Source organism: Castanea sativa, chromosome 12 (assembly GCF_040712315.1).
Source record: "Castanea sativa cultivar Marrone di Chiusa Pesio chromosome 12, ASM4071231v1".
Classification (NCBI taxonomy): Eukaryota; Viridiplantae; Streptophyta; class Magnoliopsida; order Fagales; family Fagaceae; genus Castanea; species Castanea sativa.
Genome location: NC_134024.1, coordinates 14,857,136 through 14,929,224, shown reverse-complemented (window position 1 = coordinate 14,929,224; position 72,089 = coordinate 14,857,136). Strand labels below are relative to the sequence as shown.

Here is a 72,089-nt window from a genome sequence, read left to right as displayed (position 1 = left end):
ACTTTTTGAGATCAGAGTAGAGTACTCTCTACTTTGATGGTCAGCAACTACAACAACAAATGCTGACCTTCTCTAGTCCCAAATCAGAATCTTTTTTAGCCGAAAAGAATTCTCACAATGCCATATTATTGCCTTACTTTCATTACTCATTATCAAGCTATGGTAAAAATACAAGTACATATATTAAGGAGTTAAGGATGTGAAGGTGAAATGTCTTTATTTAATAGGTACTTGCATGGAGATTATTAATTCATGATCATATTGATTGGTTTGGGTTTAATGTTTGATTGTTGGGTTTAGATGAAGTTTAAAAATGGGTTTGTCATTGGTTATTTGGGTTTTGATTTCCCTGAACTGGTGGAGGGTCTTTTCAAGGAAATCTCCAGGGCTCTTTGTTTTGAGTCTTGTCAATTAAAAAAAGTCTTAACTATTTGTTGGAAAAATAAGAAATTGATGTTTTCTATGTTCACTTGAAGATGTTATTATAAGTGGTAAAAATCCTGAGTCTCACATAGAAAAGGAAAGAGATAATATATGAGTTTATATGCTTATGAGTTGGACATTGGGTTGGCCTTTTGGCATATGTGGACTGGGCCTACTTGTCCAAATAATAATAGTTTGTTATTTTAATTTTTTGAGTCAGTTAGTTTATGCACAGCAACTATTACTGAAACAGAGTGCCTGTTTAATAACGTATAATTTTTACATAGTCTCTCATTCATAAAAACTATTTTTTTTTCAGAGAAAACTCTCCTAGTGAGAATATTTTTGTGCATTTCATTTTGTGTCAAAGAGAGAGAAATAGTCATTGAGTAGTTCGCAGAGCACGACCTTATGTGCTTCGTTTTCGTGTTGTAGATCATTTTATTTTGGGAGGCAGACATCCGCGAGTCTCAAAGCACCACAGTGATTGTGTGAGGGGCGAAATTTGCTTTAAGGAGATTGTGTCAAACACAAGACTTGATCTGAATTGTTCATCCTTCACGCATTTGGTCTGTGAGTTTTTAAGTATTTGCAAATTTCTCTTTATATATATATATATATATATTCAGTATTTGTTTATTGCTTTTGCTTATCACATTTCTTGGTGTTATTGCTTATTCTTAGATCTGTGTATTGTTTTTTTTTTGCTTTATCAAAAAAGTAAATTGTTGAAATAGAACCAACAATCTTAAAGCAGATTTGTTGATTTTGTAATTTACTTTTTGTGAATTATGTAAAAGGATTTGTTATGGTGATTGTGTTTAAGAATTATCCGTTTAAATTCTTCTAGTTACGGATGGTTAGGTAACTTTGCGATTAGTTTTGTGTACTTGTGCATATGGAATCTTTGCAATTCAATCACCAACTAAACTTTAGAGATATTGATAATATTTCAATGCCGTGTAGAAACTAAAAAGGTATCAATTCAATTTTGAGGATTGGCATTTATTAAACCTTGTTTTACTTGATCTTGCTTTCTTCCATATTATATTATTGTATTAGGATATTTGCCTCTTGAATCTTTGGTTGACTGGCTTTGATTTATATATTTGCTGGGATTGTGTCTGCAGTGTTTAATTTTGAAGAATAGTTGGCTTATAAATATATTATATTAGGATATTTGTATTCTTTAATCTTTGTTTGATTGAACAATATATATTTGCAGTAATGTGTTTCTTAAATACTCTGTATGTAGAATTCTTTTACTATTTAAATACCTTTTGTATAGTATACTATTTGATGTTAAGCTTCTTTGTCTTATTTGCTTGGTTTGGCAATGTTTAAAGTCTATAGTTTAGTGTATGTGTATTGTGCGGCTCTATTTCTGCAATCCAGTATATTATATATTATATATGCTATGATCTTTCTTATTCACATGGCTCTGAATCTCTTACTCCGTTGGTTATGTATTATCTAGTCTTTTAAGTGCTTGTCAGTTGTTGATTTGTCTTTTGTACAGATTCATATTCTTTTTGAATTTTGATTGTAGTTCTTTGGTACCTGTGTAAAACACTTTTACTATCAAGGTTCTTTGTATATTTTGACATTGCATAGAAGCTAGATGGCTTTTTATATTGTATATGATTTTACTTTAAAATGATACTTGAATGCAGTGCCGTGTTTATATATTTTGGTTGTTTTATATTTTGGTTGTTGTGTAATATAAATCAATTCTTCAGTTGGATTTTGAGAATTCAATCTGAAGGAGTTTTATTTTGACAGAAATGTTAAATGAAATTGTGCCTGTTGCTGCCCCTATTACTGAACTTGTTAATCATGGAGAAAAGCCAGAGAAATTCAACGGTATTGAGTTTAAGAGATGGCAAAAAAAAAAAAAATGTTGTTCTATCTCACAACCTTGAATTTGGCAAAATTCTTGTATAAGAATGCTCCAAAACTCAAGGAAAATGAGACAGATAGGCAAGTGGTTGTTGTTGTGGAAGCATGGAAATATGCTAACTTTCTGTGCAAAAACTATATTCTGTGTATAGTGTGTATAGTTCAATCTACACAACAAAAGAATTATGGGATTTCTTGGATAAGAAATACAAGACAGAAGATGTTGGAACTAAAAACTTCATTGTGGGCAAAATTTTGGATTACAAAATGGTGGATTCAAAATTGTGCTTAGTCAAGTGCAAGAGTTTCAGGTAATCTTACATGAAATACATGCTGAGGGTATGTCTGTAAGTGAATCATTTTAAGTGGCTACTATCATTGAGAAACTGCCTCCATCTTGGAAAGATTTCAAAAATTACCTGAAGCATAAGCATAAGGAGATGCAGTTAGAAGACTTGATCGTAAGATTGAGAATTAAGGAAGACAATCGCTCTTCATGAAAAGCCGTAGGGAATCACTACATGGAATCTAAAGCAAACATTGTGGGGCATAATAAGAATAAGAAGAAGTACTCTGGTGAAAGTTCAAGTCAAGGAACTAGTGGAGGTAACTTTACAAAGTTCAATGGAAAATGCTATGTGTGTGGCAAGATGAGGCATCGTGCTAAGGACTGCCATAAGCGTAAAGGTCAAGGGACCAAGAAAGGCTTTCAAGCCAATGTTATTGAAGTGGAAGATCTTTCTAAAGATGTGGATGATATAGACTTTTCTGCAGTGATTTCTGAAGTGAACTTGGTAGGAGGAGATACCAAGGAATGGTGGATGGACACTGGTTCTACTCGCCATGTATATTTAGATCATAATTTATTTTCTTCATACCATCCTGTAGACAATGGAGAAGAAATATTCATGGAAAATTCCTCAACCTCTAAGGTTGTAGGAAAAGGAAAGGTAATATTGAAGATGACTTCAGACAAGAAACTTACTTTGAATGATGTGCTACATGTGCCAGACATTTGTAAAAATATTGTTTCTTGCTCACTTTTGAGTAAGAATGGTTTCAAATTGGTCATTGCATCTGACAAGTTTGTACTCACAAAGAATGGCATGTACGTGGGAAAGAGTTATATGAGCAATGGGCAATTCAAAATTAATATAGAGTAAATCTGGGTTATTGCAAGTGTGGATTTGGTTTGTAATAATTTAAGTGTAATATTGTAGTTGTGTGATATAGAGATGACTTTTATATATATATATTTAGCCAGCTTGTAGTTAGTAGTTTACATACCTTGTATTGTAAAGTTGACTTATATATGTGTTGATGTAAATATCTACACTACTTTATTACTTTTTGGCTTCTCTATATCTGTATATAAGACTCTTTCAACTTTCCTCTTGTCTACTTTTTAGAGAAAGTAGCTTGACATATTACAGAGGAAAAGGAGTTTACATGGCCTAGACATATAAAGTGACAGGATAGACTAGTAAGATTATTTAATATGCTTAAACCATGTGAACTTGTTCAGTGTCAAAGTGAGGCATTAGAGGGAAAACATTCCCATGTGTGAAAGGTGTTGGATATATTAAAAGGAAGAGTTCCTTTTGCTAATTTAATATTTTCTAACTTGTTGCCTCAAAGAAAATTTGTAAGACATTACGGATTATGGAAAGATCAAATAACTTTTTTATAATTCTTTAAATGTGGGGGTGTCTTCTTAAAAAGAAGGTGGCTTATTTAAAGAGGTTTTGATTGAGATACAAAACAATGAAACGAGAAATATGCTACCTAATTCTAAATGTGTGATTATAAATTAACTGTCTTGGTAGTACACATAGTTATGGTAGGTCTTGACATATATGTTAGAGACATATTACCATGAGGCAGTTGCTCTCAAATTGAAATTGTTCCAAATTATAAAACGGATTCGTAATTAGTTGTTTGAGTGGATAGCAAGTAAACTGCTTATCGAGGGGAATAGGGTTAAAGCCTATAACCTAAAATTTCAATGACGGTAACCCCACCTAGTTGATGGAGATCCCAAGATCTAGATTTTCAAAGGGATAACAAAATTGTGGAGACTAGTTTTTTTTTATCACTATAGAGATTACATCTTCTGTCCGTTCCTATGATGAAATAGTGATGCCTGTCAGCGATGTTCAGGGTAAGCTTTGCTTTTAATGATTCTTATATCTTAGAATTCCGAATGAGGTATAGTAGGATACTCTTAATAAGAATCACCTATATGAGTGTGAAGTGGGCCGCTTCCATGAGAGATTCAAGGCTGAATTCTCTAAAGCACTTCATGAATTTACCAGGATATGTTCAGGGCTGAAATGAACACAACTATAAGAATGAAATATGTCTGAATAGGAGTTGTGTGAATTCTATTGTCTTGGTATACACAAATGGCTGAACAATTCAAGACATTATGTTCACTGATTAGCTAATATATCCCAAAGTCTTTCACAAAGAAAATTTCAAAGCCACAAGCTATTTCTCCAGGTATAGTAACTTTTCTTCTACTCTCTTTGTGTTTGCATCATCATTTGCATTGTATTTATCGATTTCTATTCATGTGGGGGATTGTTGGAAAAATAGCATGGAGTGAATAAGAAATTGATGTTTTCTATGTTCACTTGAAGATGTTATTATAAGTGGTAAAAATCTTGAGTCACATATAGAAAATGAAAGAGATAATATATGAGTTTATATGCTCATGAGTTGGACATTGGGTTGGGCCTTTGGCATATGTGGACTAGGCCTACTTGTCCAAATAATAATAGTTTATTATTTTGATTTTTTGAGTCAATTAGTTTGTGCACAGCAGTTATTATTGAAACAGAGTGTCTGTTCAGTAACGCATAATTTTTACATAGTTCCTTATTCATAAAAAACTATTTTTTTTTTCAGAGAAAACTCTCCTAGTGAGAATATTTTTTTGCATTTCATTTTGTGTCAAAGAGAGAGAAAGAGACATTGAGTAGTTCGCAAAGCATGACCTTGTGCTTCATTTTCGTGTTGTAAATCATTTTATTCTGGGAGGCAGACATCCGTGAGTCTCAAAGCACCACATTGATTGTGTAAGGGGTGAAATATGCTTTAAGGAGATTGTGTCAAACACAAGACTTGATTTGAATTGTTTATCCTTCACGCATTTGATCTATCACATTTATTTGTGTTATTGCTTATTCTTAGATCTGTGTATTGTTCCTTTTGCTTTATCACAAAAGTATTGAAATAAAACCAACACTATTTGGGGTACTAAGAGCATTCCCTTAGAGCATCACATCAGTTGATGCAAATTTTTTTGTAAATTTGCACATCTAAAACCTACTTTTCCTATTTTACACTCTCATTTTTACAAAATACTCACATCAGTTTGTCTATTATATACATTTATTCAAATAAAAAAATTCATTTTTCCCATTCTCATCTCTCTCATAGACCTAACACAACCCGCATAGCCACCATCATCCAACCACCAGCCACCATCATCAAGCCACACAACAACCCAGCCACCATCTCATTCAACCAAGCTACCATCAATGAAATTCACATACCCATTCAACCGAGCCACCATCAACCAGCCTCCAAAAACCCAAATCCAAAGATCCATCATCAACTTACCCAATCACCATCGTCAAGCCACACAACAAAAAATCCAAAGATCCAATCACCATCATCACCATCATCAAGCCACCATCATGAACCTACCCAAATCCAAAGATCCAAAAACCCATTTATCAAAATCCCAAAACCCACTAGAAACAAAGAAAAACCATTGGTGATGACTATCCAACAAGATCGACGCCTCCCACTGTCTGGCCATGGAAGCTGTGTCAAAGCCCAAGTGCATCTAAACTAGATACCCATTCAACCCAACTCTGATCGACGCTCATGATGCATAACCCCGCTGATCTGTGGGTCTGGCCATGGAAGTGGAAGCTTATGAGATGAGAGAAATAGGAAGCTGAGAGGGTTGATGCAGAGAGAGAAAAAAAAAAAAAGAGAAAAGAGAGAGTGTTCAGAGGACCGGTGAGAAGAAGACAGATGAGGGAGAGAGAAAAAAAGAATAAAAAATTATTTGCACATTGAAGTAACTGTGCATATATGTACTGTTACTTTGTGCATAAATGCACAATTTTACACCCACTAATGTGGATGTTTTTTTACTCAAAATGTGTAAAATGAGTACTTTTTTCTATTTTGCAAAACTTTACATCAACTGATGCAGTTGCTCTTAGCAATGGTAAATGGTATATGTAGGGAAAATTTAGCATAAAAACACAAAAAGAGCCCATCAGTCGGACTTGTAAAATCTTACAATTGCAAATTCTTTTGCAATTGAGCTACAGTGCCATCCTACACTGTAGCACTTTAGTAAAAATTATAATATATTTTAATAGATAAAGTGGAAGAGAGATAGGGAGAAGAAAAAGAGAGAGTTGTATTAAAATATATTATATTATTTTAGTGGGGTAATATATATTATTTTAATTAGTAAAATAGAAAAATAAATATTAAAATATTAAGTGTATTGTAAAATAGTATAATATAATTGATAAAGTATATTTTTAAGATTATAAAATAAGATAAGATATATTTTCCATATTGGGAATTTTTCATTGGAAATGCTTTAAGAAATTCATGATTTTTTGTTGCGTAGCCTCTTTAAATATTGCAGACAAGCTAATTTTGTGTTCCCTCCAACGCACTTTTCCACACTTTTTGATTTTCCTGTCTTTTTACACCCAAAATTTTTTATTTTATTTTTTTATTTCTAGTTTGCTAGGAAATGGGTTAAAACTTTGGCTTCCTTGCCTCACACTTTCTATCTGTGGTTTATTTTAAATCTTTTCTGGTTTTCTTTTTCAGGCTATAGTTCTGGGAGCTTGAATGGTACAGGCATGCATGGGGCTTTAGCAGGAGCTAGAGGGCCATTCACTCCATCTCAATGGATGGAGCTAGAGCATCAGGCCTTGATCTACAAATACTTAACTGCAAGTATACCTGTACCATCTAACTTGCTCATCCCCATTAGAAAAGCCCTTGATTCTGCTGGGTTCACTAGCTTTCCAGGGGGACTTCTGAGACCCAATACATGTAAGTCTTTTTTTTTCTCTTCCTTTTAGCAAAATTAGGAAAGCAAGATTTTTTACATCCACAAGATTGGCATGTCTATCTCTTAATGCTTTTCTCAATATGCGTTTGATATTTAAAATTGCTGCATATGACACATCGCGCTCTCTCTCTCTCTCTCTGTACGAGGGAAGAAGTTTTAATTAATGTGCCACTGTATCTCACTTTTGAAAAATCCTACAATTACTACAGTAATCTATTAATTTTCACTTGTTAATTGTTATCCAACACTGTTTTTGTTCCTATATGCCACAGATCACTTTGTTTATTTAAATAAAAATCTTAGTACTACATAGTACTAACCAAACTTACTTTACAGATCAAGAAAAGAAAAGAAACTTCTGCATATAAACTAATATTGTGTCTGTTTTCTTGTTTTGTTTTTTGGTGTGTATATGTCAATAATCCTGTTTGTAATTGATATTTTATCTGGTTCCTAAATTTATTTTACTAAGTACCTACTAATCAAACCTACTTCAAAAATTAAGAAAGTAAGAAACTTCTGCAGATAATTGAACTAATATTGGGTTTGTTTTCTTTAGTGTTTATGTCAAAATTCTTGTTTGCACTACTATTTTATCTGGGCCTTTTTAATAAAAATCTTAGTACTAAGTACTCTCCGAACTTACTCTACAAATTAAGGCAAAAAGAAGAATCTTCTGCTTAGAAACCGATATTGGTGTTTGCTTTCTTGTTTTGATTTTTAGTGTTTATGTCAAAATTCCTGTTTGTTACTACTATTTTATCTGGTTCTTGATTTTGGATTTTTTTTATTTGGTTGTTTTGTGTGTGTCAAGTGGGATGGGGTTCTTTCCATCTTGGATTCTCCAACAACACCGATCCTGAGCCTGGAAGGTGTCGTAGGACTGATGGTAAGAAATGGCGGTGCTCTAGAGATGCTGTTGCCGACCAGAAATATTGTGAAAGGCACATGAACAGAGGCCGCCATCGTTCAAGAAAGCCTGTGGAAGGCCAAAATGGCCATGCTGTTTCCGGGACCCCAACTACTACTACCTCTACAAGCACTAGCACTAGTGACACTATCTCAAAGCTGATTCCTATTGCATCATCCACATCAGCTTCAGTGGTGGTTCCCGGTGGTGCGTCTAATAGCCTTGCCATTGCTGCTCACCACCAACAGCTCAAGAACTTGCAGTCCGGTGCATCTAATCCTTCTGCAGCCACCACCATCAATAGGTGAATAATATTTGCTATATCCCATGGACTTGAATTTTTTACCCTTTTGGCATCTATATATTCCCTGCCAGACTTCACCTTTGACATCTAAATTGGTGTGTTAGTGTGGTACTATATTCATTTTGGTTACTATTATCATATATTGTTTTATTTTATGACAGTTGACAGGAAATAGAATCATAGAATCCATTATATCATCTTTGCAGTGCTGATAGTAACTGGTCCTGGTGTCCAAGATTCATTATTAAGAAGGGTTTGTTTATATTTGTTAGGGAAATATTAACAAGCACCGGACGGTGCTTGTTAATGTTTCATTTTATGGGTCTTACTTAAAAAAAAGGAAAAAAGTAATCAAAAAATTTACTAAAAAAAAAAAAAAACTGTGAAAGGCTGCAAAAAGCTGCCATAAAGTTGCAAAAAAAGTTTTTATTAACGGGCACCGGAAGGTGCCCGTTAACACAACTCTATTTGTTAAAACTTTTAGTGCTACCACATAAATTGTGGGTATGGTTTAGGTAGTACTATTTAAATAAGGACAAGTAGTGGCTCTAATTGAATTTTCATACTACTATGTACTAGCTCTAAGTGATGTGTTGCTAATTTTTCTTGCAGGATGTTTATTCACAAAGAGAATGTGGGTGAGAGAATGCAACATACATCTGGCCTCTCCATTCTATCTTCCTCCATTGACCATAAACCTAAAGAAAACTCATTCATGAATCAAAAACGGCAAATCCCATATGAAGAATCCACTAGAACTGAGTTTGGGCTAGTCACTTCTGATGCCCTCCTAAACCCTTCTAGTAAAAGCTCAAGCTTAATGAACTGTTCATCACAAGAGCTTAGTGAAAGAAGAACCGAATCACTACAATCTCTTCGCCATTTCATTGATTACTGGCCTAAAATTCAATCTGATCGCTCAGTTGTTTCCTGGCCTGAGCTTGACATGCAATCTGATAGTACCCAACTATCCATTTCAATCCCTACGGCTTCCTCAGAATTCATCTCGTCCACTTCCTCTCCCAGCTCCAATGAGAAACTCACTCACTTGCCGCTCAGACTCTCACGTGAGTTAGTCCCAATAAGGATGGGTTTGGGAGTGAGTAGTGTCATCAATGAGCCAAACCAAAGGCAATCGAATTGGATTCCTATATCTTGGGAAACTTCCATGGGTGGTCCTCTTGGAGAGGTTTTGCATCATAGTAATAACAATGTGGCGGATTGCAGGAGATCATCTGCGCTTAACCTTATGACTGCGGGTTGGGACAGTAGTCCTCCCTTAGGATCATCTCCAACTGGTGTGTTACAGAAAACCACATTTGGATCTCTCTCTAACAGCAGTGCAGGAAGTAGCCCAAGAGCTGACAACCACAGGACCCTTGAAGGGAATAGCCTCTGTAATGACCTCCTTGGCTCAACTCTTGTGAATTCATCGTTGTCATTGCCTGCCTTGTAGCCACTTGACCAGCCAACTAAGGAGCTATTAGGTGATGCATGAAAAATGAGTTGAACACTGTAAGAATTAGTTTTTGGAGTTCCATTTAGTCTGTTAATCTCTCTTTTTTATTTTTTATTTTTGTTTTTGAGAATCTTTTTATTTATTTATCTTTCTATGCACATGTTTAGTAATATTGTTTTTGTTTACCAATCCTAAACTTTTGGTGCTGGGCAAGGGTGGTGGTTGGTGTGGTTGAGATAGTAGAATAGATGGTGAGTTCCAAATCCAAGTAGGATTATGATCCATTTTTAACGCCATAAAAGTAGATAGATTTTGGTTTGGACAAAGTTTAGCTACAATTTTAGTTGTAGCCTTAGGTTACAAACTTACTTAATATCTTTTTATTAGAGGTGAATTTTGACAAATCCACCATTGGATTACCTTTGCTTGAAATGGCAAATCAAGGATGCTCTCAATTTGTGACCTAGGAAATTAAGAATTACTCAATTTTTGAGATAAAATCATTGTTTGAATTCACTACTCAGACAGGTAGCAACTAGCATGTTATCAAAAAGAGTAATTCTTGCGCCACACAAAAAGACACAACTTTGGCCACAACTTGCCCATGTAGTAAGTTGTGGTTGGTGAAAGGGTGATGGTGGGCCCATGTGGGGACACCTCTCTACCAACCACAACTTGCCACATGAGCAAGTTGTGGCCAAAGTTGTGCCTTTTGGTGTGGCACCGGAATTTTTCTATCAAAAAGGGTAGTAGTAACTAGGAACTAGCAACTTTGACCTGATTCATGTGTAAAAAACAGTAATCAAAAAGAAAACTTAAGATAGTATCATTGAAGTTTTTTTTGGCCTATTTAAGTAGGTTATTTAAGATGATAGCTTTCTCATTGGGGACAACGTTTTTTTTTTTTTGGACAGATATCACTTCAAACCAAATTCAAATAATTTTTAAGCAACTGGTGAATAAAGCATGCATATCTATGTCATTCTCATTAAATTAAAACTTTTTACAGGTGGAAGTGAAAATAGGTTGGAACTTGCTTGATGCTTCATTGCTTCTATTAAATATTGTGAAAGAAAGAGTAGATAATTGATGAAGGGAATCATAAGCAAGAGAGAGAGAGAATAGCAAAAATGATGTGATTAAGCTTGAGGGCCTTTGTTCACAAGAGAAGCCTTTGTTGAATACATTTTTACAGCACAAATTGTGTGTCACAAAGTCTCCTAGTGGGGTATACAAAGGGATTAGGCTAATCCTACTTGGACCTGCAATAGACATTTTTGACCATTACACGAAACAAACTTATATTATCTTTAACACCTTCCCTCTCAAACTCAAGAAAGAGACTTTGTGATGTCTTGAGTTTCGCAAGTTTCAGAAGATTTCTCAAAGATGCCTTGAAAGTGACCATGAATGACCAGATTGGACTGAGAATGGATCAGATACAAATATACAATGTAGAATGACTTGTGCAAATTGGAAGAATGATGATGGATGGATGTTGGAAGACAACAACAAGGGCTTGAAAACTGCTGTAGGAAGAACTACTATGGCTTGAGGTTGACCACACTGATAGCCAAAGGAATGTTAGCGAAGGATGACGTTGTGAAGGTTGATACAAAAAAAAAGAAAAAAAAGAGCCAATTTGTGTGAATTATGAGTCTTATATATGGGAAAATTAAGCACGCGTAGGAAGTTCTGGGTGGTTGGGCTCATGGTTATGGGCTGCAAAAATTTGCATTGTGGGTTTTGGTAGGTAGAAAATTGGATTGTTGTGGTGAATCTAAGTGAAAGAAATTAAAATGTTGGATCTAATGGCTCTAATACCATGTCAAATATTGTGAAAGAAAAATAATAGAAAATTGATGTAGACAAGAAAGAGAAACTTGATGACCCACGTTGGCAGGAGAATCTTTCAATGGTTACATCTTTACTATATGAAATGGGTGTTAAAAAAAACATGAAAAAGTATCTATAGGGATTAGGCTAATAACCCTTGTTGGGCCTCTTGCATTATTGTACGTGACAAGCCCATATTTTTAACAGCTTCAACACTTTGTAGTAGCTATTTTTATCCCTTTTTTTTTTTTTTTTCCTTCCTCTTGTATCTAAAATCACTTATTTAATTAATTTTCTTAAGATTGGTAGATAATAGGAAAGAAGATGAAGTTCAAAACATAGACATAATGTCCCTTTGGTAAGAGTTTAGGTATTGGTTTTTAAAATGATGTGAAAACTATGGTTTAAAAAAATGATATGAAAACATGTATTTAAAGGCCTGTTTGGTTTGTGTTGAGGTTATATTCATTTTTTGCACTTATTTTTTTTCCATATATATATATATATATATATATATATATATATATATATATATATATACACACACACATATATTTTGTTTGGTATCATTTTCTGCTTTGTCTTTTCATTCACGTTTTTTTTTTGTGACAACCACCAACAAATAGAGAGAGAAAGTGTTTTTTAATGTGACAATTCAGTGATAGTGTGACTCACATATTTGACTTTAAAAAAAAAAAAACTAAAATGCTACTGTATTCATTTTCAAGAAAATGAATACATCATTATTGTACGTAAGAAGCCCATATTTTTAACAGCTTCAACACTTTGTAGTAGCTATTTTTATCTTTCTTTTAATTTTTTTTTTATATTTCCTTTTGTATCTAAAATCACTTATTTAATTAATTTTTTAAGATTGGTAGATAATAGGAAAGAAGATGTAGTTCAAAAGATAGACATAAAATGTCCCTTTGGTAAGAGTTTAGGTATTGGTTTTTAAAATGATGTGAAAAAAAAAAAAAATGTTGTGAAAACATGTATTTAAGGGTCTGTTTGGTTTGTGTTGAGGTTATATTCATTTTTTATTTTCATTTTCTGCACTCATTTTTTGTTTCAATCCATTTTTTTTTGTTTGGTATTATTTTCTACTTTGTCTTTCCTTTCACTTTTTTTTTTAAAAATTTTTTAAATTTTTTTATGACAACCACCAACAAATAAAGAGAATGTGTGTTCTTTGATGTGACAAGTCAGTGATAGTGGGATCCACTATTTGATTTTTTTTAACGAAAATGCCACTGTACTCATTTTCAAGAAAATGAAAACACCAAAAAGTTGTATTCAGTTTTTGTTTTCAAATCCTATTTTTTTGGAAACTAAAAATAAAAACTGAATACAAATACAAAGCTAAACAAGTTTTTTAGTGGTGGGTCCCACAAAAAATTGAAAATGAATACAAAATTCACCCCTTTCTTGCTCAAACCAAATAGGTTCTAAAGTACTCATAATGTAAAAAATGTGTTTGGTACTATGTTTCTAATAACATATTTTCAAAAAGTAAAAAACACAATTGAATGCTTGGTATGAATATGCATTTGTTTTTAAAGTGGTTTATGTGTTGTCAATATCATATGCGTCCCATAGTTTTCAAAATAATTACAACAATGCCACTCAAAATTGTTACTTAAAAACTGTACACTCTTCTTAAGGTGCTCTCAAAATACAATGTTTCTAAATTGAGAATTGTGACTCAATCATTATTTTGTTAAACTCTCTTATCATTCATGTTTTTTTTCCCCTTTCTTTTAGCTCATAGTTTTCAGTATTTAAACTGAAAACTGTTGTTTGAGCTCTCTAACTAAATATGACTATCACTTGGTTATTGCTTGAAGTCTTGGACCCAATCACATTTATAATTATACTACCAATGTTTGATATAAATCGCATTTGCGTTGCGTTTAAGAAACATGCTTTTTTGACGGGGCAAAGAACCGTACCAAACGCCAACAGGCACTGCCGCACTGGTTAGTCTCTTCTTCAATACTTGTACAATATGTTTACCTATTCAACGTTTAGATGACTCTACCCAAACTCTGTTGGCTCATCCTAGCATAAATTCCCCACTATCACACACTTCTTATAACTACTACTTTTATATTTATATACTTATTTATGCTTCTGTCACAGCCACAGGTGTCAATTTGTTTAATTTCTCAAAATTTAGATGTTTGAAAACTCCTACGCTAGAATCAGCCTTTTTATTAAATATTAATGCAATACGAAGCTACCACACGGTTTTAATTTATTAATCCATATGTCTTTTTCTCATACCAAACGAGTAAATAAAGTTGTCACTTGCTATACAAAGTTGGTTAAGCTCAATTAATTTCACTAGTGTTTGCCTATTTTATTTCCAACCTTTGGCACATCAAGCCAATGAGGAAATAATATATACTTGCATGCTTTATGACACCCATTTCTTATTTTGTTTTTCACACAATTTGAAGCAAACCTTGGTCAGTTGGCATGATTTGAGCATATTAATTAAACTAATCGGCAATATGAAATCCATAAAATGAGCACAGGATTTTACTCCTTGACAATACTGGCTACCTTAAATTTATGTGTGTTGCTTCATGCATACACATCTCAAGCACACAGCTAAAAAAAACAAAGCCCATGGGTGATGTAATATGAATTATCTTGAAGTTAATATTGAGATACTTCGAAATGTCTAAATTTGTGTGTGGATTTGATTGTAAATATATATGTTACATGGATCCGTGCATTGAGTCTTCTATAAATTAACTACAGAATGAAACGCACCGCTTAAAATGTGGATCTGTATGTTGATTGGTTAGATACATATTTAAACCAAGCTATAGAATGAAACATGCTACTTAAAATGTGGAAAACTTTAGAGATATATCCAAATTTACATCCAATTTCACAATATGTTTAAGTGTTAAATTATAATTAGTGCACAATAACTTTCCATTTTGTATTGTAATCTAATTATAAATTGACATTTAAACATTTTATAAAATTGGGCACGAGTTTGATTGTGTCCTTAAGCGGACTGTTAAAATATTGATGCAGGATCACATCCCATAAAAGCTAGCTACCCTTGAAATGAAGATTACGCATACATTATAAATATAAAATCGAAGGGTAGTTTACTCTTTCTTCTTTTCCATAAATTTCTTACTAAATCTCAGGTGTAACTAGGGAATAAAAGAAAAGTATTAACGTTGGCTATCATGTTATCTACCTGTATACATTTCAACTTTCAAAATATCTCTCAAGAGAAATATTAAATGCAATATGTATATGCAGGATGTATGGTCTATATACTATATTTCTTTTTTTTTTTTTCTTTTTTTTTTCCTCTTCCTATTTGGTTGTTGACTAGCTAGAGTTAGGTGTGATGCGAGTACTTACGAATGCAAGACATTAAAAAAAGAAAAGAAAAAACTTTTAGGCGACCCAAAGTACGTCCATCTTAGTATACTTTCAGACTGGACTTGAAAGTATTACTATTAGGTATTTCTAGAATATAACTTACATAATAGTAACTAATAATTACTCTAGAAATAGGCTTGAAAAATTACTGAAATTTCCAGACTGGATCCCAAAGGCCTTAACTAATTCGATTGATTCACTTGTTGGTTAAGGTAATTAATTAACACTAGGTTCGAATCACAATTAAGTTACAAAGAAAGAAAAAAGAACAAGCACAACTCAATAGAAAAAAAAAAAAAATTGTTTTACCTAAAGACAAGAATCCCAAAAATCAAAACCCAAAATAAAAGGTTGTTGCGGTATAAACTATACTCATATGAATGACATCCCTGTAAATGTAGATAGACACTGTACCGATTTCCCTATTCTTACTCTTAGAGATATATTAGTCCATTAGCATAAACTGAAGCCTAATTATACTTTGTGTGTAAGCCAAGTCTCCTACTTGTACTAAAAGTCTATTAGTCTAGGGTTTAATCTACTATATATACACATGTTATGGTTCATTGTAATATATGATTTGTACTACACTCTAATATATTATTGATGTAGCCCTTTAGGGTTTTCTCCGTGGATGTAAGCGGTTAAGCTGAACCACGTAATCCTCGTGTGTTATAGATCTACTAAAAACTGCAAACTTTGACAAATGCCTTTTATGTGATCCATTTTGCAAATGATCGCCACCTATAGATTAATCCATCAGCCAGTCCAAGAGTTATTGAAGATTTGAAGCCGTCTTTGTGTTTCATTGTTCAAATTAAGTCTAATACACTAGTGGGCAGTCGAGTTGTTAGATCAAAAGCCTCTCAAGTTGTCCGATCAATTTTACAGTGGTCTTCCTCACTTGAAAATAGGGTTAAATTTTGGCTTTAACACATGTTGGGATTACACTAAATTTCCTAACAAAAACAATATTGAAGACAAGCAATCTAAGACAACCTGTGTGTATGCATAAAGGTTGGCTGAATGTTCTGTATATCTGCCCATGAAGCCATGAACTCAATCGACCAAGAATTAATTAGTCCGATGTAGCTAATCCCTAAACTTCCTTTGCAGCTTTTCTAAGTTTCCCATGACGTAAAATCCAGGAATATGAAGTTTGGTCGTGTTGTCCTTATTATCCAGTTGTGATCTCTTCCCTATATTTAAGTCTATAAGCTAACAACCTTAGCTATATATAGTAGCCGTTAAAAAGTGTAAAGCAAATTATCATTAGCTCTTCTTAGAAGATCCTAGCCAAAACCTGCTTTCTTTCTTTATATCCACTCACTATGCAACATAGGAAATCTTTGCAAAGTGAAGTTTACACCGAAGTAACTGTACCATTTTCATGGGAGGCCAAACCTGGGGTCTGCAAAGTCACAAATCAAGCTTCTGGAATATCTATTACTCGGCATTTTACAATATCAAAGCTGCCTCCTCCTCCTCCTCCTCCTCATCATCATAAACTATGCACGCCTCGGCATTCAGTAAGTAGTACTGGTTCTTCTAGAATAGGGGTTAAGAAGGATCAGCCTGTGCCTGACCCTTTTCTAGCAGCTTATGAGAGATGCACAAAGAGCCCTGCTATTCCTAAATCATCTAGCAAAAAAAAGAAAGATGATTGTTTTGGGAAGAGAAAGATCATGCTTACTCTTTCTTGTAAGGATTCATGCGATGTTTCATGTTTGGGAAGATAATCTAGAGAGAATCGCTAGGTTTCCAAAATGCTTTGCGAGAGAGTGAATAATTGATTGATCCATTTGTGAAGATTGACAACGATTTGTTTGTTTTTATCTCTACATTAATTGATTCATTTTATTGATTGATTGCTGTAATGATATTATTAGGATGTGTATTTTTTATTAATTTCAGTAAAGAATAATAATAGTTTCAAATAAACCATCGGTTCAAGTTTTGTGTCAAAAACATTGCCAGCCAATTTAATAGCTCAATCAACTTGTACTAATTGTTAGAACTTAAAATTGTGTGGTTAAATGATTAAATTTAATATATTTCAATAGGTTAAGCTTTTGAAAGAATTGGTAATTTAGCATGATATCAGAGCATGAGATTCTGAGTTCCTTTTGGTAGAATTGGTAATTTATCACTAATATACTTTTGTGACTTTGTCTAGAAAAATTTATTTGGTTGAACATTTTTGTCAAATTTTAGTAGTGCTAAATGTCTTTGCTGGGCTAATTTCTAATCCTAGCTGGCACCCTCCCATCCATACACTATCACTTAGCAGTCAACAATCATAACGATTTCAATTCTAAGAGATATTATATTGTAATTATTTTAAGGAATATGTTAAAATGAATGTTCGATTGTATTTACTAGGAAAGAATTGAGCCAGTCTCATTATATTGAAATGGAGTACAAGCAAATAAATAAGTACTCTTTAACTGAATATTGTGCGATTCCTTAGAAAAGTTCATTGATTATGATAAAAAATTAAATTAAAATCAATGCACTTTGATACTCATTAACCTTATTTTAATACCTTTTATATTATAAAATTCTATGGTTTCAATACAGTGTTTTTTTTTTGTTTTTTTGTTTTTGAGAGAATGGTTTCAACAAAAATCTGACCATTTTCTTTCTTTTACCATGGGACAGAGTTCTTTGCATCCGGGTTTCTCTAGGAGCATCATCTTATTTAAGAGAAAGTTGATTTTCTTTTCCCCATTGTTCAATTGTCTCTTTCTCTTTCTCTATATAAAAATTTATAAGCTAACAACCTTTTCGGACTATTATGATAAAAAGCATGTATGAAGCACACCAAACTCTTTTATTACATCTTATTAAATCATCGTCCCTGTGTATATAATATCCACTCCACTTGCGACAAAGTAGCTTTATAATTTATCGAAGAAAGGTTTCCTCTAAAAAGTGATGCATTTCCTATGCAAAAAGTGTCTTATATAATGCAACATTATTTCTCTTTATTATATATATTACACATGAACCTTACATAGACTTGAAAACGGTGTTGAATATACCCAATTGCTATAACCTTCTAGGAAATTGATCTTTAAGTTCTGGTTATTGGGGCAATTTACATTAAAAAGATACAATCTCTTCCTTGTTTGTTAAGCATATTTGGTGGAATAGTAAGTTTTGATCACAACTTATCTACGCGCAATTCAGCTTTTCCAATGAAAAAAAAAAAAAAAATGAAACATCAGTAATTAATGTGGCTAATGGCAATGTCAATCATTGGACTATGACATTTAGGCATATCCCATAGGGTAAAACCGTAAAAAAGAAGAAGAAGTGGTTGAGGCATATCACATAGGGTAAAAAAGAAGAAGAAGTAGTTGATGACATGAAAAATATCTTTTTGAGAAAGTATTTCACCCCTCATTATTATTAAGAATTATTCATTTGATCTTTTAATGTATAAAATATTATATCACCACCACACGTGAGTTAGTACTTCCCCCAGCACAAAGTGCATGGGTCTTGGAGGTAAGGGGTTCAAGCGGGCAAAATAGTTATTACTTGTATTTTTAACCATTCCTCACAGTATATATTGACTTCCCTACAAAATGTATAGAATTTCCTATAAAATAATACACAAAATTTTCTATAATATTGAATACACCTTTAACTTTATAATATTTAATCTAAACCTTTCAATGAATCTATCTCAAATGGAGATAAATTCTATATAATTTTCTTTTTTATTTAGAAAATGACAAATTCTATATTTGATTCATATAGAAATCAAACTGATCTAATTGGTACAAAATACAAATTTCATTATTATTATTATTATTATTATTATTATTATTATGGAAAAGTATACAAAACCCTTCTTATGTTTTATTTATAGAACAAATAACTCCTAAATTTTTGAATGTAACACTTAATATCCTAGTGCAGTATTAATTTTATGTGTAAAATATTAAATATCTGTTATAGTAAAAGGTGAATTGCTCATGTGATGACACATGTCCATATTTAGAATTACACTTTCACATAAAACAATATCACATCACATGGAGAACAAGATCCTCTCAATTTCAAGTTTGCTCCATTTCGTCAATTTCAAAATTAAGATTTAATTTTTTCGATTATTTAACAATGTATACACTATCATGTTATTTAAAATTATAAATAATATAACTGTTTTTAGTTTGTACATCTTTATTTTTCAAATATAAATATATAGGGTCATTAAAAACAATAGCATATGAAGTGTTGCACTCAAACTCTGTAGGAGATCTGTGTTTGCAGGAAAAATCACATAGTGGATTTGTATAATTTTCCCTTATTATGTTCAAACAGATTGATTAGTCATCTTTCAAACTTCTATTATTTGATAAATGGCATTAATTCCGCCCAAAGAACAAGATTTTTCTTTTTCTGGAATATCATACAGAAAATTCCAACCTGTTATGCAATTTTTTTCTAGTGTAAAACAATCACTAGTTTGTTAATAACTGTTAGCTTAGTCCAATTGTTGTCAATTTTAGAAAAAAAAGCAATTTTTATGTATTCATTTGTTCAAGAAATACGTCTTTGACATTCCTAGACGGCTAGACTAATAGAATTTCCAATCACAGAGAGCTGGGTGGCAGATAAAGAGTAGGTTCATGTCTCCCTCAATCTCAATCCCAATTACGTCCATGGACACAGTCAAATATTTCCCCCAACCTTCTCATTTTTCCCTTGAACTTCGACCCTCACAATTTTGTTACTTGCCGCTTGAACTTCTATTCTAGCTACTTCATTAGCGACAAAAATATAAAGGCACCACAAACTTCGTAATACTTCTAAAAAAATTAAAAAAGTTGTAATTGATATATGATAAAAGTCATGATATTAGTGTCTCAATTAATCCTCACATTAATAATTTGTAAAAAAAAAAAAATTATGAAATTTATTGTGGTCGTAACATTTTTTTTTGTAGAGAATTTCAACCTATGACGTCTGCTCCTAATGATAGTTATTTATCATCAGACCAAAACACTAATCAATTTTTGGTGTAAGGAGAAATTGAACCTTAGATTTTTTTTATTCAACCATGAGAGACTTTCTATTTGAGCTAATTGGAACTCATTTATAAAATTATTATTGTGGTCATAACATGGTTGTTCTATTAAGCATTTTAGTTAAGGTTTTTTTTTTTTTTTTTGGGTATATAACTATATATAGTTGTCTACGATGTTGACTAATCGTTCTTTTTTGATTTTTCTCCACCTTCGTTGTCTCTTCCTTTAATGTTTTTTTAAAAGCTAATATATATCAACCTTCCAACCTTCACGATTTAGTGCCTTCAAAGAGTAATTTTGTTGTACATGAATACGCCTGCTATATAAGAGCCTAAACCAACTTACAATTCTTATACTTCAAATCCATCACAAACATTATTATACAATAATATGAGTCGCTCGAAGGCTCATTCATGGGGGACAATACCCTTTTCATGGGAAAATAAGCCCGGGGTCTCCAAGGTTACACAACAAGAGTGCCCTACAAAAGGTGACTTTGTGCTCAAGCTACCACCCCCTCCTTGTCCATCATCAGAAACTGCTAGGACTAATTCAGTCCATGATTTCCAAATCCCTCTCCCCCCTTGTGCTTTTCATCCTCCTTCAAGAAGTTCTTCCAAAAAGGGACTTAGAAAGCAAGAAGACCCTTTTCTGGCAGCCTACAAGGAGTGCACAAAGAGCATTAGAAATGGTAAGTCAGTTAAAAATGATATTGGGTTTGGTTTTAGGAAGAACTTGCTTGATTTCTCGTGCAAGCGCTCTTGCAGTGTTCGGGATGATAGTTTAGTGAGGATCTCTGAGCTTCCATTTGAGAGAGAATGAAGAGCACCATAAATGAAGTTTGACATGTTCATCAATATATCCAAGAGTGGTTTGTTTTTGGCTCTTCTTGTTTGTCTGGTTTTTTACTTGTATCATGACAAATGGTGGTGACAATTTTCAGATCATAAATTGTGTATATTTTTCTTGTGAATGTTCATGTGTTCTCTTTATTAATTTTAAAGGAATACAACTAAAAAAAGTTATCTACTTAAATTAACTCACAAGTGGCCAGATTAGATTTAAACCAATTTGTGACTATAAAATGGCCTTTAAAGGTATTTGTTCCAAATTTGCCTCATCAAAAAGTCATATAGCTTTCAAAGTAATGTAAGCACTTATTAGCCCATAGAATTGTTCATCCTTAGTAATATGATTTTTTTTCTTTTTTTTTTAACCGAATATAAAGGACAAATGGATGAAAATGGTAGACACTAATCTCATCTCTAAAGGGAAAATTTATCTGATAGGACGATCTCAGGAAATATCAAAACAAGACTTGTATGTTTTTTCTTTTAATTTATTTAGTTTGCAAAATGTGTTTTCTATTCTTGGTTAGAAAAATATTCAATAGAATATCTTTTAATTCTATAACTAATATGACAATTTAGAATCAATAAGATTGGTTAAGTCTACACTTGAAGTACAATAACTCATTACATTTTTGAGATTTTACAGCATGGATCAAACATTAATGCTAAATATTGAGGTCTCTTTTTTGCTTCGTGGTCACTTGGTAGTCCCTCGTTTATTCCTAGATGTCTGCTTGGAGGTCATAATGTAAGAGAATAGACTACAACATATCCTAAGCCCAAGTCAAATATCTACATGGCATGAAGTTTTTGCCCAAATTTCTCGCACCCAGTGGTTTGAACTCATGGGGTGTTACGTGTCTTTTTCTTTTTGTTGGGTTAGTGTCATAATTTTCCTCTAAAAAAAATTAGATAAGTTTGTAAAGATTTTTTTATTGTGAAGAAATATATATATACACTTCATAATTGGGCTTACGGCTCATAATTTTCCTATATTATGGGATGGACTCGTGACGTGTGTTTCTCTTTATATTTTTTTGATACGCAACATGTGTTTCTCTTATATCATGGATTAGGCTTAAGGCCCATAATTCTCCTCAATAGATCAATATTCATGACACACATCATTTCTCTTATCTCTTCTAAAATGAGTTTCCCAAATAAAATTTATATTTACACAAAATGGGGTTTGGAGGAAAACAACTGAACTACAAGACAACTAAAAAGTTTGGGCAAAATTATGAGGCTCACACATGCTTCTTATTAAAGACCCAAACTCTATTGGGTGAAGTGTCACATTTGGACCAGAGACAGCACAACTCTTTAAGCCCCACTCCAATAAAAGACAAAATCCTAAGACAATTTGCAAAGTTTTAAAAAGTTTGATGCAAAGGATTTAAATTTTTTTAAAATTAAATTAACTTCAATGGCACTTGGCTATTCAAATTTCATGCCATGCACAACAGGCAATGACCTTAAGTATTGTAAGCAAACTTACAAATTTGTTAACCTTAAAAGCATTTCATGGTGTAGACAAAGTATCCTATGCTCCCAATCAATGTGCCCCTCTCACAATGGTATTTTTTTGTGGACCTATCTTCCCCTCCCCTTAATTATATAAAATACTGTAATGTTCGAATGGAGGGTACAACAAATATAGTAAAAAAGAAAATTTAAAAAAACATTAATATAAGTAGTCAAAAAAAATTTAAAATAACATTAATATAAGTAGTAAAATCAGACATGACAATTAAGGAGATAATGAAAAATTATGACTTTAGTAGATTAAAATAGCGAAAATATAACATCAATATCAGCAGCTGAAACCACTCGTCTAGCTAGGCCATGAGCCAGTCTACTCCTATCCCTTTTAACGTGTTGAAATTGACAACGCCTCAACAGCCTTCCCAATTTTTTTTGTCTCATCTATAATATGGCCATAGAGAGTATAGCAACAATCTACAGCTTGCAAAGCCTGTATAACACGAAGACAATCTCCCTCAACCTACACATCAAAAAAACTCAACTCCCTTGCAAAAGCAACTGCTCGTTTAGCAGCCAAAGCCTCTGCCATCTCCACCGACTAAACCAGCCCCACTTTCTGACTCAAGGCAGCCAACACATTACCCTCAAAGTCCCTACACACCACGCCTAACCCAACTTGGTTGTAACCATCCAGAATTGCTGCATCGAAATTTATCTTATAGCACGCAGCTGGTGGAGGCGTCCATCGCACAAGAGATGGATGAACACTGCTCTGCGCCTCCTTACAATGGACATCCCAGAACTCCTGAACCAGTTTCAAAGCACTATCACCAATTTTGTGGAGCTGCCAGGTACGTTGATGAACTCTTAAGCGATTCTAACGCTCCCACAAACACCAAGCAGTCATGGCGAATTGAGCACACCGAAAACCCGACGCAACACTGAATAGAGTCTCCAAAAAAGATCTGCACTTCTTCTGAGTAAGAAACAAAAACCCAGGATCAGACAACCACACAGACCAAGCTTGATCACAGAGCCATAAACAATGCAGTAGGGATTCCGATTGATCATTGCATCCTTCACACATATCATCGATTGGAATATGCCGAAGTCTTAGGTTTTGCTTGGTAGGAAGAGAATCTTTCGCAACTTTCTACAAGAAATGGCAAACCTTCTTGGGAACTTTAAGTTTCCAAATCTTCTTCCAAATACTCTGTTCAGACAGGGGAGAAGAGGAACTCGGCAAAACAGAGTTATCAGCCTCCATTAACATGCGATATGTATTTCGCACGCTATAGCTTCCAGACGAGGACAACGGCCAAATCAGAACATCTTCAGCGACATCTTCACCCACATACACTACAACAAAATGTATTTTCAGTGACGAAAAAATTCGTCACTAAAAGTCCAGTTTTTCGTCACTAAGAACCTTTAGTGACGAAATCGGACTTTTAGTGACGAAACTCATTTCGTCGCTGAAACCCCGACACTAACAGTCCTAGGCACGAAAAATTTCCTCACTAACAGTCCGATTTGATTAAAAAAAAAAAATTTTAGAGACGAAATCATTTCGTCGCTAAACGTTTTCCTCGCTAAAAAACTTTCGCCGACGAAAATATTTCGTCACTAAAAACACTTTAGTTTATTAAATCATATTTAGTGACGAATAATTTCGTCACTAAAACTATTTTCGGGTACATATAGTGACGAAAAAGTTCGTCACTAAAACTATTTTTAAGAAAATCCAGGCATATATAGCGACCAAAATTTTCGTCACTAAAACCATTTCTTACCAAATTTTGCTACATTTAGTGACAAAATATTTCGTCACTAAAACAATTTTTTATTGCTATATTTGTGATGAAAAAATTCGTTACTATAACTTATTTTCTGTTTTTATTTTTTCCATGACTTTGATATTAACCTGTAACCTGTTATTACATTACTAAAACCTCACATTTGAATAATACATTTATTTCAACAACACATTTATAAAAAAAGATCCATACATTCCACAAGTAAAAAATAAAACAAGTATCTAATTCAAACTCATTCCATACAATAATTCTTTGCAACATATACAATAACTCAAAATGTTTTATAACAATACAAAAAGTGTAACATAATATAATTAGAACTAACGGAAGATGTCCCCATATGTCTTCAAGTAATGCCAAAAATAAATCTCCTAAAAGCCACCAATAAAAAATCTGCACAAATATAAAAAAATACTACATTAAAATCGTAAAGTAAAAACATTAATTATGTTATAAGAAACATTTCTAACAATGCATTAAAAATAATCACACCATGTAATGTGGGTCAGTTGCTAAAAGAAAGTAATAACCAAAAAATGTTTTAACTTGAGGTTGAACCATCCCCATAGGTAAGAACGTCATCATAACCATTCCTCCTTAAAAAGTTAAGAATATTCTTTTAGACCTCTTCTTGCTTAGCTCATGCCTCTTGGTCTCTAGCTCGCTCTTCTTGGTCTCTAGCTCGCTCTTCTTGGCCCCTAGCTCTTGCCCCTTTGAGCTTAATGATCTCATTTTCTAACCGTTGAATATACTCCACCGAGAAATTAGATGAGGCGGTGGTTATTAAAGAAAAGGAAGGTCTCATGCCAAGTCCCTTTACAATACCAGACTTCTTCTTAAAAACCAAGTTTGAGATCTCCTCTTGTGTAAGGGGAATTACATTAGGATCTAAAAATAATAATAATATTTCCCTTAAAACAAGTAGTTTTGGATCTTTGGTTCTTACTTTCTCGTCAGAGTTGACTAAAACAAAACCAATATGCTAAGAATACAACCACAATAAGCAGTTGAGATTTGTAAACACTATAAAGAAGAAGGGCAAAGTAACTACATTTAGAGAACCTATAATTAATTCTTATTTTTGCACCAAAAGACACATAGAAATAGCAATAACAATAAATTTGAGGCATTAGTTTTATATGTCATTGGAAAATTCTGTTCTCCAAAAGCATCTACTAAGCCTTCTTGGGCGTTCCACATTTAGTAGTCAAAAGTCACATGTTAGCATGTTACTTCTACTTATTACAAAACACTTCTTTTATACTTCTTTTATATATAGACTGACTCATAGAAAAGTTTGTATATTATGGGACCCAATTCGATGGTTAACGACGAACCATATCTCTTCAATTTAAATGCCACAAAGTGTGAAAGAGATATGACAGACATGATGCTTATTATCACTAATCCAGTTAGGCCCAAAATAGAAAGCATTTATGTCTTCATATGGAGATGAACTTGGGCATTATCCTTGTACTTCTGTACTGCAATATTACTAATTAATTCAGCCACAAAAAAAAAAAAAAAAATGATAAAAGTACAATTTGTACTTAGAAAAAGTGATACTTTATTAGATACTAAATACTGATAAAAGTACAATTTGTACTTAGAAAAATCAACATTTTCAAAACCATATATGAACAAATCAATAAGTTAAAAAAACTAAAAGTTAAAACGTCGTAGAATAGCTATATACTAGCTTGGCAATTGTTAAGAATATAAAACTTATTGCTGTAACCACTAGGATTTTGATATGAACAATAACAAGAGCTTTGAAATGGCTCTAATGATAGTTTTGTGGTGAACTTACCTCTGTCCAACAAGTCTATACATTCTATAGATGAGATCTTCTTCTTGTTCAGTCATGCTTATAACCTCCCATTTAATACTACTAACCGCTGCCACAGATAAACAAAACAATTAAGGTTTAAAAGTTTTAATCGAAAAAAGAGAGTCCCATTATAGAAAACGTATATAAAATGCATAAGAATTGGAGAAAGGAAGAAGGGGATTGGGACACTGACCTTCAGACTCAAAAGTGGTGAAAAAAGAAATTAAAGATGCAAGATCCAACACTGGAAATTTATACCTAATTAATATATATATATATATATATATATATATATATATATATATATATATATATATATATATATATATATGATGCCCAAAGATATAAGGCCCAACCATTAATTTGAAAATATATAAGAATCAAACCCAATCAATTAGAAAATCTATTGAGACCCAAAACTTAAACCTTATGCCAACTTGTTTTTCTAATAATTTCCAGTTATAAAAAGGATTGGCAATGCAATCTAAATATAAGTGAACAAGGTTAGTGGAATCATCAACATAACTCATTCATGACACTACTTATTTCTCTCCTATACTTTCTCAACTTTTGCAATGTTTATTCATCACCATCATCACTGCTACAATAAAGAAAACTCTTACAATCATCAAATTCAGCCTCTTTACAATTACAAGTGCACCAATTTTATCTAATATCCTTGTCTATACATTGTTTATAATAAACTAAAGCAACCCAATTATGATAAAATATCATAATTCAAATGAACAAATATGCAGAGTATATAAGAACAGAACAAAGAAGTTGTAATTATAACTAAATTAAGCTTAATACCCAAATCAATCTAAGAGCTTTTCCCTCTAAAATATCTCATTCTCTCTCTCTCTCTCTCTCTCTCTCTCTCTCTCTCTCTCAACAAAATGTGTTCCCACTGAAGAAATGGCTCACTCATTCAAATTCCATTAAAAGGGTCTGAATTATCAAATTAAACCCACCTTTTTGAAGGAATTGACAAAATGATATTAGCAAGGCTGGCTGGCGAAATTTCCAGGAATGTGTGTATTTGTTCAAAAAGCAAAAAGATAGGGTTAGACTTTCAAGGCCAAATGTTAGTCCTACATTATTACCATGTCATGACAATTTCAATGTTTTAGCCCCACAAAAAAAAAATTCCAACAAAAATTTGAAAAAGGAAAGGGAGGAAGACCAACAGTTGATTTGGACAATTACATTTCGAAACTCAAAAACCCAAACAGAAACTAAGGTTCACACAAGAATTATAAACTAAGGTTCACATTTCATCAAACACGTGAAATTCAAAACTCCAAAATTAAATTTTTTTTAAATTAAAAATCGAAAATGACCTCAACAAAGATCCTTAAGCTTTGACGAAGTGAGACTTGAACATCAACATTAGCTAATAAAATTCCAAATAAAGCAAAAAATAAATTAAATTAAATTAAATTAAAAAAAATAGAGAAATCCAAAATTATAGAAACCACTTAGACCAAAAAAAGCCAGGCCTACCTAAATAAAAATAAACAAACGTGAATAGCTTAATAAAAGCATTAATTTTTTTTATTTCATAAAACAAAATCAAAAGCTCAAAATAGTGTTAGAAAATTTTCACTAAAAGAATAAGAATTACCTTCTAGTTTGAGGAAGACCAACAGTTGGTGCATAACCTTTGAACTTGTCAGATGGGTTTGTGATGGGTTTGGGAGGGGAAGGGAGGCGAAGAGACGGCTGGGTTTGGGAGGCAAAGGGTTGGCAGCGAGATGGGTTGGTGGTGGAGGAGAGAGGGAGTGGGTGATATGGAGAGGTGGGGAAATGGAGGGTCGACGGTGAAGTTCAGAGGACAAAATGGGGTTGTGGGTCGACGGTGAAGTTCAGCGGCGTGCTTAGATCGACTGCAGCGGGTCTGGGCTGTGGTGTTGACGGCGGCTGTGGTCTGGGCTGTGCTTAGACTTTTGGAAGTGAAAATAAAAGGGGCTGAAAATAAAAGGGGGAAGTTATGAAATAAAAAGGGGGGAAGTGAAAAATAAGGAGCTGAAAAGTAAGTGGCATCACCTATAGCGACGACACTTTTTTCGTCACTAAAAACTTACACATTTAGTGACGAATTATTCCGTCGCTGTAGATTAAACAATTTTCGCGCCCATAATTTTGTCTCGCGCCCTCAATTCACCACACCATACAGTGACGAAATCCAGTTTTCGTCGCTAAAAATTTTCAATTTTTTTATAATTAGTGACGAAATCTAGTTTTCGTCACTAAAAACTTTTAATTTTTTTATAATTAGCGACGAAATCTAGTTTTCGTCACTATAGATTACCTTTTTGTGACGAAAAAATATTTCCTCACTAAATTTCGTCACTGAAAATACATTTTGTTGTAGTGATATATCCCCCCTACCTTCTTAGCCTCCCAAGGTAGAAAACAAGCAGCCAATTTACCCGGATCCCAGACTCTAGAATTTGGATAAAACAACTCACTAATCCGAACCACAGCAGAACTCGCCCTTGGAGATATAATTTTACTACACCCCGGTTTAGGCAACCATTGATGATCCCAAACCTTAATTGTTTCGCCATTCCCAATCCTCCAAATTGCACCCTTGTGAATTACCTCACGTGCTTGCACAATGCTTTTCCATGCACAAGAACTCTTCGGATGGATAGGAGCATCAAGTATACTACCGTCGGGCAAATATTTGGAATTAAAAACTTTATAAAGTAGAGTATCTTTATTATGAATTAAGCGCCAAACCTGTTTGGCCAACATAGCATTGTTAAAATTTTGAAGATCCCGAAACCCCATACACCCAATTGACTTGGAAGAACAAAGGGAGCTCCACTTTGCCCAATGAATCTTCTTAGTCTCACCATTACCCACCAAAATTTCCGAATCATTGTCTCAATAGCCTTACATAACACCCACCCCCACCCCCCCCCCCCCGCACCCGGTAATTTAAAAACATTCATAGAGTAAATTGGAATAGATTGAACCACAGCTTTTATCATGACCTCTTTACCAGCCTGAGACAACAACTTCTCCTTCCACCCTTGCATTCGAGCCCAAATTCTCTCTTTGATCTTAGTGAAGCATGCTTTCTATTCCTACCAACAAAAGAAGGCAGCCCCAAATACTTATCATAGTGACGAATAGCCGGGACCTGTAAAGCTACTTGGATAGCCATCTGAGAGGACTCTTCAGTATTCCTGCTAAAGAAAAGAGTCGTTTTCTCCTTATTAATCATTTGACCGGATGCCACTTCATAGTACCCAAGCAACTCTTGAATTTTATGACATTCCTCCGAGGTAGATCTGCAAAAAATCAGACAATCATCGGCAAAAAATAAATGTGTTAGTTTGGGACCATTCCTACAAATAGAGAATCCCTGAATATCTCCCCAGGATGCCGCATCACATAACAAGGCATTTCAACCCTCCGCACAAGACAAGAATAAATAAGGAGAAAAGGGATCTCCTTGCCGCAAACCCCTTGACGGTGTGATCATACCCTTTGGTTCACCATTCACAAGAATAGAGTACGAAACTGTTGTAATACACTCCATAATCAAGTCCACCCAAGATTCCTAAAATCCCAATTTAAGAAGAATTTGCTTAAGAAAAACCCATTCCACCCTATCATAAGTTTTGCTCATATCCAACTTCATAGCCATAAACCCCTTCTTCCCCGAACAAGTGGTCTTCATATGATGTAAGGACTCAAAAGCAATTAAAATATTATTCGTAATCAATCTATTTGCAAAAAAAACACTTTGTGTTTCTGAAATAATGGAATGAAGCACAGGCTTAAGACGATTGGCTAACACCTTATTGATTATTTTGTAAATTACGTTACAAAGACTTATAGGTCTAAAATCAGTAACTTTCTCCGGATTTTGAACTTTAGGGATTAAAGTGATGAATGTATGATTAATAGATTTAAGAATAGACCCTGAATTTAAGCTAGAAAGCACAGCCTGAGTAACATCCATACCTACATCCGTCCAGTATGTCTGATAGAACAACGAAGGCATCCTATCCGGTCCAGGAGTTTTAACTGTTAATTAAGTAGCACTAGCTTTTTTTTTTCAAAATTTTGAGCTTAATTAAGGTTTTATATATTGTTATTGTTAGAATACAGTCGTGTGAAACTTAGGTGACCTTATAGGCTTTCTAGCCTAGAGTGAGCTCTTAGGAATGTGCAATATGTTGCAAATGAAAACACTTCAGTTCGAATTGTGACATTGCAGACGTTTTTTAAATTTCTTTTTACGATTGCTTTCTTCTAGCAGTCAATCATAACTGCTGCCCATTTTATTAGTATATGTGTAGGTTTCGAATACATTGCGAAGAAGCCACAATTAATTGGAATATTTTCTTATATTGAAACAAATTGGGTCAATATTTCTATGCTCATTTCTTGATTTGCCATTGATATAAACATTTGCTACTAAATTCAAACAATAGAAAGATTGAATATTCTACTAAATTCTTCAAACGAAATGTGATCCCACATCATTCATTTCTGTCGTTTAATTGCCTACAAACTAATTAATCAAATACCACCTTCTTCTCCAAGTAAATTTCTTCTTTACATGAATATGTTAAATCACTTGTCTACCTCTTCTTTGACTATTTCCAAATTTAAATCAATTTTATACATAATCTTTTATATCTTTTACGCATTTCATGCGTGTGCTCCAAGCCTACAATACCATATAACCAACGTTATACCTCAAGACATCTCAAGCTCAAAAATTATTAGAGAGAGTAAGGAGCTACAATGTCAAGTGAAATTGTGTCTTCAAATCCCATCGTTGATGCTTATGAATATCTACAAATTATTAACAATCTAGATGGCACGATCACACGTAACCCCAACAGATATCCAAACACCTTAGCTACACAAGATCTAGACCACCCCACCCTAGTTCTCTCCAAAGACATCCACATCAACCAATCAAAAAACACTTGGGTACGAATATTCATACCTGGAAACACACCGGATACTTTCTCAAAGAAAAAACTACCCCTCCTAGTATACTACCATGCGGGAGGGTTCATACATTGCAGTGCAGCCTCAACAATTTTTCACAATTTTTGCACAAAAATTGTGGTTGACCTCCACTTGGTCATCGCATCGGTTGAGTACCGCCTGCCAGCTGCATATAATGATGCTGTGGAAGCGTTGCACTGGATCAAAACCACCCATGATAAGTGGTTGAAAGATTATGCTGATTTCTCCAACTGTTACATTATGGGAAGTAGCTCAGGGGGTAATATAGCCTACCACGCAGGACTACGTGCAGCTGCAGAAGTGGACCATTTTGAGCCGTTGATGATGATTAAAGGGCTAATATTGTACCAACCATTTTTTGGTGGCACCCAGAGAACTGGGTCAGAATTGAGGTTGGTCAATGACCCTAGGCTGCCCCAAAGTGTACTTGATTTGATGTGGGACTTGTCCTTACCAATCGGAGTTGACCGTGATCACGAGTATTGCAATCCAACGGTGATGGGTGGGTCAGAACTTTTAGACCAGATCAAACGGCTGGGGTGGAAGGTTTTGGTAACTGGTTGTGATGGGGACCCACTATTTGATCGTCAAATTGAGCTGCTCAAAATGTTGGAGGCAAAGGGTGTACAAGTAGTGGGTCATTTTAGTGTAGGAGATTATCATATGGTGCATGTCACTGAGCCCTCCAAGGCTGAGGCACTGCATGCAGTGCTTAAAGGATTCATATTTTCTTAGGTGGCTACTTAGAAATGACAGCTGGTGGTGTTAATTTATAAATGATTGCTTTCAGTTAATACAAAAATCAACAAAATTTGGCTTATAGCTTATAACAATAAGCAATTTGTATGTTTATGTTAATTAAAAAAAAAAAAACTTATGATTTCTGTCATTGGTATTATTATGTTGAGAATTTGTTTGGAATTTGAATTGTTATACTGGGCATAGTCCTTTTCTTCTTTTAATGTGAAAGGTGAAGAATCCATATAAGCAAGTCAAATTTACAAATTTCACTGATATAGTATTTGTTTAAGTTAGGAATAAAAGGGATTTATTTGGAAAATAATTTATATTTTAAGGAAAAGAATAACAGGTGAAACTTTCTGATCTATGTCAATTGTCACTATCCATGAATTTTAGTTGGGCTAGCCCAAGACTGGTATGTCCATCAGTCCATGCCCAAATAAAAAAGAAATGGTTAGTCTTTTTCCAAGTATAGAAATGGGTTTACCTAGGCTGAGTAAGTACCCAAAAAAAAAAAAAAAAATGGTGATGTATACCAATGCTCTCTGCAAAGTGCAAAGTCTATAAATAACTTCTAATTTTTGTATGCGCACAACTTATAAGACTTATGTCTCACTGACATGTGGACACATGAGATACCATCTCCTAAATAACAAGTCCTCTTTCCAGACTTTTATTCTTAGCAATGAAAAAAAAAAAAAAAAATCTTAAATTGCTTTCACACACGCAAGTGTGGAGTCCACATGTCAGTGAGACATAAGTTTCATGCACCAGACACATGAGATACCATCTCCTATATAAAAAGTCTTCTTTTTAGACTTCCATTCTTAGCAAAAAAAAATCCTAAATTGCTTCCCCTCCCCCCCTCCCCGGCGATGTACGAGTCCTCTATTTGGTTTTGAACTAAGGAAAATTGGAAACCATACAAGACCAAGTGATGGGCCTACTTTGGGCTCAATCGTGGCATCTTGATGGACTACCCATTGTGTAGTTCATTTATTTATTTAATTTTTTTTTAAAGAGTTTCAATCTATGACATCTGCTCCTAATAATAACTTTTTATCATTAGACTAAAATACCTAATCGGTTTTTGGTGTAGACGAGAATTGACCTTAGATCCCTTATTCAATTATCAAAGACTTTATCAGTTGAACTAACTGAGCCCACATTAATTAATTAATTATTTTTAAAAAAACTTGTTAAAAGAATTAAGGAGAGTCCCATCCCAACAAAAAAATATATGTATATAACTTATATTTTTATTTAATGTGCCAAACGAAACAACAACTTTGATCTGCTACATAACTCTCAAGCTTGTTTGTTACAAATAATATCTTAAATTCTTTTAGGATCTTTGCATTTACAAATAGTACCTTAAAAGCATAATTGAAGTAATATTCTAGATCAATGATTCAATCTATGAAAAGTCTTCTTTATATGATATACCATCAAATCATGGAACATCATTAAAATTAAGAACATGTGGATATATAAGTTCGCCATGAGCTCAATCCTTCGTACACGTATGCCTACCATCTTCATGATCTTTCTTACCATTCAAACATGGATAAATGAGTATGTCACGAATCTCATAGATTCCATGGTTAATTAATTCTTGTTTGTTAGCGCGATTCACTACCTCAAGGATCTACATCCCACAATCACCGTAAATAAGTGGTTTCTTTCATCTTGATCTTTTTCTATATCACAATACCAACAAGTTCTAATACCAATTTGCATAAAACATAATAGCATGAAGATATTATATCTTATTCTAGCTAAATGCAAACTCTTAAAGGAAATAAATTTATTTGAATACGAATTATTATTTTCATTTTACTTACTATAATCCTATTTAAAAATTCTATAAAGCTAATTTTTCAAGTAAAATATTTCTAACAAATTCTAATTAATATATATAGTATATAGAATAACTCTAATTGAATTAGAAAAACCTTAAAAGCATTTGAAATTAAGGAAATTAAATTCTAAAAATTATAAAATATCAACCCCATATTTTGGTCTACATGCATGCATCACTATCAAAGCCAGGAGAAATATCTATTAATATGGTCTTTTTTTCCCTATATATCTTAATCATATGGTTTTTCTTGTTATCATGTGCTACTGGTACACGTCACCACTTTGCCACAGTCACCGCCACCGCCCATATATCTGCAGCTTCTATCAACTTCTAGCTATATGGATTGAGATGAGTCAGTCAGACAAAAAAGGAGTGTTTGATATAATCAGCTTAACTTTTGGAGGATGTTTTTTTTTTTTGTTTTTTTTTTTTTCATTTCTTTATAAACAATCTCTTTAATTTCTTTATCTCCTTTTGTTGTCAGTATGCATGACAGAGATGTAGCTTAATTTTGCAACTATGCATGGTTTCTATAGGTACACGTATAAACATCGATCCATTGGTCCATAAATCGCATGAGATTCTCAACATCAATTTCAACCTTGACGGTGTTGTGGTACAAGTGGTACAGGATGGGATAATGACTTAAATAATAAGCAAAAATGCAAAACTGACCCTTTAACTTTCAGTCTTTTTCATTTCAGTCCTTTAACTTTTAGTTTTGTCATTTCAGTCCTCTAATTTTCAATTGTTGTCAATTTAGTACTCCATTAAACTCCAGTTATGTCCTGCTGTAAATTGAGCCAAAACGATGTCGTTTTGACTTTTTTTTTTTATAGTAAATTTCGGAATTTAAAGAAAATTAAAAAAAAATTGATATTAAAAAAAAAAACCGAGGAATCATTCCACACCCAAATCACTCACTAAAATTTACATCTCACAACCTTACCTTCCCAAACACCAAAATCCCCTCCCACCCTTATCTCAAAAGACCAAACTGCCCTTCCTCCTCTTCTCCACCATTCCTTTCTCAGCTTTTCGACTTTGCCCTCTATCGCTGCCATCACAACTCCTCCTCCTCTTCCTCTGATAACTTGCGGTGGGACTCGCTCCTCAAGAGTGCAATCAAGACCTTCGATTCTTTCTTCAATCCTCGCCCGAACGATCTTCACAAAGACATCGGAATCGCTGCTGCCGACAACGAAGAGAAATGACGTGAAGAAGAAGATTGGAATTGGGATCGTTGGCGAAAGCATTTCGACAAAATCGACTCCCAATAGTGACTCGTCTCCATCTTGAAGGTATAGAGGTTTTTCATTTTCGGGTTCTTTACGTTTTGTATTTTTTTTTTAATATTAGTTTTTTTTTAATTTTCTTTAAATTATGATTTTTTTTTAAAAAGAGCCAAAACGACGTTGTTTTGGCTAAATTAACGACATGACATAACTGAAGTTTAACGGAGTACTAAATTGACAACAATTGAAAGTTAGAGAATTGAAATGACAAAACTAAAAGTTAGAGGACTGAAATGAAAAAGACTAAAAGTTAGAGGGTCAGTTTTACATTTTTGCCTAAATAATAATGGGTCTGGTTAATGTAAGACATACATTAATTATTCATATTTATAAACTTTTTATGAAAAATTTGTTAAAAAAGTTTAGCCATTTTTTTATAATTTTTTTTAATAAAATAGTTTACTAATGTATGTTATATGATAATAAAACCCAATTGTGGGGGTAGTATGATTAGAACAAGTATTTGGGCTTTGGGCTTGGTATTGGTGGTATAAGCCTGTCCGAGAAGATTCTTGGAGGCCCATAAGTTTGATCCTGCTAGAAGAGCAAGATGAGAATGTTCGAGGAAAAACATCTCCTCGGATGAGTTCAGTAGTGATTGCACGACACGTCGTGATGTTTAGGAGGAGAATTCTGGAAGGTTATGTGGGTAAAGATGTGTTTTATATAATCCTAAAGAGGAGGAACGTATAAAAAAATATCAGGGGAAAAACTGCTACCACCGCATTAAAGACCCTGCACCTACCTCTCTGGCCACATTAATGGAGAAATGACCTTTGAACAGTGGAGATCAGCCTTTCAGCTATTGTTTAAGGACTTCCAGAGGGAGGTGGATGTGACAAGTATCTAATAGGGTAAGTTTTTGCTATACGTGGAGGAGGAAGGGAAGAAGAAGAAGAATGATATAAAAGAAAAAGAAAGGGCATGGTGAAAAAGGGACGAGAGATAAAAGGGAGAAAGAAAGTACTGTATACGGGATCTTCAACTTTAGTCTATTGTTCAAAGAAAGAATATCTATTTAAAACTTCCTCGGCTTACGTCCAAGGAGGATTTCTTAATGTTTTCATCTTTTGATTGTGTGTGAGGTGGCATCCTAGCCCTCTATCTGTAGTCCAACATCCATAAGACCTAGGTTTCGAGTCCACCCTCTATAAATTTGATTGTATAAGGCCATTTGGGCCTGAACCCATCACATGTTTGGGTGTAGGTATAAATTGTGCGCTTACACCAATAATAATTAATCACTTAAGAAATTCTCAAGTAAATTATTGTTTTTCCAATGTTTATAGTACTGCAAGAGATTTTATTTGATTTCTTCACATGCATTAGCAAAGAAAACTAGTTGCTAGAGAGTAAAAGATCTATTCTAAACCATTGTACTATAAAGTTAGGCAAGAAAATTTTCATTAGGGAAAACATGCTACGATTTCATGTTTTGATTGTTGGAGGTATAGGGAGTACTAAATGCTATTTTTAGACAATGTGTTTTCAAAATCTATTACAAAGTAGAGTTGAAAAACAAACAAGAAAACAATTTTTCTTTCAAAATTCATTCTCAATCTTTGAAAATTTGGATATAGTACATTTTTCTGTAATGATAACAAGCACAACCTTAATTGAAGGGAGTCTCCAAGATAGTTTGAATTAGTCAAAAAAGCTTGTCAAAAAAGAAAAAGAAAGGAAAACACAGAGACTAGTTTAAAACCAAAAAATGTCGCTTTACACACGTAGGGCATGCCAACCACTTTTGTCATTATAAAGGAAAAAATTATATATTTGAAACCACATCTCAATATCCAGACAAACTCTATATGTTCATTAACAACAAATGTGTATACATCACTCATAAAGTGTCATTCAGCCAAAATAAAATCAATCTTAAAGTACCCAATGAGAGCTCATTAGTATTAACCATTATTATTGGGGTAGCACACCCAAACTAAGTTTCACTTTAAATGTTTATTACTTGGCAGGAAACGACATTTCAAAATCTAAAAAATGACTTCTCTTGCAGCCATAATGTTTATCAAATAAAAAAAAAAAAAAAAAAACCCAATGAGATTATAAAGAGGTTCATTTTCATGGTGATAGGAGCTCTACATGCATTGACATGCAAGTATAGACATAAGTCGTTTTCACTTTTCACATACAATAATATTAGACATTTTTTTAGTATTTTTGTTTTTGTTTTTGTTACGTGGCAATCTCTAACCCTACCATATATTACGAGAATTCTATGTTAAAATAATAATGTAAAATTACTGTTATTCTAAGAGTGTGTAAAGAAGATAAGAGATATGAGGATTGCATGTAATAAGCACTTCGTCGTGTTCCCCAAACGATATGATCACAACCCCATTTCTCTGTCACACTAAATTGCCGAAAGAAAGGACAAAAAAAATAGAAGAAATAAGATTTTGTTGTGATTGTTTTAACTGTTATGTGTGTTTGACATCCTGGCACGTAATTATGAAATTGGGTTGCACTGTTAAATACCACTAATTAATTAATTCGAATAGAAAAAGAGTTCTCACAACTCGATCTGATCGAGCTCTTTGTCGTGACTTGGTGTAATAGCTCACTAACTTGACCAACCCCAAAAGTGAGCTAATCTAATCTTGTCGATTATATTTGCAAGCAATTGTTTAAATATTTATCAACTCAACAATAAAAATAAAGGGTACTCTTATTTACAATGTCTTTGTTTTTTTTTTTTTCTTCTTCTTTTGACAACTATTTCCAATGTTTTTCTTATGAGTTATGACCATTGCAAAATTATTCTTGTTTTGTCGCTTGCCAAGAAAATGACATAACAAAGTATATATTAATTAAAGCAACAAAAAGACGAAAATGTAGCAGCCCTAGAGCTCGATTTGATAAAGATGTATATGAAGTAAAGATAAGTGTTTAAGCTTTGAAAATTAATTAGAAAAGAAGTCTTTTGAATGGATTTGTCATACTAGAATTTCAATATCTTATTTATTTTCAAGAAATTAGTTTAATTAATGAATTCAAGAAAAAATTTTGAAGACTAATTAAAGACTTGCTGCCACGGGAACTATATAAGATTCAGTAAGTTGAATTCTTGTTTTATTATTTTCTTAATACTTTTTATCTATACGAGATTATAATTGTAATGTTTGGTTTATTACTTTAATTTTTGTTTTCCACTTAAATGTCTCCTATCATATGATCATAATGACACAACAACCGATAAAAAGAAAAAGAAAAGTTTGTCCATTTCAATTATAAAATGGAGAAAAAGGTTTTGTTGCATGCATCGAAGCACTACTGAGGTTCCTCGTGTACATTGGCTTTGTCAATTATCACGTTGGATATCTCCTATGATTGAAAAGTTTTGACGGTTTGTAATATTGATTATGAAAGCAAACACTTTCTCAAATGTAGTAAAACTGTAAAAGCAACAGGTTTCATGTTATTAGTCAAGTTTTTAGGCGAAAATGGGAGAAATTATAAGATGCTCGTGGTTGACCATGTCATTTGTTTACTATTTTACTAAAAGACTCCCACCTATTTTAAATTGCTAAGTAGTTTCTATTAAAATTTTTTTTTTCTGATAGCATTTTTAAACATGTGTGAGTTTTTTAGTGAAATGGTGGACAAATGACGTGGTCTACCATGAGGATTATGTAATTTCTTCGAAAGTAGGAAAATCTAAAAGTCCAAGCATTTGATCATGATTGAGCTTATCTAAGATTTTTTTTTTTGGGTGAAGAAAGCTGATAATTGCATTAAAGAAAAGCCATGTTAGCTTGGATGATAGCAGAGCAGTGAGAAGGAACATCCTCCATTTACACTGAAGAATCTATGACATAAATAGCATGTCTAGCTAGGTTATGAGCATCGAAATTTCCTTGACGATGTACATGAGAGAAGATAATGTGTCTATAGAATTCCGCATAAGATTTTGTTGGAAAATCAGGTTTTGCATCTTATAGAAAACACATAGCGGAAGCAACAAACACGAATATACTTGATTCATGAGAGAGAACATGTAACCTTAAATTCTAGAATAAAGAATAGAAAGCGTACCTTGATGCAGTGAAATTCAAAACCAAGACTTGAGAATACCTTTAATCAACATCCCAATTCTACATGGTGTCCGAGAAGAGTGGTCTCTCAATCAGTCTTTATGTACATTAATTTTCCTTTGAAAAAAGGTATTCCAAAGACGCTGTTGAGAAAAAACTGTTTTCTTTTCTTTTAATCATATGTACATATTAACTACCCTTGGTAGTTACTTTATTTAATAACTCTTATTAAATAAAAACTGATTATCTAATTGGGTTAGCCTTTTAGGTCTGCCTAATTGGATTTTAGTTTGCAGCTTGAGATGAGACCAAAGGGAACAAATAATACTCTAACTCCAATGGGCCTTAGGCTTATCTGCCAACTTTTGATAAGTCCAAAATTACTATTAATTATATTTAATACCACTATATAAATATAATTGTACTCTAGACCTTATTAATAAATTATATTTCAAGACTCTAATGATACCATTTGACCCTCCATGAAATATCCATAGTGAACAAAGTCATAATGAACTGTCACTTTGTAAACAACTATTTTATCCTTGAGTACCCAGTTTAATCTTTTAGTTATTCATATTTATTGAAATCCAATTTCAATAAATATAAACTTTAGTAATTCCTTACTAAAGTGAGCGCCCTGAATAATCAGTTCCCATTAAACTTATCTCAACGGAATATTTCGTGTCTCTATAAAAAGAGATTATGGATTCTATATTGAGAATATGTGTTTCCTTAACACTACGTGTAGTTACCCAACATACTGAGGTTTTGACCGTTAATATTAGATCTCACTTCTGATGTATCAAAGTAACCTACATTTCATGATCAGGTTCACTATCTTCTTAGGATTGAGATTCTATGAAATTAGAAGTTGTGAGATTAATCATTCAGGTGGCAGTTGTTGATTGAATAATTAATCTCAAAGTGGTCCAGTTCAATATGTCTTAATACTTAAGACACATCAATTCATCAACTAGAAGTCTCCACTTCTATTATCAAGAAAAACCATCTTAGTTAATGTGTTATAATCTTTGTAGATGAAACGCCCAATTTCATCACCGACTACTAACTACATTTTGAGTTTACAAGAAATTTGTGATTTATATCTTCTATGACTAAATCACATAAATCACATACAATATGCTTCAAGGACTATGATAATGTCTCATTACTTCATTTACAAATAATCTCATATAATTAAAATTTTTTTAATTATTTATGACATGCCAATAAATTGAATTTTAGGGTATAAAGCCCAACAGATTTTGCATCTGCAATTAAATGGCCATAGGATGCCAGAGAAGAGGTAAATGAATTTAACGCAGAGATGATGAACTTGGAGTCACCTTCTAAGACTGCATCCGAGATACCTATTTAACGTGCAAACTCCTACCATAACTTCGATATCAGCCACTGAATGAGGAAGTACGTTCTAAGATAAAGTAGCTACCACAAAACCCCTTTCATTTCTGATGATCACCCTAATGCCAGCTTGGTTCGACTCGTTAAACATGGCTCCATCAAAATTTATTTTGACCAAACCTATTGATGGTGGAGTCCAATGAACTTGAGGCCGAGGATTTTAAATCCATTTAATTTAGTTGATCATAAATTTTAAAATCCTATGTGGTAGAGTACCCCATAAACTCTAAAAGATCTTGATCCTATCAATCCTTCTTTCCATAAAAGCATTGAAACATTTGTGGGCAAAGTCTCATCACCTATAGATCCAACTACAAAATAATAATAAGTGCAACAACTCTATTAATATGAACCCATTATAATAGCAGAATAGATTGGTATATAACTATATATGTTAATTTTTCCCTTTATTGTCACTCATTTCTTAACCGTCAAGAATAGCAACTCATTGAACGTAACCCAAATTTTGAGTATAAGCACGTAAATATAACATTTTTGTAGTTTCTGTTTTGATATTTTCTAGATATTGAGCTAGGGTCTATGCTTCCTAATTAGATTTGCACCTCTTAGTCTAAACAACTTTATTAGGGAGGAAAAGGAATAGGAATAGGAATTTAATGAAAATTGTAAATTGTGCGCAAAGATGATGCATACAAATTCTTATATAGTGTTAGGGTCAATTTTGTTAGGGACATATTTTATGTAATTGGTTTATTCTTTGACAAAATGCACTTTACTTGTAATTGGGTAGATCTAAGATGAGTTTAAGACTTCAAGAAACATGTTGTTCAAGTCAAGTGTTAAAGTCATGAAGATCTGACTAAGAAACAAGTGAAGAAGAGCTGTTCATTAAAGCTCGACAGATATCTCGACAAAATTCTTTCTATTGAGATTTAATGTTGAAACTCGACACAAGCTGTTTTTGTCGAAACTTATGAAATCAGATGTTCTAGATCTAATTTTCAGGCCTAGCTTATGTATTTGTGTAAGGTTTCTTTTCTCACAACTCTAGACATATATAAGGCTTATTTTAAAGGCCGTTACAAGTGGATGCTAAGAGAATACAAGCAGATTGTAACCTAGTTCATTATTCTCTCTGTAGAAGTTACTGCGTCTTTACGCCAAGGGTTTTGTGATCAAGGAGCTTCTTGATCTTCATTGTTGATGAACTGAAGAACTTTGTAGCCAACATCTTCTTCAAGTTGCTGGAGTTAGTCACGTACTGGGATTCGTGCATCATTGATTAGTCACGTAATGAGATTCGTGCATTGAACGGAAAGATTGCCGCTACAACACAAGTCAAATTGGGTATTGGAGTAAGAGTTCAACTATAGGTTGGTATTTCGGGATAGACCATAAGGTTTGGTAAGATTTCTTATACTTGTAACTACTTGTGATTGATAATAGTGGATTCTTGGAAGTGGTGACCTTAAATTCACCCGGTAAGTTTTTGCCTCGGTGGTTTTCCCTATTCGTAAACAAATTGCCCGTGTCAAATTTATTTTCCGTTGCATTTAATTTAGTTGGTGATTTGTTTGTGCTACCACGCCATTGCATGTAATTTGATCTAATTAATTAACTTGGGTAATTAATTAATTTGCAAGGGGTCAATTCATTTTAACCCAACAAATTTAGAGTTGGCAAATTCCATGTCATAGTTTCAAATTTATTTGCATTGATTTCCATGTAACTTTTTCATTTGAGTTGTAATCAAGGAAGAAGATCTTAAAGAGAGGGTTTAAGATCTAGATCGAATGAAGTCTAAAGTGTCAAGTGAGATGTCAGGGGAGTAAATTAAATTGAGCCATAGAGTGGCTCGCTCAACAGCTGCCTATCACCTCAATAGAGCGAGCTACCTAAAAACTTGCCATAATAGAAATTCTGAATTGAAGAGTAACCATCCACCCATTGATTTGTATTTACTATAAAAAAGAAAAATAAACCCTAATCCCCAGAGAACGAAGGTAGAGACTTCTATAACCTTTGAGAGAAAGCATATATTCTCTTATACCTTCACCCTCTCCCACTGAACATCATTAAGAGGAGAATTTCACAAAAAACACTGAGTGAGAGCTTGAGTGCTTTTGGATGGTTGAAAACCACAAAGATCATTATTAGAAATCTCAAGAGACCTTGAAGTGTTCGAGTGATCAGTTTTGTAGTCTACGTTGCAACTTGCGTTTGGGGACCCTGAAGAGAAACAATGATGTAGTTTGTTGCTAGCAAGAGCTAGAGGCTCAAGTACATGTACATTGCATAACTGGATATTTTGTATGTCTTTATGCACTGCAACTATCTTTATAGTGGATTCCGCTTACTAGGTTAGGCCTCGGAGAATTTTTATCCTTGATGGGTTTCTCTCCATAGTTCATAATCACATCACGTCTTGTGTGTGTGTTGTGGTTTATTTACCGTTGTGTTATCCATGATACTTACAAACTGGATTTGAATTAATCAGTTAAAATCAATAGCCAAGTTGTTCTAGAGGTCTTAATGTAATTAATATATGATACTCCATTTGTCTCACTTTGTTTGTCATGTTTGAAAAGTTAAAATTTTTAAGAAAATATTATTTATTGCCTTGTCTGCCTTATAAAATTGTATAAATTTACAAAATTGCCCTTAAATAAATTTATCAGTTTAAAAAAAAAAAAGAGTTATTCTTAATGAGGCAACTAAAAAGGTGTCCTAATTAAATTGATTTTTTAAAATATTTGTTAGTTTTCTTTTCAAATAGTTTTGAAAATAAAGTAGGGGTATAATAGGAATATTAGTAAATTAATTAATTTTATTTTTAAAAACAGGACAACATTTTGGGACATCCCAATATAGAATAGAGGACAAACAAACTCGGATAGAGGGAGTATATTATTTCTTTTAAGGTGAAGTTATCTTTTCTTTTTAAGGTATGCTAGGAGGCAATTATTGTTCAAATTTCTCATCCCTCAACTATCGAATTATAAAATTAAAAAAAAAAGTTTATTTTTCTTTTTGGAAAGTGTACATTGTAACTTGTTATTAAATATTTGCTATTTTTTAATGTGTATTTTAGGACACTCGTTTAGCAGGAACCTTGGCAGATTTCTAAGGTCCTTGGGTAATAGGAACAAAATTTGACAACTTATGTAGGGTTCATTATATTGATTGTAGAGATATTTATTAATCCCCTTTGATGGTTTAGGTTAAAGTATGTTATTCTTTGGAAATAAAATAATTTAGTTTCTCCAATGGTGGGTAAAGTGGAAAAATTAATTGAAGGCACGCTCTGTTGGCAGTTGGCAGTTGGCACAAAATTAATCTATGCAGTAGTAGTGTATGGCAGATAATCAATGTGATATATATATATATATATATATATATATATATATATATATATATATATATATATATAAAAGCATTAAGAAACATGTACACATAATCAATGAGCACTCAAACATGTAGATGTTTAATGTTAATCAACAGGTTAAAACAGTGGAAGAAGCAAGAAAACAAGAAAAGGTACAGATAGATAGGAGAAGAAGGTAGAATAGGTCGGGCATCCAATCTATGATAAAAATCCCAAAAAATGTCGTTTTATGTGAAAGAATTAATTGTTTTGTGCACAAAATGTTTTGTTTGGATAGTTGGATATGAGAAGTGATGCCAGAACAAACAACAAATGGTTTCCACGTGATGCGGGCCTTTTGGAAGGTAGTACGGGAATGGGAGTGTCATTGTCCTTACTTGTGGCGGCTGTGCCTTTGTGCTTTGTGGAGAGAGAGAAAAACAAAGAAAATCTAAGACAGCCACTTTGAGACCAAGTACCCAACCACTTGGCCAATCCCGCTAGATTGTCAAATTGTATTTACTATTTAGTCTCATTGACAACAAAATGTAGAAATTAATTAACATGTTGGAGGCATATGCTAAACCTTTCTATTATACTCAAAGTTTATATAAATAGCTAATTAAATTTATTAATTAGACCCCACCAATTAATAAAATATGTATATAATACTGTTTATTCCTAGTACGTTATTTATTTAATGCCATTATAATGTGTGTGTGTGAAATTTAAATAAGCAAATGTAAACAATTTGAAATTATAACATGTCATCCATTCCCATAACTAATTAGTCCATCAAGCTCCCTCAAAAAAAAAAAAAAAAAAAAATTTGTCCATCAAGTTTCACATTAGGGCCTAATCATATGACCATATCTCTCTCTCTCTCTTTCTCTCTAATGGCTAAGGCTTTACTTGGGAGGAGGGAATGGAATGGAATGAAAAGAATAATTTTAGAATATTCTTCCCTCCCTTTGTTTGGGAGTTTTAATGGAGGGAATGAAATGGATAGAAGGAAACACTCATTCCTCTCTATTCCCTTAAAACCTCAAATTATCATTCCCCCCGAAATTGGGAGGAATGGGAGGGAATGAAATTAGATTTAATGAATTTTTTACTAAAACTCCCAAAATATCCCTATATATTCAACCCTTTATTTTAAAATAGGGATCTAATAGTAATATTATCATAAATGATTTCATTCCATTCCATCCATGTTACTCCCAAACAAGATTACTTACATTCTATTCATTTTCATTCCTTTATTTTAAAACATCCAATCAAGGTTACTTAATTCCATTCCATTCCATTCTTTTCCATTCTTTTTCCTTACTTAAATACATTCCATTCCATTCCATTCATTTTCATTTGCTTATGATCATTTCATTCCATTCCTTTATGAACTCCCAAGAGGAGCCTAAAAGACCTCTCTCTGCTTATCATTTTCATGGCATTTAGTTTGTACATCTTGGTTAAGCCCTAATAAGCCATCATGCTCCATCAACAACACCCCTCTTCTTCACCCTCAAAACCTCGTAAAGACTCTCTTGGCACCATTGTCGTTGCATTCAACCTACATGCCTTTGTCTCCATCTCTATTTTCGTGAATGCATTTCATCGAGTCTTGAATGATCATCTAGAGAGGAAGAAAAGCATCATCACCTTTCAAACAATGAATATAGAGGCTTCACATTTTGAAGAGTTAGGTCATAGTTGGGTCTTGATGTTGGGATTTTCTATATAAGTTGGCAGTGTGTGAATGATCTAATTTTGATGATAACTTTGCACTGTGTGATGATCGAGATCTATCGATTAGTGGATTGTGTATGATTTGGGTTTGATGATGGCTTGATCGTCGTGAGTTGTGTCCAAGATATGCGTGTATGATAGAATATGTGCATAGGGTTGGTTTGGGACTCATTTAGGTTTTATTTTGGGGTTATGTACTTAAGGTGTTGGAAATTTGGTCTCAATGAGGTTTTCTAATCTAGTGAAATGGGATTGTGTTTGTTGTGGATAGTGGGGGAAGGGAGAATGATGATTAAAGACTTTAAGGCGTGTAGTCGCTGTCTTTAAGACTTGGATTGCCCTCGCTCCAAAGAGTTTGCTAAGAGTTACAGGCAATCAGTCTCTAGGATACAACAAAGCCTAAGTTATTGCATATAGCGATTTTGAAAATACTCAAGCACTTATATAAAATTTGGTATGCAGAAAATATTGCATCTCTTGTAGGAAATAATTTAACATGCCTCTATTTATAGATGTAGTGAGGATTTAAATCAATAGGCTTTATGAAATGATACTAATTAAGGGTTATATCCTTCCAAAGAACAATTGGACCACTTTTGACCACTAGGCACATGAAACCATGTCAAATAGATCAGAAAATCTCAAAAAATGGGAAATAACTAATTTTATTTCGTTAATAGCTAAAGTTTGAGTTAGATTAAATAATGCTCAAGATGATAAGGTTGATGACATAGGTGACATTAAATAATGCTCAGATAATGCTTATATGAAGGAAAGTTAGTGTAACACATTTGGAGAGAATAATAATTTTAGAAAAAAACTTGGTGACTAAAATGAAAATTTTAAAACTTAAGGGACCAAAATGAACATACCACAAACATAAAAAGGCAAAAGGGTAATTCAATTATAAATAATTATGTTTTTGTTATTATTATTTTTTTTTTGGGGGAAAACTATATACTAGATACTTAATTAGTGGTTTTTAATAATATCTTAGTAAATTATACTAAGATAATATAATTATGCTATTAAATTGAAATTTAATGAATATAGTCATTCTTTTAGTCTAGAATTTTCAATTATATATATTAATTAGATCCTACCAATTAATAAAATATGTATATAATACCGTTTATTGCTAGTACTTTATTAATTTATTTAATGCCATTATAAAGTGTGTATGAAATTTATATTCTCTATCAAAGTTCAATATTACCTGCTTCATTCTATTTAAAAATTTATAGTCAAAATTTGGATTTTGATTTGAGTTTTGTACATTTTGTCTCATGTTTTACCAAATAAACAATAAAATTAGTTTATTATTTTTATTTTTAAAACTAACTTTTATCTTTCTTTTATTCCTCACAATTAACAACTAAGTTATATATGTGTAAAGACAATCTCTTCTTTATGAAAATTTCATTTGATGCACCGTATGATAATGGGAAAGACAATTTCTTCTTTACCTTATATATGGGTTTTTTTTTTCTTCTTCTTTTTAAATGGGTTTAATGAACCTCAGTTAATATACCCAATCGCCCTATTAATATGTTGTGATCATATTTAATAATAGGCCTTGGTAAACCTTACTAAGGTAAAGTTTAGGGGTTAAATATGATATGTGATGATCGAGTTGATGTTCACTAAAACTATTAAGGATGTTTGCTCTCCATTCCTAGCATTAGACAAGACCCTACAACTCTATGGTTGGGGATCAGGGTGGCTTCACCCATTCAGAGCCATCTTGAAAGTAGTTGGAAGATGAAAGCTTATCTAGTATGTACGTTTTTAGACCCCTTAAACACAAGCTGTTTAACCTAGTTATTTAGCCAAGTGATTAACTTAGGTAAATTATTCAGATCTAGGTTAAAACAATAACAATCATATCATGTATTATAGCAGCGAAAAATAAAGAACACAACAATATGATAACTCAGGAAAATCAAACCGATAAAAAACCCGAGGAGAATTTAACCAAGTTATTCTCAAGTTAAAACAGATCCACTATGAAAGAATTGAAGTTTTACAATAGCGAATTAGACCACTAACATCCTATTGCTACATCGAGTAGAAAACTTACTACCACGACCACGTAATAGCTCTGAGTCCACAGACTAATTCTTTCTCAGATCCACAACATCCACAAGTATACCACTTGTATTTCTTTAAGCTCTTTATACAGCAACTGAAACGATCACCAAGCTCTCGACATCAATCTTGATCTTGATAACACTAAGTGTGTATGAAGGCAAACATCTCTAGATCTCACAAGAGATTCACACACACAACATAAACAACAACCTAAAAACGTGGCTAGGGTTTTCTCTTTTATACTTAAGCCAAAATATAAAACCCTACACGTCATATGGGCTTGGGCTGAGTTGGAAAATTCTGCATAAAAAAATCTGCATGAGCTTCGATCGATCGAGTATAATTTTCGATCGATCGAGCCTTGCAAAAAGTGAATAGTAATTTTCTGCAATTACTTGATTCCAAATTTACAATACACATACTTTGAGCAACCTAAATCTAGACTCTAAGTTTTGATCATGGTTTGTCAACATTACACATTGAAGTTCTAATACATCTAGATCCTAAATCATTTTTTTATATTTTTTATATAAGATAGAATTTTTACTCTAGCCTAATCTAAGTGTATATGTGTGTGAAGCTCATTCCTAGAAACGTGGACCCCGGCCCTTGCCCTCCACACTCCACAAGTATTTATACCTGTGAAGTGACCATCGCACCAAGAGTGTGCGGTGGTGATCCTAAATCCTTAGAACCTAACATAGTATATTGTAGTATCCACCTAAGGATTCATACCTAAATTTTACCTAAACTAAATATCTTCATGTTTTTCTAAATTTTTTAGTATCTAGCATGTGCATGGCTTTCTTTAAAACTTACCTCCACAGCATTCTGACTCAATTACTTATATATATAGATTTAAGAGTTGGAGATATATATTTGGAATAGAATTTAAATTGAAATTCTATTTTGTATAGGTTAGAGTAGAAATTCTATTTTGTATATATAAAAAAAAACACTCATATTGTCCTCTACAGTCTCTCCTTATGTGTATAATGTTTATAATATCATCAGAAGAATGTTGCAGCGTTTAATGACAAGCACCACGACAAACATCGCAAGTGTCCTTTACTACATTCTATAATACAGAACCTCCAAATCTGCAGGTCCAGAAAAAAAAAAAATTAATACAAGAATATATAAAACCAAAATTATTAACACTTGCAGAAGAATACAATACAAAAGAAAGCTCTGTCAATCCTCAATGGATAGTATGGATTCTAGCTCTCTAAACTAATCCTCAGAATCATTGAACTAGTGGACTACACTTTTTTGGATTTATTGCTGGTTTTAACTGTTCCTTTTTAGGTCCAAGAGCCTCATATGAAGGTTATTGGTTTATGCAGGCCGTGACGTATGATATATCATGCAGCAGTATAGAATCAAATGATTCACTTCAGATTTACATTTACAGTGAGAGTAATGATAGGTGCACAATAAATAAAAATATTGTTACTTTATGGGGGATTTTATTATGTATATATTTTGATTCCCTTAATTTTTTTTTTTTTTTGTATTTCAGTTGTTTGTTGGTAGTTGGTACATTCATTCCAAAATAAATAAATAAATCACAAATGTGGTTAAGTTTATTTGATTGAAATGAGTTGGCTTGTGTTCATTGAACCGGAATAAATATGAACATGACACAACATTTGTCTAACAATGGCCACATGGATTCGTTATTAACATCACTTTTATTCGTACGTATTATCATTGGCAGAGGGAGGGGGCACGCCCCCTCTCTCCCCCCCCCCCCCTGGGTTTTGAAAAAACTCCTCATCTTCTTTGTAATTTCTATGAAAAAAAAAAATTTATATTAGTTTTTACACATTGGCCCCCTCTAAAAAAAAAGTATGGCTTTGCCATTTCATATTACAATATGTCACTTTAACATACACCAATTGTAAAAAGAAAAAAAAAGAAAAAAAGAAAAAAAAATTTCTTGCTCCTCTAGACTTATTGTAATAATTATGCTCACATGGTTGCTAACAACATTATTTCTATAAAACTGGGTTCAGAAGTAGTAGGCTTGTAGCGTAGGTTGATTTGTTTCTCGATTTGGTAATGCAATTAGTTAGAACAGTTTGCCGGTTTGTGCTTAGGAGGTGAATTAGATATTTTTGAAAATCTTGCAAGGGCGATTTTTGTCTTTTACCTTATTTTTTAAGACATGATATGCGCAATGCTAGGACCACAAACAATCACACATCTTTTGCCACAAACTTACAATTAGCCAGGTGGTGAGTTGTAGCAAAATTTATGTAATTATTTATGATCCTAGCATTATTTAGAATGTGGTCCTAGCATAGAGTATAGGTGACGTGAAAAAAACACGTGCATCAATGCATGTAACACGATTAAGATTTAACAAAAAAATTTAACTGAATATCATATTTATCACAACCCCCCCCCCCTCCCTCACCAAATTTTTTTTATTAATCTATGTAATGTAAAGTAATTTGAATGGTATTTTGGGTTTTTGTACTAGTAGATGGATTTAATATTTTTATTTAAGATGGTATTTCGTAGACACATTTTTTATAAAACTTTACATGAGTGAAAAATTGATGTTTATTTTCCAATTTATATTTCAGATTCAATATAATGGTCTCACACTTGAGTGTAGTTGCATATAGTAATTTAATATTCCGAGCATAATAGTAAAACATTCCAACCGGAAAATTTCAATTGCCTTTGATTCTATACCCTTTTTTTTTTCCCTTCCCTTAAAATTTTCATGAACTAAACAAAAGGGTCAAAAAAGCAAGTGTGCAAAAACACAATGGAAAGAAAGCCGGTTTGTAATGAATGGAATTTGGGTTTGGGTCGGGTTTGAAATGATTATAGAGATGATTTCTTTTTCTTATTTATTAATTTTGCCTCCCTAACCACCTAGTAACTAGGTAGGTCCTCTCCCAACCCAACTAACATGCTACAAACATCACTTTCCCAAATATATGTTGTTTGCAACACTAAAGTCCCGATTATTTGACAATGCAATTTTACATAGAGGTAAAAAAAAAAAAAAAAAAAAAAAGCCTAAAAGGTAATTGCTATTGATATTTGATAACCTTCTATATTATCAAAGAAAATTACAAAAATTAGCTGTTAAATTAATGCAGCTCATTATTGGTTCTTTATATATATATATATATATATATATATCTTCTCCTTCTCTTGTCTTACTTGTAGTGATTTACAAAAAAAAGAGGTAATGTCTTGCTTTTGTTCATCACTAGAAGTTATTTTTTCATCAGACCCAAAACGTAAAAACCGGCTTTTCCTCCAACTTTGGCCTTGTCCTCTTTACCACTTTTCTGTAACGAAAAACTCCAACTTCCTCTGCCTCCATTTTCCTCTTCTTTATCAATGTCATTTTCTTCATCAGCATGGCCATCCATGTCTTTTGTTTGGAATTTCAGCTGTTTTTCTGTTGAAGCCAGTTAGAAAAGACTTCAAGGGTCTTCATGTCAGCCCTGTAATGCTTCTGTGTGAATTCAAGCAGCATAGGCCATGTGAAATCCGGATATACCCGTGGACACAAAGTGTCCACCAATTCACTTGGTGGGCTTACCACCTTATCATTTTTTGGACACAAAAAGAAAGCTAGAGATTTCCTTGGTGTTTTGCTGTTCACCACTGCCCTATGCAAGCAGCTCTTGTATCTTCCATTTGAAAGTGCCTAAAATAAAAATACACCAAACCCCATTAATTAATTAAACTTCTACATGTACAATTAATCCAAATTTCCAGATTTCAAATTCATATTATATACAAACTTTTGCAAAAATAATAGCTAGAACATATATAACATACCATGAAGGTGTCTCCGATGTTAACAACAAAAGCATTGAAATTTGGGCTAATTGATCGCCATTCCTCGTCTACAAACACTTGGAGTCCACCAACTTGGTCTTGGTGAAGGATGGTTAAAGAAGTTGGATCACAATGAGGCCCTGTACCTAAAGTAAGGTCAGGTTTTTGACATGGTGGATAGTAGTTGAGCCTCATTATCGAATCGTTCTCTTCAAAATATTCCCTATAATGAGCTCGGCTTACGCCTAGGCTCATTCCTAGGAGTTCCATGATCCCCAGAGAAAGAGTGCTCATGGCCTCGCAATAGTCCTGGTAAACCCTCCTAATGACAGCAAAAACAACCAACAAAGAATGGAATTAGTACAAACTGCATGAACAAAAAATGGAAATCGAAAGCTAATAACAAAAAAGGTAGCATTTGTATGTACCCAAATGGCTTGAAATCTTCACCCATTGTGTTAGATAAATAGTCTCGGACTATATCGGATGAATTAGGTTGAGCTGAATAGCGAAAAGAAAGTGTTTCTTTCCAAGGTAGCTTGTTGGAGAACCTGCCAGTGAAACTACTAGCATAACCACAGTGCTCACCAACTTTCCTCTGTGCTCTCTGCTTTGCTAACATGGGCAACTCAAAGAAGTGGTCCATGTATTGGTGAGCATCAGCAATTAGCTTATCATCAACACCATGATTGACAACAAGAAAAAATCCATGCTTTGCGCAAGCCTTGCCAACAAGTCTGGAGGCTTCCATTGCAGCAGTTGGGTCACCAGAGAGGAAACCTTTTAAGTCGATAAGGGGAACTTGAAGCTCTGGTGCATTGGCACAAGGCTTTTCCTCGTCTGGCCATATGAACTGCTCTGGTATGTGCTGTTGGTGTTTGAACACCGAGGCATCAAAAACTAGTTGCTTTTGCTGCTCATTGTGTTCTTCTTTTGGTGGGAGAGGCATGGAGGGTATGTTTGTGATGCACTCAATAGCCATTGCATTAATGAATTTTAGAAGCATAGAGTAAATCTGTGTGAGAGAGAGAGAGAGAGGAATACAGTAGTATTTATGTTATGGGAAAAGAGGAAGAGGGAGTGAAATAAGTTTGAGAGGTATGACAAAAGAAAAGCCAAAGGCCGCCCTCATTGGGGAGATCGGTGAACATAATTTGGGATCTTATAGCAAGCGCTTTCACAAATAAAGCTTTCTTTTTTGCAAAAAGGGCTTTGTAAAGTGGTGTATTTGCAAGGGGGCCCGGGGGTGTTTTTGAATGGAGGCAAAAATAAAAATTTACCCAATGCTCCAAATTCCAGGAGTATTTGTCTTTAATATTGTTGCCAAGAAATCGTTTCCCAATGGGATTTTGGCTGTTTTTGGTGAGAGAAATGCTAGTGTCACCCTCTTGGGACATACACTTTAAGCAAAAGAGTGTTGTTGTTGATGCCACTTTCAAGTCCCAACAGTTGGTTCTACCTAATGGCTAAAAAGCCCACCTGGGAAAGCCACCTCTTCATGGAAACACAACCTACTAAAACCTTTGGGAAATTCCGACCAAACAAAAAATATTGGAAAGTTAATGCAAGATGTGAGAAATGACTATGACTTCCCCACTACAATATGTCTCTATAGTTCACTTCTCTCTCTCTCTCTCTCTCTCACCAATTTCATTCTACTAATTTGAAGAAATTCAGAAAATTTTGAAGTACTACAATGAGAAAAGAGAAATTTGACATTGTAGAATCATCATTCCAAGTACTTGGGTTGGATGTTGTATATTGTGACAAAAGTATACAATGAGGCAGCTTTTGTATTAGCAAGGGCTAAGATATGATTGCCAATCCAACATGGCAGTGTGTGCAAGTAAGAGACAAATATTTCGCAAGGATTTTTCACAGGAACAAAATGACTGAAACTTTAAAGGGCTAGGGGTTTTCATGTTTGGTTTGGTAGCCTAACAGTCAGCATCAAGTAATGCTTATCCTTCTTTATAAAGTTCATTGTTTAAATTTGGAAGGGGCAACAACTTATTTGATATGAGTAATTGGAAAGGGCTAATGTATGAGGTTGGGAAGGAGAAGTGTCTACTCTGTGAGTGTCCGAGTGCATGTGTGTGTATGTGTGTGTGTGTGTGTGAGAGAGAGAGAGAGACAGAGAGAGAGATCTTGGTCTGTAAATCCATGCGAAAACAAGGGCCCTTTCATATGGTTAGAAAGTAGCATGTAATGGTTTAACTATGTCTGCTACTTTACTACATGCCCTTTCATATCAAAACTGCTGGTCATTTCAAAATAGACACTATTACTTTTTTCTAATCAATCCTTTTTCCCCCCTCACTAACGTGGGTGTTTAAGATTCTTAGAGCATCAGGTGACTAATCAATCCTTTTTCTGTAAAGAAAAAATCATTTCAGCCAAACAAAGACAAATTATACAAATCTCCAATTTTTCAAAGACCAAGGCATCAACAACCCTTCCTCGACTATGAATTTTATTTAGAATAAAAAGCAGCAGTTACATCCTGGAGAAAATGTTATTTTAAGAAATAATGACTCTCTTCAATCCAAACAAAAAAATCATCGATGCCTAAAGCACATTTTGCTAACAAATGAGCCTTAACTATAACACCAAAAATTTTACAATTATATGCACATTTAACTAGGCAACAAGTAACTTTGTTTTTATCTCTCTAGATCTTCCAAAACAAAAAATAGAATCAATGCATTAATAAGCTTCTGATATCATCCACCAATTGCAACAAATACGAGTTAGGCTGATTTGAGGAATCCATCACTGCATAGTCTGCATTGATGATTACCTTTGCATCACCTTCTAAAATGGTATGTTTGATCTCTTGACTAATCACCAGATCAGTTGCTCATCTCAACACTAATGCTTGTCACGCAAGTCTTAGTAATCTTATTATTAAATGATATGTACTTTTGTATTTGAGGTTCTTAAGTATGTGACATGTAGCAACTGAACTTGTTTGAATACAATTTAAACTTTTTTTTAAAAAATTAAAATTTTTCAATTTCAACTTATTTTAACTATGGAATTAGCTGAATTTAGTATCTTCCGACTACCTTGCCTATACTCTAATCTCATATTACCTCCCCCCATTATGTTTAGAGTCTTTCATGGTTCTTCTAATATATGCAATGCAGGTGATGTACAATATTAATTTCGATCTTTGAATAATTTTTTTAGATAATTAAATTATACTGAGCAATCATCAATTCAAATTCAAATTGTATAATGACGAGCTATGATTATGTTTAGAATTTTTTTAATAAATTTTGAATGAGGAAATTAGGTTCCAACCTTGAACATATTTATCGGAAACATCGAAAAATTCCATTTGACTAAGGGATTATTGGCATATTTAGATTTATATGTAATAATATAGTATACTATAATTGAAGTTCAAAAGAAACTGTAGTAATGAAATTTTCTTATTATAAAACTCACGACTCTGTAAGTAGTAATTAATATATGTGATTGCAAGAGCAATTCATATCATGTTTCCAATCATTTTAATATTAGCTTTTAAGCTACTCAACACTTTTTTAGTTTCCAGATTTCAACATCAAAGCAGCCTTAAATTAATATTTCTAGGATTGTCCTAAGATAATCATTCCAAGATGAATCTCCCTATTATGAATGGTTTGGGAGCAGGTTACCCAAAACCAATATCTGTGACTATTCTTATTGGAGAACCAAAGATTAAAACCCAATTTGGATCCTCAAAAACATAAGCACCAAACAATACGCTAGTTTTTGTGATTATAGTCGGTAAATAATTTTCCACTCCTTCCAATATTTTTGCACAGCAAGTCCTTCATCAAATAAATTTGAAAATCCCAAGGATACCAGTGGATAGAGTGGCGGAGGGAGGTTGCAGAAGGTAATAGCCCCCATCTTTTTTAATTCCTCCCTCCTATTATTAGAACTCTTCTAGTATGATAATTTTTGTTTCAAAACCATAATATAACAGACTATGAGTGATTGTCTATCATTTTCATATGAACTCACCACTCACAATCTGCAAGGTGGGAGTTATAATTAAATTTGTGGCATACAAGTTGTGTCAACAAATTTTCTCCTCCTATTATTACTAAAATTATAAAATATATGTTAATTTACTTAATGATGTTAGAATAAAGTTAAATGATTAAGTTCATAAATTTCTAACAACTTAGTTTTTTAGACAATTGATAATTTGTCAAGATAACAGCGCAAGTGGTCTTGAATTTAGAGTATGTCTCTACTTTACCTCTCATTTATTTATTTATTTATTTATTTTAAATCATGTGTTGCATCCCACTTTAGAGGGAAAAGTGTTAGGATAATGATTAAATGATTGAATTTTAACTATTTTCTAACGGTTTAAACTTCAGGCACAATTCATAATTTATCTAATGGTCTTATTATGATTAAAAATGACAGTTCCATATATTTTAATAACTAATATTTCTTTTAATCTCCTTTTTAATATAATTTATGTCATACGTAATAACTTAAATATGGTGAATAAAACTTTCTTAAAAAAAAAGTGAATGGAAAACATATGCCTTTACAAATAGAATATTAATTTTAATAAAAGTAATTAATCTTTGCAATTTTTTTTAAAGTTGGCTACATAATTAGTTTATAAAATTTAATATTCAAGTTTCAAGGTATAAGTAAATTATGGGGAAATCATCCCCCTCCCATGCATATATTTTAATTCTATGTTTGTTTTGGTGTAAATTGTTATTCAAAAAATATTTTCAATGTTTTCAGATGTTTATCATGTCGTAAAATTCTAGTCAAAACGAAGTGTTTTAAGTCTAAAAAGAGTGTAAAATGTTTTCCGCCATCAACCCCTTCTCAGTGTCCAAACCTAGCACTTAAAAAAAGAGAAATGATATATTCACAACATTTTTACAACAAATCCTAAGTGGCAAGTTGTTACTGGTTGTTATTGTTGAGGCAAAAAAGTAATCTTCGTGTTAGGTTCAAATTTGAACTAATAACAACTAACCACCTATAATTTGTTGTGAAAATGTTATAAAAATGTTGTGGAGGTTTAGGTGGTATTTTGTGGAGGTTTTATTTATGCCATCGAAAACTTCAAAACCACCAAAATATTCCTAAAATGCCTAAATTGGCCAAAATACCCATCGAAAACTCCCAAATGACCAAAATGTCTAATGCTTAAACTACCCCTGAAATCCATAAATAAAAAACATATCCTTAAAACCTCCAAAATAATAAAAAAGGAGTCCCCGAATCATCAAAATGACCGAAATACCCCCGGCCCCCCCCCCCCCCCCTCCCAACACTCAAAATTATAAACATACTCATGGAACCCTAAAATGACCAAAATACACTTAAAACTTCAAAATTGACAAAATTTCCATGAAAACTCTAAAATTACCAAAACACCCTCCCCAAAATTTCAAAATATCCCTAGAACCACCAAAATGACCAAAATACCCCTGAAATCACTTTGGCCATCTCAGACATCCAAGGGTAGTTTGCTTAATTTGGAAATTTTGGGGGTTATTTTTGGTAGAGGTTTCAAGTAATTTTGTTCCTTTTGGAGGTTTTAAGGGTTTTTTGATCATTTTGGTGGTTCTAGGGGCATTTTGATAATTTTGGTAATTTCAAAACTATATTGATCATTTTGAAAGTTCTCAGAATATTTTGGTCAATTTTTTTTTCAGGTATTAAGATTGAATATATGAAAAACGGGTTATCTTTCTGCTTTGAATTTTTATGTTTTTTTTTTTTTGTTATATTTAGTTTGGTCCTTTGAGCAAAATATTTGATTTCACCACTAACTGGATGGGGCCACTGTGACAAGATAGTGAATAGGAGATGGCAACTAACCATGGTGGTGGGATTGACACATTGTCTTGCAAATACAAAGCCTTTGAGTTTCTCCAAAATAGGTCACTTTGAAGTTGATATAAGCGTCTAGGTTGGATTGTTCAACTAGAAAAGGAAAGAAGGAAAGTGAGTGCCATGTAGAGGACAACATGGTTCAATTCATTTCGTCATCCACTAAAAGATCGCTAGCTTTTTGCCCCCATTTGTTCCATCATTTGCTCGTGGGTCCAATTGAGGTTACTATTTTTATGGAATAATATGGGTACCCTTACCATCTCAAATTCTCAATTAATTTGGTTGATTTATTATTATTATTATTATTATTATTATTATTATTATTATTATTATTATTAAATGAGTTTTACACACGTGGAGTGGGGTCAAAAGGAAGCTTTGTGCAACAATAGTCACTTGTTACATACTTGGGCTAGTCTCAATCAAACTCAGTTGTCTTTTTGCTTTGTAATTTGATGACCTCCCTAATATTTGAGGTTTTCTATGTTAAATTGTTTTGGGATGAAAGAGGAAAATAGGAGTAAGAATGCGTACCAAATCTTATTCCTCTCATATCCCGTAAAATTGGTAACTCTCTGCATTTCAATCTCAAATGCTATTTGCAAGTTGTTTTTCCCCCCCAACTTATCCTTTTTTCCCCTTCCAGGATCTGGCAAGCAAACCATAGAACAAAAAAATATGAATAATCCGTCTTTTAAATGGTATTAATTTTTTTTTTTTTGGTTGCTAAGAGCTCTGTAGTTTAATTGACACATCTTCATGGCCCATGCACAAAGTATTTGGGGTCTAGGTGAAGTAGTGAGTCTACACCTCCGCTACTCACAACTCGCCATATGGCATGTTGTGGTTGTTTTTATGATCTTAGCATTTTTCACCACAAACATGTCTCTTATTTATTAAAATTTGGGCAAATTTTTTACAAAATTGGCTGAATGTGGTTGGATCTCACCAGATCGGATTGTGATCTTGCCAAATCTGGTTGGATCTGACTTGAGTTTATGTATATCATTGGTTGGGTTGGGTGGCTCGGATTTTGGAGAAGAAAATCCGCCATTGGACCTGCTGGCATTAGTTCTTGGAGGTGGAGACCCACTGTCGACTAATGGGAGCTTTTAATTGGGTGGATTACAGGTTGGATGCGTTCGGTTTGGTGGTTTCCGGTCAAGTCTAGACACCCCTACTTCTTAGCAATAATGACTAAGAAAATGAGAAGGATAAATAAGGATGCAAAGAAACTCTTACTTTTATTTGGCAAATTAATTTATTTTTTAAATGCAAAAGATGATTTGATTACAATGCTAACGCATCCCCAAATTTATGGAAACAAATTATAAGAAAAAAAGAAACACAATAAGTAAGTATAATAAGTGTTCTCTAATTTCCTAAATTATACTTAGGGCCATTAAACTTATATTCTCCATCAAAAGAGAATTTGAGTCTTTGACCCATATTATATAATCACTTAAATAATTTACTTTTTTAAAGGGTAAATTACAAAAGTCTCCCTTAAGGTTTGGAGGAATGACATACCGTCCCAAAACTTAATTGAAATGACACATCATTCTCTTTAAATTTGAAAGAAATCAAGTAATCAACACATTAGTTCTTCAGTTAATAAAATTAATAAAATATTCCAAATTTAAAAAAGTTGGTGAAAGTGTGTGTGGTATAGTGGAATTATAGAGGGAAAGAGAAAATTACCAAAGGTAGCTAAATTTGCAGACCCACTTAGAATTGCTAACATGCAACAGAGTTTAATGACCTAAATAGTTCAAATTGAAGCATGGATATTTACTATCCTTAATACATTGAAAAAAGTATTTGAGAAAATGCTACTATAAGTTAAATTTGAGAGAGAGAGAACATCCATAGCAAAAAGTCAAGTGCCTATATCTTTATTATTTTACATGGTTTGTTACCATATATTAGCTCTAAAAATGAGATTTAAAATATTGATATTTTAATTTTTTTTTAAATCTTAAATAGGATTGTGTTTAATAAATTTGGAATAAGATTATATAATATACTTGAGTTTTGACTAAAGTATCCAACACTAACGACATGTAAAATAAACTTCATCAATAGTTTCACTCCAAAGGCACATCAATATGATTTAAAAGCATTTGAGTCTTCGGTGAAATCCCTTTCTCATCATTAAATTTATTGGACAAATAAAAAGTAGTGGTGACATGTTTCACATATTATAGATAGTAAAGGTGAGTTATTGCTATATTGATTTAGAAATTAGACGCACCTCTTATCCTTGAGCAATATAAAGACACAAAAAATTTCATAATTTTTGCTATAACTTGTCACATAATGAGTTGTAAGTAGTGGATGTGTGAACTCACTATTTGACCACCACCATTCATTAATCATCACATGACGAGTCATAAGAATAATTATAAGATTTTTTTATCCTTAAAATTTTCCCTTACCCTTTCCCCTAGCAAGGTTTGACTTGGAACATTTAGGTCCCATTTTCTGAGTGGCTCTTTTAAAACAAAAATACAACATTATACGTCGATTATGAACCATGAATCATCCCCAAATCTCAAATTTCTCAAACGCATAAAACCTTGTTAGAATACTAGGGCTCAATCAAATTGAATCACATATTGCCATCTGTTAAAGGAAAACACATCTACATAGGATGGAAATGTGTGTAGGAGCACTACGATCACATCACATCCTTGAAGAAGTACAATATATGTGTTTCACTTTTAATAATTTTTTTTTTCTTTGACAACAGGGCGGAGCTACATGCATGAGTTATGGCTCCTCCAAAAATTTTAAAAATATTTTAATTCTATATATAAATATTTAATATTTTAATTATTAGCCTACAAAAATGGGACTCACCCCCTCCTCCTCCAATATTTGAGCTAGTTCAAGGATACTTTTAAAAAAATTGTCTAATTGATTTAATAGTTATAGAGGAATTTTTTTTTCTCACATTTATTTTTTATTGTAAAATGTATTTTTTGTATTTGTTAAAGTTTTGAATCATTCATGTCTTAGAATACTTCATTAATTCAATTGAAATTTTTTTACTCACTTTGGTAGATAATTTGGTAACTTATATTAAAAATGAAAACTTTAAGGTTTCACTATGAAGGATATTAAATTATATGTGTGTATAGATGTATGTATTTGTTCATATTTATGAAATTTTGTATAAGCTAATAAATTAATATCAAAAGTTAGCCCCCACAAATAAAAATTTCTGGTTACGCCCCTGATTGGACATGAGTTGTTTCTCTAGTTGACTAGCATTAAATCTTAGTCCAAAACACAAGAAGGAAAATCATCACCCTTTTTTGAGGGCAAAAACACAAATTTGGACTTGTAGGAGTCCAAGTCTTGAATTAGTTTGGGAGAACCTTAGGGGGGATTTGTTATTTGGGAGTTCTCCTCTAAATGTGTATACACTTTGTAATCTTTCTTTGATATAATGTATTCTTCCATTATTATTTGTAGACGTAGGTTATTGCCCAACCAAACTCATAGTGTTCTCTTTTGTGTAAAACAGTTTTGAATAATGTTGTATATAAATTATAAAGAAAAAGTAAATTAAATTAGAGAAAAGAAACATATATATTTTGAGATATTAAAAATTGGTTTAGTAGCTTCACTGCATATTTGTAGCCTTCTTAAGGTAAGATTATTATTTTTTTAAATCATGAAACCAAAAATAAATGCAAAAGAGTAACGGAACCATGAAAATCAACTAACTTGTGTTGTGTTCACATATATTATACTATGAAATAAAAGTATACTCAACTCCCTGACTGTCTTCCACTCATCGATAGTGTGACATTAAAACATGGTGTAAGCAAATGTATATGCATGTCTTACAGATGATTTAAAATTAAACCATGGTAGAATATGACTTTACATTGCGCACTAAATATTCTCTCTACTTATATACCAAAAACAAAAACTAACTAACCAAATTACCTAAACCTAAATCATATTTAAGCCCTTAATTTAAAAAGAAAAAAAGATTATCCGTAGGGGTTTTGGTGTTTTGATAGTGGTGGGAAGCCAGTATAACGGAGGTGGTGACCCCTCAGATTCCTTCTTCTCTCTCTTTCAAATGTTTTGTTAGTCTCAGATATTTTATTTTGGTAATATATAGTGAAATAGTGCCTTTTATTTAACAATTCACAATATTCTTGTGACTCTCTATCTCTTTCTAGAGTCTTATCTAGTTAGTTATTACTATTAGTCCTTACTTATTTTTTTTTGTTTTTTTTTTATATACTAAAACAACAGGTGTGCTAAAAGACATGAAGAATAGTGAAAAGTGTGGTGTAAGCTTAGACAATTAATGAGATATTAATGAGATAACAGTAAAATAAGATAATGTGAACTTTTGGGTAATAATAAAAAAAAGCTTAATGATAGAGGAAAAAAAATGCTAAATGCAAAATTAGAGTGTCACTTGGCAGGACCTCATGCACTCTCGCATGAGATCTCTGAGAAAGAAACATTTTGTAACAACTTTTATTCTATAATATTCCTCAAAAAAAAAAAAAATTTACTCATTCCTTGAACTGAATAATTATAATGGTTATGTGTGTGAAATTTATAATTGTTGTTTCACTGCATATTTAAAGCCTTCCCAAGGTAAGATTTAAAAAAAAAAAAAAATCATGAAACCAAAAATAAATGCAAAAGAGTAACGGGACCATGAAAATCAAATAATTTGTGTTGTGTTCACATATTAAATACTATGAAATAAAAGTATATCCAACTCTCTCACTGTCTTCCACTCATTGATAGTGCGACATTAAAACATGGTGTGGACAAATGTGTATGCATGTGTCTTATAGATGATTTAAAACCATAGTAGAATATGGCTTTACATTGCGTACCAAATATTTCCTCTACTTATATACTCAAAAAAAAAATTTATCCAACCAAATTACCCAAACCTAAATCATATTTAATCCCCTAATTTAAAAAGAAAAAAAAATACCCGAAGGGGTTTCGGCGTCTTGATGGTGGTGGGAGGCCAATATGACAGAGGTAGTAGCCCCTCAGATTTCTCTCTCTCTCTCTTTCAAATGTTTTGTCGGTCTCAAGTGTTATATAGTGAAACAATACGTTTTGATTTTGTAGTGAAACAATGCATTTTATTTAACAAACAACATGTTTGTGTCTTTCTATCCCCCTCCAATGCCTTATCTGGTTAGTTATTACTATTAGTCCTTAATTATTATTTTTTTGCTTTTTTTAAAATATTAAAATGGTGGGTATGCTAAAAGACATGAAAAAGAGAGAAATGTGTGATGTAAGCTTAGACAATTAATGAGAGACTAGTAAGATAACAGTAAAATAAGTTAATCTAAACTTTTGGGTAAGAATAAAAAAATCTTAATGAAAGAGGTAAAAAAATGTTAAATGCAAAATTAGTGCGTCACTTGGCAAGATCTTATGCACTCTCGCATGAGATCTCTGCTTATATATATATATATATATATATATTGATGATTATTCCTTTATAACTCTTAATCACTAATCAACATGAGTCTTAATAATTTTTGTGATAGGACTTTATCATACGTACAAAATAAGTCTAGATTTTTTTATCTTTATTTTTTTTAAAAGGATATTGCTATTGTGCTCATCCTTATAAAAATTTAAGCATAGATTAAATTTTCATTATTTTTGACAATTTTTCTTTGATTCCTTTATAATTTATATATTGTGTTGGTTTAAATGAATTTTTTCTCAAGCTTTCAGAAGATGGACTTTAGATAAGATGTTCAACTTTTATACGCCAAGCATTGATTGTAAGTCTTGTACATGGAACAAATAGAGATAAGAAATTAAGAATATGGTCCATTTTGGTTGGCCTTAGCTTGATTTGTCTAGACATCAATTTTTTCTCTTGCCAAAAGTCTGACTTATTTTAGGCGGAAGTTTCCTTGATTATTACTTGTATACAAAATTCCAAGATCATTAACATTGTGCTCATCCTTATAAGAATTAAGCATAGATTAGATTTTCATTATTTTTGACATGTTTTCTTTGATTCTTTTATAATTTATATATTGTGTTGGTTTAAATGAATTTTTTCTCAAGCTTTCAGAAGATAGACTTTAGATAAGTTGTTCAACTTTTATACGCCAAGCATTGATTGTAAGTCTTGTACATGAAACAAATAGAGATAAGAAATTAAGAATATGGTCCATTTTGGTTGGCCTTAGCTTGATTTGTCTAGACATCAATTTTTTCTCTTGCCAAAAGTCCGACTTATTTTAGGCGAAAGTTTCCTTGATTATTACTTGTATACAAAATTCCAAGATCATTAAATTGGAATTGGTTTCTTACTAACCTAACCAATTGCAATAAGATGAAATTTCTTCCCATCCACACTAAACGTTGTGTACACTACAAATTTTTTTCTGCATATCATAATGATACGTTGTTGATAGGTGTCATCCAAGTACAACATGATTGAGAGTTGTAATTAAGACTATGGCCCAGAAATTTTACTATTCAATACTTTGCGAGAAAAATTAAACACTCATTTGATGTAACAAGAGATTATGGAATTTGACAATGTATACACTAGGGGTTTGTTCTTGATGTTGTGAAATTGCTATAAGTACTAAAAACTCTGGTTTGATTAGTTGGCAAGTCATGTTCTTTAATCATGAAAAGTATACAATGGAAAACTTTTATATTCCTACAATAAATATTTTGGAGAGAAAATTGTTAGCCACTTCATCTCATTGGGACCCCCTATTTATACAAAGGAAAAAGGGTCCAATATTCCTAAGTGTGACTTAGTTACATTGAATTTTTGTGCAATTGTGCCTAGATTTCTTTTTAAAATTTAATTATAATTTTAAACTCTAATTTTGTGATTTTTATATGATTTTTGTGGTTTGATTTTGATTTAGTAAAGACATATTAGCCAAAAGAAACGAAGGTAGAGCTATTAAAGAAATTTGAACTTTCAGATTAGTAATTACAAATGACTTATGTTGCATTGTCATTTGTGGTTGTGGTATGAATAAGCGGTATGTTGTTTGAGCGACTGATTGTGGCAAAACAATTAACCATATTAAAAGGAATTAACAACTTTTTCTTTCTCCTTTACCATTTGTGGTATGTATATGCCTTTTTCACATGTGCTCAAGTGAAGTACCCATTAGGATTTCCCTTAATTATGATAAACATATTAATTTTTTTAAAGGAAGTTCTATATTTATTAAATAAGATATATATATATATATATATATATATATATATATATATATATATATATATATATATATGTCGAGGGCCATGTAGCTGAATTGGCACCTCCCTATACACAAAGTGTCTGGGGTTTAAGAAAAGGTTCAAATTGCAGGAATCAAGAAAAAAATGTTCAAATTGCGAGATTAACAGCATATTGTAATTATTTAAAAAAAAAAAAAAAGATATAGAGATATATATTGTTTTCCTTGAGCTAAAGCAGTTGCGATGGAAGTGTGGAGTGGATGATTTTTTTTTTTCCAGTCCTTGAGTATTTTGGATTGTTTCAAATGAGTAATGGCTCCTCTTAGGCTCCTAAAATTTTTGGTTTATTGATTTTGCTATCTATAACTTTGATTCTTCTTTACCTAATAAAGTTTGGAATTTTCTGTAAGTAAATTTTTTCTTCAAGAAAATGAATAGAAATCTCCCTTCATGTTCATGTTAATGTTCATATTTATATCTTTTGCAATACTCAATAAGTTGTTTACTCATATTGTGAATTATCAATTGTAGTTAAGAAAAAAAGTATAACACATTACTATTCAATTAAACTAACGTGAAAAATTAAATCTATTAGATTAAAAAATGGACATGAAAATGAAAATTGCACAAAAAATTTCTTAAATAGAATTAAAATAATTTTTACTCAATATTGTTTATCAAGCAATCACGTACTAACTAACAACATTCCAAACATTACGTGCATAATGGGGTGATGAAATGGTTGTTCAGTTTATTTAAGAAATGTGATCTAGCTAATAGAAATTGTTTTTTAAAAAATACAATAACTTTCATGCATAGTCATGAATTATACCTTTACATATATCTTATGCATTTTATGAGTTTTATTTTATATAAATGCATTTCATAAAATTAACAAAATTTATCATAAAACCCTTCATTGTATTTTTAAAATCACTACATAAAAATGAAAGAAGTTTTTTTCCCAAAAAAATGTTCTCCAGTCATAATATTTACCAAAAAAATCATACCAAAAAAAAATTCGTGCAACGCATAGGCCAAAAACCAATCTATATATACATATATATAATTAAAGCCAAAAGTGAGAGAAGATCCAATTAGAATCTAAATTGGATTCCAATTGTTGTCTAATTTTGCGCCACGTGTCCAATTTTAGGTTTTTTTTTTTATAAAAAAAACATTGATTTCCAAATACCGATGGACTCACCATTCCAAATACATTGCAATATACTAACTTTTTTTTTTTATGAGATAGTTTTTGTGATGAGATAGTGGCTCCTAAAATTGGGCCATATATGGGACTGTGATTTCATAAACAACATGTCATTTTAAATAGAGTGATGGTAGGTAGCTATATATATATATATATATAGCCAAAACTGAGAGAAATTTTAATTAAATTCTAAATTGGAGTCTAATTTTGGGCCACGTGTCTCATCTAATTTTTAAATTTGTGTGTCAAGTGAATTATTAGGTGCAAAATTAGATTCTATATTGAATTTTAATTGGAGTTCAATTTTGCGTCATGTATCCCATCTAATATTTTAATTTTGTAGCAAGTGAATTATTTGGTACAAGAACTGAAGACTTTAGATCCAATTATATTCTAAATCACACACACACACACACACACACACACAATTGTGATTGGTATTAAATGTACTTGTGCATATGCTCGGGGTTACACACTATTGTTATTAAATGAATGTATCAATTTTTAAACACAAAATAGAAAAATAATTAGGAAATTGATCTATTTCCTTGTTGACGTGACACTAATTATATTCATTACAATGTTAGTTTACAAGATTTTTATAATATAATCGGTAATAACTTTAACTTCTTAAAAAAAATGATAATGTAAAAAATTGACATTTGGCTTTTTTTTTTTAATTCATTTTAAAATTAGGTAAATAGTATGTTTTTTAGATGATGTTCATGAGCACTTTAACTAAAAATTCAAGACTTAAACCTCATTTGGTTGCCAAGAAAGCAGAGGAAAAGAAAACAAAAGAAATTATCAATTTCTGCTAATAAAATGACATCTCATTTACTTATGGAGATGCAATTAATACATTTTCAAATGTTTTATTTTATTTTCTAATTGAGGACGTGTGATAATTCAAAGGATAGCTTAGATGGCATAAAAATATTATTTTGATATTAATGTTAGATACATCAATTCTTTTCATGTACCGCTTAATAATAATAATTATTTTGGCACAATACCTAAAGTTTAGAAACAAAATTGACAAATTTAAGATGTTAAAAACCATTTTGATACATAGTACAACTGTACAAGTGTTAAAGACTAAAACGGTAATTAAACATGTTTTTTACATATTTTTATTAAAGATTAAATTTTATAAGAATGTGGTTTAAAATTCAAGTTTCATACCCTCCAGGCCCAACATGCCATATCATTTTATCACATATTGAAGAATAAGAATAACCAAACTTAATCAATTATAATACTCATTTGAAAATTCAACCAAATTGGGAGATTATTAAGATGTTATTAATTGTAGTATGATATACTGAGTTTTAAGTAAAAAACTGATGTGACATCTCTTATTGGATGGTGTAAAACATGAATTTTACACCCCATTCTTACCAAATTCAAACTCTTTTAATTAATATCCTCAAAACACTTTCTTTTTTTTTAGCTGAATTTGGAAACTAATATCCTGTTTGGTTGTAAGGGAGATGAAAAGGAAAGAAGGGAGGAAAAAGTAAGGGAAGAGAAAGGGAAGAAGAGAGAGTTGTACATAGTAGGCTTGCATTAAACAATTTCTTCAAAAGAAATGTCTTCTTTGAAAAAATAATGGGACCGTCTGAAGGATTGTGCTAAGAAATTTTCTAGAATACAAAAAAAGTATGAAATATTGGCGAATCGGTCAAATTGTATATTCACTTTTTAATGGAAAAGTGAAAAGTGAAAATGTTGGGGACCATCACAGCACATATTAATATAGAAAAACTTAATAAAAGAGGTAAAAAAAGGCTAAATGCAAAGTTAGAGTGCCACTTGACAAGATCTCGTACACTCTTGTATGAGATCTCTGCTTTTATATATATAAAATAATATTTATATTAATTTCTTTTTCAGATTTTCTTTATTCCTGTTATTTATTTTGGAGATCTTTCTTAAGTTTATAAAAATTTTCGTAATCAATTTTGATATTTGAGCTTCCGTTTTCTTAAGTTTATTACTCTTTCGTTTCCTCCAATTTGTGCAAACTTCATCCAAGAAGTAACAATTTATGTGACATTTTGTTATAAATAGGCATACACATGGATCTTTATTTTATTTTCTTTATTCATAGGTGAGCCAAGAAATGGGCACAATGACCATATTCATGCAAACCGGCATAGGAAAAGATACGTTGATAAAGTAGTTATAACGTGGATACATTCTATTATGCACTAAGAAATTGAAAGCTATTCGGGAAAAAAATGAAAACTTAATCATAAAATACGGACGAATTTTATTAGCCATGCCAACAATTTTTCTCATTGGTGGAAATGAAAACAATGAAACATGCTTCAAAAGAGTAAAAATTAAAATTGAAAGAAAAAATTATGTGAGGACCTAAATGAAACCATCCTTAAAAGTTGAGGATTAAAAACATAATTAAACGAGCAGCTTAAGAATTGGACAAAAAAGAAGAAAAATTACTAACATACCTTTTGGTCCCCTTTTAAAGCAGTGTGATATTGAGTGAAGGGTTTTTATTTTATTTTTTTATTTTTGAGTATTCCATAATTGAGGTGGGGGATTTGAATCTTAAATGACCTCATTGAAAACATCAAAATATGTTAACTAATTGAAGTACAAGACTCTTAGTGATAGTGAGTAAGAGTTAATGACGTAACTACACAATTTAAAATACCTTAAATCACCTTGAATCCACACGGTAGAGATATGGAATCTACCAAAAATATATAACAAAAATTTGGAATTTTATTAATAATTGGATTCTCATTTTACAACCTAAGGGATGTGACAATTTAAAGATTTATGAAAAATTAATTTCCAAGCAATGGTTTAAAAAATAAATATAAAAAAAAAATCCAAGCAAAAGGATTCAATTATGACTAAAAACACATGGAATGGAAGAAACTGTTAACCTTATCTTCCTTTCAGCTAAATGGCCATGCAACAAACAGTAATCACCAATGAGGAAATGACATAATATAAAGTGAAATCATTAAAAAAGATACGAAATTGAATTAATTCCTAACTTAAGATTAAACTCAAAAGTCAAAATATTTTCAACCCCAAAATCATAAAACTCTCTCTAACAATTACTTGAGTCTTTCTCTTTCACATCCCCGACAAGATCTTGTAAAGAAGATTGATCACCCTCTTTGCCATGTTACCTCTAAATGCCCAATAAAATCAAATTATGATGCACTTGTTTCATTCGTGACTTCATGAAATTTGATTACCCTTTAATATACCCAACATTCACAAAGATGACAAACTTAGATATTTAGCTCGACATCCCAAGCTGCCCAACTCGATCATCTCGAGAAAAAGGTTTTCATCAAGAATTGACTCATAACAAGTAATGGATTCAGAATTTTCCCCACTAATGAAGTCAAGAAGTTCTTTCCCATACAAACTATAAGTCCAAAACGTTGGGTTGGTGGGGGATAAAAACCATGATAATTGAGTTTAAGTGGCTTAAGTGCTTTAACCCCACGTGAACAAAAGAGGAAGAGATGTTGGGAACCAATCACAACATGATTTCATGTACACAAAGATTAGAAAACTATCAAAATATATCTTTAATTTTCGAGGTTTTTTATAAATCTCATTATTACCACTGTGCACTCTTAGTGCGGTGGTCACTCCACAAGTATAAATACTTGTGGGGTGTGAGGGGAGTAAGGGCTGGTTCAAGTCTCCAGAAGGGAGCTTCACACACATATATACTTAGATTAGGCTAGAATAGAAATTCTATCTTGTATTAAAAAAAAAATCTTATCATTAAAATTTTTCATGAGAATCTCAATTTAGACCCTACATTTCCTATTCCAGCGGCAACAATTGACCTTTGGGCATTATGTTTATGATAAACAGAGCCTTCTTTTACAAAATTTTTCAGTTTAATTGAGTCAATGATCACATTATATGTACATGATTTTGCCACATCACTCAATCATTCATATTTAATAAAATGATTTTATACTCTCATTTATCAAACTTATTTATGAAAAAAAGGGTCTTACAAGGTCGATCGAGTTTGGCGTTGACTAAATTGTTCAAGTGGAACATCCTCACATAATACCATAAAAAGGAAAAACGAGGAAGAAAGAAATAATAAGAAGAAGAATATGAAATAATAATAATAAGAATATCTTCGCATATGGTCAACTTTAGAGAAAAAAATTAGCAACAAAAGCAAAAGAAAACTAGGAGACAAGTCTTATTAAAAGTACTTTGCAAACTTGATGCTATCAAAACATACAACACAACCAAAGATTAGTTAAGATCAATTTATGAATTTAGCTTCTAGTTGTAGAGATCAAAAGGCATATTTGCTCTTTGTTTGAACCAAGTCTCTGTATTCAGGGGATTCTTTGTGGGTTGAAGCACATGCTTCCTTGCTGACTACAAGTGCCTTCCACAAAATGCGATTGGTAGTGAGCTTCACCTTGGGAATCAATCTCTAAAAATAAAACAAAAAAGGATAAGGCTATCTTCTAATTATATCTTCCAAACTCTCCTAAAAGTGAGAGTTTTATATACTGCATACAACATTTTATATTCTAGAAGGAGATGCACTAATTGTAACTCTTTTTTTTTTTTTTTTTTTTTTTACAAGATAGAATTTCTACTCTAGCCTAATCTAAGTGTATATGTGTATGAAGCTCCCTCTTGGAGACTTGAACTCCGGCCCTTTTCCCCCATACCCCACAAGTGCTTGTGGGGTGACCAACGCACCAAGAGTGTGCGGTGGTCTAATTGTAACTCTTAATTATTCTACTGTAATGTCCAACTAGTCTATGATTATTAACTGCTATTATTGTAGATATTTTGCAATTGTTACATTCATTTTCTTTTTGCAAGGTTACACATGTCGGGGGAGATCGGGTAATTCCCTTGCCCATGCAGTTGCTAGTTGGGTTGTCTTTTGCAATTTGAGTGGAAGGATTTCCATCTCCTCCATCCTGAATTATATTTTGAACTCTTTAGTTGGAGATGATGATTCTTCTCCTCTCACTTCTCTTAAGTTTTTAATAATATTATGTTAGGTTCTAAAAGTTCAGAACAATTGGCAAACCGTGAACAAAAACTTGTCTAGATATAGATTCCTAAATCTATAGATATGATAAGACAATGCTCAATGTGTTGTAAGTCAAAATACAAGAATAAAGAAGTTGCAAGTTTAGGAAATTCGAAACATGCTAGGTTCAACCAATCAAGAAGAAAGCTCGACCGATCAAGACACAGATCTGCAGAATTTAATTAAGGTCCAACAGCTCATTAACCCATTAAGTGATTAGGGTTTCAAATCTAATTCTCCTAGTATTTAAATGAAACCCTAAGGCACGTTTTAATGTGGTTGATTAGAGAGTGAAGAGTGCATCTTGTGCCTCTAATTGTAGATCTAGGGTTCTATGTGTTGTAGAAGTTGTTGCATACAAGATCAACTGCTGCTAATGGTCTAAAGCCTTGAGTAGGATCTCAAAGTCACAAACGTGGGTAAATGTGTTCAAAAAAATCAAATAGAAGAACCCGTGGATTCGGAGCTGCATGAGGTCACATGAGCAAATCTATTGTAACACTTCCATTCTATTTAGTGAATTTGTTGCCTTGAGGATTGTTTAGGTTAAATCCTCTCTAGATTTTTTACCTTGAAATTGGAAGGTTTCATTGGTTTTTTTGGGTCTTTATAACGCTTGTCTTCTTTATTATTCCGCTATTTGTGATATGATTGTTTGTATTTAACCTAGATCTAAATAACAAACATAAGTAAAAACTTGGTTAATTAATTAGATTAAATAATCTAAGTGTACAGGGGTCTAAATAATTCAACATATTCTTATTGCTTAAAGGGGGTGGGGGGGTGATTTAGCAATGGAGCCCGATTCATTTTCATTACTATATGATTACAGGTTTAAAGTTTATATAATCTCTAGAAAGCTGGCAATTGAAGTCAAAACTCTTTTTCTTTGCTTTCTGTGACATTCATCTATCAATTC

General features: G+C 32.6%; 2 protein-coding genes, 1 long non-coding RNA gene and 1 pseudogene across 4 annotated transcripts; 2 read left to right on the top strand and 2 right to left on the bottom strand.

The window, feature by feature from the left end:
• Nucleotides 1–7,035: 7,035 nt before the first annotated feature.
• LOC142619641 (growth-regulating factor 6-like) lies at nt 7,036–11,929 on the top strand. Of its 2 annotated transcripts, XR_012841529.1 has the most exons (4): nt 7,036–7,425; nt 8,259–8,658; nt 9,271–10,173; nt 11,127–11,929. XR_012841529.1 is itself a non-coding variant. In XM_075792839.1 (3 exons), the coding sequence occupies exons 1-3, from the start codon at nt 7,230–7,232 to the stop codon at nt 10,112–10,114; spliced, it is 1,440 nt and encodes a 479-aa protein (XP_075648954.1). In that variant the 5' UTR covers nt 7,036–7,229; the 3' UTR covers nt 10,115–10,239. The 2 variants fall into 2 exon arrangements, 1 of the variants encoding a protein (XP_075648954.1); XM_075792839.1 differs by lacking the exon at nt 11,127–11,929 and having other exon boundaries at nt 9,271–10,239.
• Nucleotides 11,930–24,706: 12,777 nt separating this feature from the next.
• Nucleotides 24,707–27,877, bottom strand: LOC142618232 (uncharacterized). Its single transcript, XR_012841222.1, has 3 exons — nt 27,371–27,877; nt 26,376–26,463; nt 24,707–24,958 (listed from the first exon to the last, which is right to left on the bottom strand). It is a non-coding gene; the product is annotated as an uncharacterized LOC142618232 (long non-coding RNA).
• A 3,277-nt stretch (nt 27,878–31,154) lies between these two features.
• On the top strand, nt 31,155–32,311 carry LOC142621364 (carboxylesterase 1 pseudogene; annotated as a pseudogene).
• Nucleotides 32,312–50,997: 18,686 nt separating this feature from the next.
• LOC142619216 (gibberellin 20 oxidase 1) lies at nt 50,998–52,891 on the bottom strand. The gene is made up of 3 exons (XM_075792287.1): nt 52,187–52,891; nt 51,759–52,080; nt 50,998–51,624 (listed from the first exon to the last, which is right to left on the bottom strand). The coding sequence occupies exons 1-3, from the start codon at nt 52,762–52,764 to the stop codon at nt 51,361–51,363; spliced, it is 1,164 nt and encodes a 387-aa protein (XP_075648402.1). The 5' UTR covers nt 52,765–52,891; the 3' UTR covers nt 50,998–51,360.
• Between the last annotated feature and the right edge of the window lie 19,198 nt (nt 52,892–72,089).

Excerpts from the sequence above, each read along its gene's own strand:
- LOC142619641 (XM_075792839.1), top strand. The coding sequence starts at position 7,230 with ATGCATGGGGCTTTAGCAGGAGCTAGAGGGCCATTCACTCCATCTCAA. Across the intron at positions 7,426-8,258 it reads ACTTCTGAGACCCAATACAT|TGGGATGGGGTTCTTTCCAT; the intron begins GTAAGTCTTTTT and ends GTGTGTGTCAAG. Across the intron at positions 8,659-9,270 it reads GCAGCCACCACCATCAATAG|GATGTTTATTCACAAAGAGA; the intron begins GTGAATAATATT and ends TTTTTCTTGCAG.
- LOC142619216 (XM_075792287.1), bottom strand. The coding sequence starts at position 52,764 with ATGCTTCTAAAATTCATTAATGCAATGGCTATTGAGTGCATCACAAAC. Across the intron at positions 52,081-52,186 it reads GAAGATTTCAAGCCATTTGG|GAGGGTTTACCAGGACTATT; the intron begins GTACATACAAAT and ends TGCTGTCATTAG. Across the intron at positions 51,625-51,758 it reads ACATCGGAGACACCTTCATG|GCACTTTCAAATGGAAGATA; the intron begins GTATGTTATATA and ends TTTTTATTTTAG.